Genomic DNA, 72,089 nt, shown 5'->3' on the forward strand with positions numbered 1-72,089 from the left:
GTAAAAGTGTGTCTTTTTGCCCACATCCAAGTCAACATCTAGTATGGTTTCTGTTCTTAATAATACCCATTCTTTGGAGTAAGATGACATCTTAGAGTTATTTTAATTTGCATTTCTCTCATTACTAGAGATGTTGAACACTTTTTCTTATATTTATTAATTGTCTGTGTGTCTTCTTCTGTAAAGTGTTTGTTCAGTTCCTTGGCTGAGTTTACACATATTTTTTGCAAAACAGAGAAATGAGAACATAAAATATGCAGGATTTGAAAAAGAATTAAAGGAAAAAATGACAATTTGTTAATGCACCCTAAGACGGATATCAGAGTGAGCAAGACACACAAACTCCTGACACCTGTGCCCAGGAGCAGCTGCAGTAGAAGGGAGAAGAAGATGGCAGAGACAGTGGGTTGAGCACAGTCCACCTGCAGACGTCAATCCCATGATACTCGGGGACTTAATGCATTAAATCAATACAAACAGCTTAGCAAGAAACTCGCACTGGGTGAGTGTGATGTCCATGTTAGGAAAGAACAGCAGGATAGAGAGTTGAGGAAAAGAACTTGAACTGGACAAGTCCCTTACTTCCTTCACCAGGTACTGATCTCCTCTCCCTGAGACACCGGGAGTGCAGCCCTGTCCTCCTCCCCTTCCTGCTCACGTCTCTCTCATGAGCTCCTCACATATGCCAGTTCCTCTCCTCTCTAATGTAATCTGCTTTCTCCGGGTACCTGTAAATGTACCTTTATCCTGACACACATTATGGGAAAGAACACCATGTTTCATTCAAAAATACATCTTAGTTCTAAAGATGTCTATCTGTCTATATCCTCCATAAATACAAGTGAGAATATAGAAAGTTTAACTCAAAATACAGATATTGAGGTCCCAATTCTATGTAAGCTCAGAGAGAGCAAATCCACCTTTAATATTATACTAAGATGTTGCTAAAATAACATCTGCAATGAGTACAGACTAAGTATGTACTGAAAGAAAGTTTCATCATCTTTTTAGAATTGTCCAAGATTTTCCAATTTCACAATACTAGTTTCTATACATAATTTGCTAAACCCAACAAGGGAAGGCTAAAAAAATAGAAGTTCAGGGGATTGAACAAAGGGGAATGAATGGAAGAAGGGGGAATAGGAACAGGACAGTGAATGATTCGGACTTAACTTTCTTGTGTACATGTATGAATACACCACCATGAATCTCACCACGGTGCACATCCACAGGACTGGGATCTTAATTAGAATAAGATATATTCTATTCTTGTATAAATACATCAAAACAGATTCTACTGTCATGTATAACTAAAAAGAACAAACAAAAAATACATAGATGGTAATTATTAGCATTGATTATCAATATTGTCATCGTAAATTGCAAATTATCAGGAAAGTTGTTAACCTGTGATACAAAGGCTGGTCTGGTTGTAATAAAATAGGTAGGGATTGTTATCACATTAAACTTACTTTCCTAGGTCTGGGGCACTACAGTAATTAAGAGGTGATATCAGTGAAGAAATAGATAAGGCAGGTCAGAAAAATACCAGCACATAAATGAACTACTTGTTTATTGGTGAATCTTATGTAGAAATGAACTTGGACTTGTAGCTCACCTCAAAGTCAAAAGTAAATTCCCAATGATATCAGGCCTCTAAACTAAAAGGCATGCCTTAGATCAGCTTTCATGGTCTACAATTTTCTAGAATTATTAAGCTCTAGCCATGATGTAATATTGACAAACTACAATGAAACTGACAATTGTTTGCATTCACTAAACACTATGTAGATGATTAAAAGTGATCCTCACATCTAAATAAATAACTTGCAAAGGATTACACTCGAATTGAAGAATATTTATATATGGATGTTTTTCAAGATCAATAAGGCTGAGGCTGTATCTCAGTAGTAGGGTATTGCCCAGAAGAGGAAATATATATATGTCACATGTATGAAAATAGTCTCAATATAGTAAGAGAAACAGATTGTCAAGACAACCAAACAGGTTTTGTGATGATGTGGAAATCCAACACCACCAAACGGGCATGCATATTACTTCAACCACTTAAGAAAAGTCCCCAGATTGAAATATTATCAAACATGGCAGCTCCTCAGGATGCAATCCTATCAAAAGTCAATACACACCTGTGGAGATGGTCACAATGGTAACTCTCTACAGAGGACTCATCGTGGTGGTCACAATGGTCCACATCAAGGACATCAAACTTCTCCTGTAAAGAACTAGATAGCAAATGCTTTCGGCTTCAGGGATCACAAAGTCTCCCCTGCAACTGTTCAACATTCCCTGCAGAGTAAGCAGCTTTAGATAATATCATGAGTAAGTGTGGTTATGTTTAATAAACATAAAACTCACTGAAACTACACAAGGGAGAAAAGTGAAACCCTTAAGGTCAATAATTCCTCCTCAAGAATAAAACTATTCATCTTCACCAGGAGACCTGGAAGAAGAACATGCAATCCTCTGTATTCACAATGTCAGAAAAATGTCACCCAAATTTCATCCATATGAGAAAGACTACCTATTTTATTCTGTCACCACACACCATGCTAAAATGGAGAGCACTGTAAATAAATGCACAGCTGCTAAACCCAGACACTTGACGTGATCTCAGAACTACACTGATAAAAATAACGACTGACATAATAAATCCCTCATTCCTTTGACACTTTATCAAAGTCAAAAAGATGAACTGCACAGACATCTAGACAGGGTGAGAAGAAGGTAGTGGAGTCCAAAGAAATGAGCGTTCTGGGGACAAACACGGGCAATACTTGTAATCAAAAACTGGGTGACCGAATCCAGTATTTCTCTCTACTTCCTTCTGTTTTATAATTTAGGAATTACATCTAGGGGATGCCCAGAGAAGCTGGGACACGTACCTTCTCTGCATAGATGCCTTTCTACATAAGTCCATTCATCTTCTTATCAGACTCACACCCACAAGTGAAAGGAATTCAGAGGTGGAAGTGATGCTCTGAGAGCCACCATTCCACTCATGACAAAGATGTGTTGTTGGTGGCCCCAAGGAAAGCTCCATCATCAAAGGACCAACGGCAGGGCACTGTTCCTCTCTTGGGCATCGTGTTAAGGATGGCACCTATATCTGCTATAAACACCTCGTGACTCTAAGAACTAGTCTTAGGAAGAGGTCACCTCATGTAGGACTCAATGAAGCTCTAATGCCCCAAAATACAAATTTCCAGCCCCTCAGGCCCTTGTAATGAACAATAACCCTCCTTCTAGCTTGAGCATATTAAACATAGGGCTTTTAGTTTTTCATGAGAAATAAAGACATCTTCCTTCATTGATGAAGCCAAAATCTCAGATATCACAAAACCATCTCAAACCCCTGAGATGTGTTGATATTGTAAACAATGAAACTGAATAGGGTGGATGGTGACATTGCCTCCGTAGCATACCATTGTCCACAGATGAGTCTCAGTAATCTCTTAGAAGATGGTGAAAATCGAACTTTTGCTTCACATTGGGTCTGACTGGGGAGAGCAACCCATCTGGCCCTAATGTGGATCATGCAGAAGTTGTTCTTCATGGTACTAACACAGCCTTCCTGGGACCTTTCCCTGCCCTATCCGCCTACTCCAGTGTTCTTTCTTTTGAGACTGATCCATCAGTAATTGCTAAAAATCAAACACCAGACTTCATCTCTCCTTCTGTGGAGTCAGAACATCAAAATGCAATTTAGGGATGTGGTACAAATCATTTGCCAGATATCACAGATCTGGACAAACAGCGATGTCAGGTTTGAAATCCAAGTTGCTATGTATTTAGACACCATATTATGTTGTCATTTTGGAGGAACTTGATGATGGAAGTCAGGAATTCTGACTCACCAGTGTTCCCGTCACTTTAGCTCATACTAGAAACCCAGAACTAAGGCCCATGACACAATCACACAGGCGGCATCCCACTGATGAGATGCTTCAGGGCCCCCTTCATTTCCCTGTTCCTCAAGCTGTAGATGAAGGGGTTCAGCATTTGAGGGACAACGCTGTACATCATTGAAGCCACTACATTCTTAACGGTAGAGTCAGTAACTGCAGAGCTGAGGTAAACTCCAAAACCTGTTCCATAGAATAATGACACAATTGAGAGGTGAGACCCACAGGTGGAAAAAGCTTTATACCTTCCACCCACTGATGGGATCCTCAAAATAGAGGAGACAATTTGGGTATAAGAGAAAATAATCCCAGAGAGAGGAAGCCCAAAAAACATGATGCTCACTAGATACACCAGGATGTTATTGATGAAAGTATCAGAACAGGCCAGCTTGATGACCTGAGAAAGTTCACAGAAGAAGTGGGGGATCTCCAGGTCTGTGCAGAAGGACAGCTGCAGCAGCATCAGAGTGTGGAGCAGGCCATGCACAATGCTAAGGAGCAGGCAGAGTAGAAGCAGCAGGACACACAGACAGGGGTTCATGATGACTGTGTACCTCAGGGGGTGACAAATGGCCACAAAGCGGTCATAGGCCATCACTGCAAGGAGAAAATTTTCTAAACCACCAAAAATCAAGACAAAGCAGACCTGGGAGAGGCAGCCTGTGTAACTGATGCTCTGATCCTGTGTTTGGATGTTCACCAGCATCTTGGGGATGGTGGTTGTACCCATACAGATATCAGCCAAGGACAAGTTGGAGAGGAAGAAGTACATAGGGGTGTGGAGGTGGGAGTCAGACCTGACAGCCAGGATGATAAGCAGGTTTCCCAGGACAGTGACCAGGTACATGGACAGGAACATGCTGAATACAAGGGGCTGCAGTGCTGGGTCCTCTGTCAGTCCCAGGAGAAGGAATTCTGGAAGTGCTGTTTGGTTCGTGAGCTTCATGTTGCTGGTGAATCTTACTGAAGAGATGGGGCAAAAATAAAATAAGAGGAATGGTTTCTGGACAACCAGAAAGTGTATCAAATGGTGACTTGATAGAAATGAAAAATCTTGGAACCACCAGAGCCTTCCTGATGATAAGTTCTAAGGCTATGGACCAGCAGGACCTGTCTTAGCAAGTATTGCAGATGAATTTACTATCTCTAACCATGAACATCCAGCACTTTAAACAATATCCTTCATGCATACTCTGAAACCAAGGCAATAATCGGGTCTTCTCTCGGCTTCCTATTTCTCCCCTTCCTCTGCTCTCCTGCCTCCACTAACGTCCACACCTTTTATTAGGCAGCAACACTTTGACCAACATCATGGTGGGTGCTGAATAACACTCAGTATCTCACCTGGATGTTAAAGGTGAAAGATCCGTTCTCAGCACAGGTAGACAGATGGATTGAGCCAGTAGGCTCCCAGTCAGGAAGGCTCATCTCTGGGAGAAGAGGTACAGGTGCTGCTTCCTGACTGGGGCAGGGCTGCTGAGGGAGGTGGTCCCAGGCTGACTCCTGCAGTTCTGTGTCCCTGGGGCTCAAAATCCAGAGCTCCTCATTAGGGCAGCTATTTCACTATCATTCTTGTCTCAGGAGGACACAACCTTAAAGACCCAGGCTATAAAAGAGAAGAATTCAGAATGATGGAATTCCTGACCCCAGATATCTGTCCATGGCCTCAACCACTTCTCTCCATGGTTCATGCTCATCATTTCTCAGACATTGCACACATAACACATGGCAATTTCCTTATAAATTACAAAGTTCTGTTTTTGCTATAAACAAAAGCATCTCTACCTATGTCATGATATTTAGAAAACCTGATTCTCTTTTAGGTATGAAAATAAGCCTTAGACATTTGAGAATACATAATGCAATGGTAAAGACGGCTAAGATATAAAAGTACAAACACTCAAGGTGTCTCTTCCTAATTGCCATTGATTATTTGCTGAATCCTTAATTTTTTTCTCTGTATTTTGCACAGAAGATTCTAATCTGTTTCTTTGAATGCTGCTGACTTCCAATTATATATAAACAGGCATTGCCTAGAAACTTTTTAATCTGATGCAATCCTGTCATCTGTTTTTCTCTCTTTTTCCTGTGCTTTGGGAATTTTATTAGTCAGGGTTCTCTAGAGGAACAGATCCTAAAGAGGTATGATTATTAAAAGGCTATTTATTAGATTGGTTACACACTCCGAAGCAGGATAGTCCACAATGGCCATCTGCAGGCTGGAGAGCTGGAGGAACCTGTAGCTGCTCAACCCAAGAGGCTGAAGCCTCAGAACAAGAGGTCTCAACAATGCTGCCCCAGTTGGTGACTGAAGGCTTCTGCAAACTCCCTGGAGAATCACTGGCAGAGTTCACTTTGAAAGAGTGAAGGAGCAAGAGTCTGATGTCCTCAGGTTATCCCAGCAGAATCAAGAACGCCTTCAAGAAGAATCGAGCTTGCATCTGCTACAGCTTCCTTGTTCTTCCAAATTTTATTCCACCCAAGCCTCCAATATATTGGACGATGCTGCCCAGGCTTAGGGAGTGTCTCCACTTCAGTTCCCTGTCCCACATGCCAATTATTCCTAGACACACCCTCTCTGACACACCTAGAAACCTCTTAATCTTCTTCATGTATTAATCTAATCTAGTTGACAATTCATATTAACCATTGCAGGGGTCATATCCAAAATATTCTTGCCTGGACACCTATGTTTTTGTCTAGTATTTACAGGTATACATTCCTTATATTTAGGTCTTTGATCAATGTTGTACTGATTTTTGTACAGAGAAAAAGTGTTCATTTCAGCCTTCTGCCTATGAATATCATTTTCCCAGAACCCTATGTCAAAAGCACTGTGCTTTCCTCAGATTAAGATATTGGCATCTTTATCAAGAATCAGATGCTTGCGGATGCATGGGTTTATTTCTGGGATTTCTATTATGTTCCATCCATCTATGTGTCTGTTTTTTGGCAAGTGCTCTGCTGCTTTGGTGACTGTCGCTCATATTACAGCTTCGGTTTCCTTCATCAGTGTTTTGTCATTTTCATTGTAGAAGTCTTTCACTTCCTTGGTTAAATTTTTAATTCAGTATTTTAATTTTGTAGCTAAAGTTAATGGGAAGACTTTCATGATTTCTTTCTCAGTAATCTTGTGATTGGCTTATAAAAGTACACTTGTTTGGTGTGCCGATTTGTCTTCTGCAACTCTATTGGATTCCCTTACATATTGTAATAGTCATTTGGTGAAGTATTTGCTTTTCTACATATAGAATCTCATCATCTTCCATGAAACTACTAGAAGAAACCATAGGGGAGACATTTCAAGACGCTGGTATACGGCAATGATTTGGGGATATGACACCCAAGGAAACTGGAAGCAAATGCAAAAGGAGACAAATGGGATCATGTCAAACCAAAACATTTCCGTAAGACAAAGGAAGCAATAAAAATAGAAGAGAGATCAGTGGGGCAAGGATGGGGATTGAGGGGGAGGCAGGAGGGACAGGAAGAGGGAGGAATGGTGGAATGAATCTGAACAAACTGTCCTAAGTACATATGTGTATTTACCATGGTGAATTGCACTTTTGTGTATATCCATAATGTAGTAACTTAAAAAACTATAAATAAATATCAGAGGAGTAGAGGAAAGGTAATGGAGAGGGGGGAGGGGAGGGAAATAAAATGTACCAAGGACTGAACTACAGCAAATTGTATCCCGTAATTAAGTCAAAATTACCCCAATATTATGTATAACTCTAATGCACCAAAATTTTTTTTAAGAAATGAAGAGACACACTATGGAATGGGAGACATATTTGCCAACTATCCTTCTAACAAATGATTAATAACCATAATACATAAGACACTCAAAAAACCTCAACAACAAAAACCCAAATAAAACAAGTTTAAAAATGTGCAAATGATCTAAATAAACATTTTCCAAAAGAAGACATAAAAATGACCAATAATTATAGGGAAAAAAATGCTGCACTTCTGTAGTCATTAGGGAAATGCAAGTCAGAACCACACTGAGAAATCATCTCACCCCAGTCAGAATCCCTATTACCAAAACTCATAATAGGAACAAATGCTGGTAAGAGAGTGGAGAAAAAGAAACCCTGATGCTGTTGATAGGAGTACACGTTAGTACAGCCACTGTGCCAAACAGCACAGAGGTGCCTCCAAAGACTGAAAGTAGAATCACCATCCAGGGGTGATCCAGGGTCCCAGTCCTGGGTATAAAGTGGAAGGAAAGGAAGTCAGTACATGAAAGAGATACCTTCATACTCACATTCTCCCATTTACTGCAAAGCTATTCACAACAGCCAAGCTATGAAATCAGCCCAGGTGCTCATCAACACATGAATGGATAAAGAAAATACGGCATATATACAAAACAGAATATTGTTCAGCTGTAAAAGAAGTATGAAATCTTGTCACTTGCAACAAGACTGATGGAACTGGAGGACATCATATTAAGTGAAATAAGTCAGATACGAGAAGAGAAGTGTTACATGTTCTCTCTCATGTGTGAGGACTGAAGAATTAAAAGAAAAAACATAACCTAACAGTAGAAGAGGGATTATTGGAGCCCGGCTAAGGGCTGAGAGTAGGGTGAGATAGGGAAGAGATGAGAGGGTACAGAAGGATGGATGGATTCCATCAGTACATGATATATACCAATATCACAGTGAATCTCATTATTTTTTATAACTAATTTGTGTTCATAATTATAATATTTTTAAATCAAGAAATAAAAGATTCCAATTGATTGTATTTCTGCTTCTGTGAAGTGTCTGTTTAGTTTCTTAGCCCATTTATTATTATTTGATGGTTTATTTTTTGTGTGTGTGTTAGGTTTTCAGAGTTCTGTATGTATACTAGAGATTATTATACTGTCATGTACAACAAATTAGAACAAATAAAAAAAATTTTAAAGAAATAAATAAAAGTTTCTACCCTACAAAAGATGCTGTCAAGCCAGGTATGGTGCATGTCTGTCATCCCAGCATCAGGAGGCTGAGGCAGGAGGATTGCAAAGTTCAAGGCCAGCTGGCCAAGTTAGTTGAGACCCTGAGACAAAATAAAAAACACAAAGAATGGGGAATGAAACTCAGTGGTAGGGCACCCCTGAGTTCAGTCCGCAGCACTGCACTCACACACACACGTGCACACACACACACACACACACACACACACACACACACACATACACAAATGTAAAAACAGAATGAGAAGTCCAGACACAAAGTATCTTCAAAAAATATATCTGATAAAAGAACTACTATCCGAAATATATAAAGAGCTTTAAAACTCAACATTAAGAAAATCACTTAAGTTTAAAATGGACCAAGGATCTAAACAGTATGACAAAATTGATTTATTGAAAATAAAATCATGGAAGAAACCAGAAAAAATAAATGTTGTTACTTATAAAGAGAGGAGGGAAGCTTGTAGCATGGAGGAGGATAAATCCAGACATCTCCAAATTCTTCTTTTTGTGAATGTGATTTGGGAATCCTGCTAGGTTTTTATGCATTTGTTAGATTCAATTCACTTAAACATAAAAATCAAAAAATAACAAGTAACATGCAAAGTGTTGTGTTGGAAGCTGTACAATACAAAGAAAAATTCTTTAGATACATTAAATGTTTGTAACTTGACTGTACATTCTTATTGGGATACACTCTAAATATTTCTTAATCCTCCCAAATAAATTTATTTTTAGTAGCAATATTTTTGGTGGGACTGCTGATATTGTTTTTCTGAAACCAACATAAGGGAATTACAACATAATACTATTAATGTGCTGTCTTTTTCTTGGTAACTGGGAAATCCAGAACATAAAAAGAATTTCCAGATGGAAAAAAAGGCAGTTTTTAAATTAAAAACCAATAATCACAGGGACAGATGATGCAGGTCACTCGCAGGTGCTTGGATAGCAGGCTTCAGACCCTGGAATCAATTCACAGCACTACAAAAATACAAATCTATGGCCCAGCTATGCTAGGCACAGTTACCCAGCTATTCAGGAGGATGAAGCAACAGGATCCCTTGAGTCCAGGCATTTGAAACTGGCCTGGACAGCATGACAAAAATCCTATCTCAAAAATATAAAAAAGCCCTATAATCTCTAATTTGAATTAAAATGGTCTCCTGAATACTTGATACATTTTATCTTTATGTATTTCCTGACTTGGGATGGTGCTTGTGCTCAAACAGATATCTGTAAAGGACAGGTTGAAGAGGAAGAAGTACATGGGGGTGTGGAGATGGGAGTCAGAGCTGACAGCCAGGATGATGAGCAAGTTTTCAAGTACTGTGACCAGGTACATGGTCAGGAAGAGGCTGAAGAGGAGCGACTGCAGTGCTGGATCCTCTGTCATTTCCAGGAGCAGGAATTCTAAACCAGCTGTGTTGTTTCTTGGTTCCATGCTAACGATGAATCTAAAGCCAAAGATGGGCGACATGACAAGAAAAGCTGATTCCTGGGCCCACGCAGCAGCAGCAGCATGACTTAGGGACTTGTGAGAAATGCTGGTCTGTGGACCCCACAGCAGACCTACTGATAATGAGCTCCGGGATGAGGAACAGTGCATGATTCAACAAACTTCCTCACAATTTAACTTTTTAATTTTTTTTAAAATTCCATTTGTTCTAATTAGTTGTACATGAGAATTGCTGCTCAACATTCTCTCTTTTAAATGAAAGCCCAAATGAACATCGAAATCCTTCCCTATGCTTCTCTCTCCTTCCTTCATCTTCCTCGACTTCTCCCCTTTACTCATTTATTCACCCTCATTTTCTTTGAGAATTATCTTTCTCACACATGGTGAAAAGTGCTGAGAATGCAATAAAAAGAGATGATTTTTGTTTTAGAACTCTTTTATGCTGCCTAATAGAAATATATACATAAAATTCTGAAGTGCATTGCATATTTAGAGAATTTATCTCCCTATGGTGGTAGGTGGCATATGATTGAAAAAGCAAAAATAAGTGAATGAGAGAAAAGATAAAATTTGCAGGCTTGTAAAAATGCAAAAAAAGCAACAATTTGTGCTCAGAAGACAAAGTCATACGAGATGGATAGCACTAGCATCCTGTAGATCCTGTAGAACATGGATCTCCTTCAGAAGACAGAGGTAGCCATGAAAGCATAGATAATTTGGGGAAATTATTAGACTCAAACATGCTGAATTATTTTCATCCTCTAGCCCTTGTTTTGTAATAGAGACAAATTCTTTAACTGGGGATGGAGGACCTGAAATCCATGATTCAACAAGCTCTCTGGTTGGTTTTCATATATCATAATTTTTTTTGGTACCAGGGACTGAACCCAGGATGCTTAGACACTGAGCCACATTCCTAACCCTTTTTTTTATCTTTTATTTAGAGACAAGTTTCACATAATTTTCTTAGAGCATGCTAAGTTGCTGAGACTGGCTTTGACCTTGTGATCCTCCTGCCTCAACCTCTCAAGTCACTGAGATTGGAGTCATACCCCATCCTAGAAATGTATAATGAATATTAAGAAACCAAAAAAATAAAAATAAATATTGGGTACTGTGTCTTCAAGTGAACTTCAGGATATTTTCCTCTACTGCTCTCTCCCTCTATCCTTTTTCAATCATTCCTGTTTTCCCTCCACCTCCTTTATTAAAATAAACATGATTGATTGCCAACACTCTTTTATGTGCAAAGAGCTGAGAAGGAAACAAATGACAAGGCACAACTTACAAACAAAATTATTCCAAGATACCTTTAAAAGGCCAGAATGAAATTTTGAATTTTGTTTTCTGTAGCACTGGTTCCCTAATTTTGGCTTGCTTCAGATCATCTGAAGGTCTAGCCAAATTGTACATGTGTGAGTTGTTAGTATCATCCTCATTCATCCATGAGGACACTAAGTTATGATGAGCTTACAACTTGAATGTGACATCCACAGAGACTAAGACTGGATTGTGCTCAAATATTCTGACATATCTGATATATATCTGATAGCCCTGTTTATGACTCTGAATACTACAGAACTTCTATTCTTAAATGATGACTCAGACTTCATAGTTTTCCTGTGCAACTTTAATATTTTCTTCCCAACCAAAACGCCTAGACTTTCTCTTGCCTTAAAAATATGTCAGTCTCTACCCATGAAATTAATGATAGCAGGTAGATGACATCCATCCATGTGAATCTGAGGAAAGATTAGAAAACGGTTCCTCCATAGTTGAAGTTCATAAAACTACCACCTCGTATCATAAGCCATCTCCTTTAGCAGTTAATTCTAAGATATACAGGGAACTCATTATGGGATTCTCTGTTCTATGTTAAGGGAGTTCTTCTCTTAAGTTGATAGGTGGCATATCATTTTTTCAAAAATCTCCTGTCTAAGTACATGAAATAGATACATAGTTAATAAACAAATGAAAATATGAATAATTTCTTGCTATTCAGAAAACAAAATATTATAAGATGAACACACAAGTTAATCAGGGTTCAAGTATAGCATTCTTGCAGAGAAATGGTCCCTGTCCTCAAGGGGAAGATGCTATGACAGCATTACCATGTGGTGTAACACTGGTCTCACACACTCTGTGTATATATGCATCTCCTACCATCACTATGTATATCTTGAAGATATGAAAATTTTATTGAATTTTCCTTGAATGAAACTGGAAGAAACTGTGAGGGATGTTTCATAATGTGAAATGGATAGAACAATGTGCCCAGAACAGTGCTTCACTTCTCAGACTCTCATACTATCATTTCCTGTTGGGTTCATTATGGAATGTCATGAAATACTGTTCCTTCCTCAGAAATCCGTAGTGTGTCAAGGCACATGAGGAAAGGGTAAAGAAAGGGACCATCCCTTCCATGATGAATGCAAATATAAGGAAACTCTTTAATGTACCTAAACTATCTTTGGGAATGTTGGTGAGGTAGAAAAAAATGAAGGGAACATGAATGATACCAATACATTCATTGGGTATGGACATATGATGAAATACATATGAATTAAAATGTATCAGAGAAGAAATGAATTAGACATATGAATAACATTTTCAAAATATTAAATAAAGTACTTTGGTTAGTTGGCTTCAAGAAGAATGTTGTTCAACATCTCACCTGGATATTGAAGATGGAAGATGTGTCCTCAGGAAATACAGACAGTTTAAATACATCAGTGAAGACTGGCCAGGAAGGGTTTCTGGGAAGGGGCTCAGTTGTTGCTTCCTGCCTGGGGCATGGCTGTTGAGTGAGGTGATCTGAGGCTGAATTCTATAGTCTGAATCTCTGGGGCTCAATATACAAACTCCTCATTATAACAGACATTTTAGTTAGCATTCTGATCTCAAGAGTGCATGTCCTTAAAGACCAACTCTGCAGAAGTGAGGGATTCAGGATGATTGATTCCTGACCCAAGAGGCCATGGTCACACCGCTCAGTTCTCTCCATTATTTCTGCTCAACTGCATCTCACAGACTTTGTCCACATAACATTGGGTATTCTTCAAATGAATTCAATGGAAGGACAATCAACCTTCCATCTCTGACATCATGTCCATACAGAACACCTACATCTGCAACCACCTGGGGTGTATAAGGAAAATCAGTTGTTGGAATAGGTCATCTCATTTAGAACAAAATAAAGATTTAAACCCCAATCTCTTCAATCCTTCTTCCAGAATCTTTTATAATTTATTTAAAATTTTAATATTATAATATACTTTTTAAACTTTTTTTGCACACTGCATTTTGATTAATTATACACAAATGGGGTACATCATTTCCTTTCCATTCATGTGCCGGATGTAGATCCACACCATTCATGTAATCATAAATGTACATAGGGTAATGATGTCAGAATCTTTGTAATGAACACTAAATCTCTTGATTCCCTAATGATGCTAGAATTAGAGCTAATGTTTGAGAACCAACAATATCATCAGTAATAGACTTCCAATATTGTTCAACGATCTCAACCACTGAGATAGTATTACAATGTGGATTTGTTAAATAATGGATTCGAGCAAAGTGGATGCTACTGAGACCTCATTAGTACACAGTTTGCCAGGAATCATGTCAGTAATTACTCAATCAGATATGAAAGTCAGTTACATGGCCTCCCAGTAGTTCTACCTGTGAGATGAAACACATGATGACCCAAACATGGGATCAAGCTGAAGCTACTTTCCAGATGATACTTTCAGGAAATGTTTTTCCACCCTCACCAACTTCCACAACTCTCCTTCTTCTGAGACTCATCCATAAAATATCACTAAATGAGAACCCCACAGTTACACTCAACTTGATGGATCCTGTGAACTTTGAAAAAGGATTCATTCTGTAACTTCTCTCTGGAACTGTACAAAAACCAAACCCAAGGTAGAGGTTCAAACAGAAATGCACTTATCTATCATTTTCTTGTAACTGGATGACCAGGGAGAAGAGACTGTCTACAAATTGCTGAGCATGACTTACATAGTTTCTGAGTCTGCGCACATCCTGCAAACTTGTCTTGCTAAGATTCCATTTAATGAGATCTACTAAATTTTCTAATTTCTAATTTTTTCCTTCATGGTCTGCTTCTAGGAATCCAGAGCAATGAAACTGTATTTAGAGACTTCGAGTCACATGTCAAATATCACAGAACTAGACAAAAAGAAAAGTTAGCTTTAAAGCCAACTCTGAAATCTGTGTGATTTTAACTCTATCCTTTCCATGTAGAAGAACATTTGGAATGAATGGAGGCATTTTGACTCACCATGATCCTGTCACTGAACCCAAGAGCAAACAAAAGGAAATATCGAACAAGAAATGCTATCCTACCCAGGAACTTCCTCAAGGTATCTTTCATGTCCCTGTTCCTCAGAATGTAGATAAAGGGGTTCAGCATCTAAGGAACCACAGTGTACGTCACTGAGGCCACTGCAGTCTTCCTGGGAGAGTCAGTCACTGAAGAGCTAATGTACACCCCAAATCCTGTCCCATAGAACAAGGAGACAACAAGCAGGTGAGACCCACAGGTGGAAAAGGCTTTATGCTTTCCTTCTGATGAGGGCATTCTCAAGACAGAGGACACAATGTGAACATAAAAGAAAATGATCCCAGAAATGGAAACACCATCAAACATGCAAGATGAAATATACAGCAGGATGTTTAGAAAGAAGGTATCAGAGCAGGTGAGCTTGATGAACTGAGTAAGTTCACAGAAGAAGTGGGGGATCTCCAGGGCTCTGCAGAAGGACAGGTGCAACACCATCACACTGTGCAGCAGGCCGAACACAATGCTAATGGACATTGAAACCATGACCAGCAGGACACAGAGGCAGAGGTTCATGATGACCTTGTACCTCAGGGGGTGACACATGGCCACATAGCGGTCATAGGCCATCACTGCAAGCAGAAAATTTTCCAAGTATACAAACACTATGACCAAGCCACTTTGGGTGAGGCAGCCTGAGTATGTGATGCTCTGATCCTGAACTTGCATGTTCACCAGCATCTTAGGGATTATGCTTGTGCTTAAACTGATGTCATTAAAGGACAAGCTGCAGAGGAAGAAGTACATGGGGGTGTGGTGGTGGGAGTCATTGCTGACAGCCAGGATGATGAGCAGGTTTCCCAGGATGATGACCAGGTACATGGACAGGAAGAGGCTGAAGATGAGAGGCTACATACAGTGCTGGGTCTTCTGTCAGACCCCGAAGGAGGAATTCTGAAACATCTGTGTGGTTTGTGCTCTCCATGTTGCTAAAAAACATGGGATAAAAATTAAATGAATGCCTTCTGGATGAGGATCAAGAGTCATATCACACTTTGATACTAATGAAAACTTTTGTATCACCATGGACTTAGGATAAGCTATGGGGATTAGGTCTGGAAATCTATATTTTAACAAAAAGTATACATCAATTTGATATCTCTAAGCATTGAGAATCAGTGCTTTAAAAAATCCATTTATTACATATACCATGTACTTAAAGGATATTCAAATGTATTTTTTGCTGACTTGTCCCTCCTCTTCTACTTCTTCAGAGTTTTCACTAACTCCTACTTCCTTGGCTGGGCACCAAGTTTTTTCCACATATTTGTAAATGACGAGAGTGTAACAAAGTATAAGACATTGGTTTCTCTTAGAAATTTTCTATATCTTGAAAAATTGAATGCCCTGTCTCCTGAAGCCATGTTCTTCAACTTTGGTGTGCCTCATAATCATCAGATGATTAGACGGGGTAGATCATGTCCCTGTCAGGTCCACAGACCCAGGACATGCATGTTGTGGACATGACACACTGTTAGTCTTGGCCACACCTGGACAAGTCAGTGTGTCTGAATGCTGAGTTGACTCTTATGACCAGTCTCTGCTAAGGCCTGAGCAGAGCACAGAGTTCACATTCTCAAACCACCTCGGGATTTTCATGATTTCCTTATATCACTAGAATATTTTCTTCCTAAACAAAGCTCCAAGTTGTCCCTTGCATTCAAGTTATGTTCACTTCTACCCATTAAGTTAACTGTAGCAGGTGAAGAACACCCGTCCAGATGGTCATGAAAAAGGGTGAGAACATACTGACTTTGAACTTGATGTTCATAAGACTCTTCCTAGAGACCGAAGCTGTCTGCCCTAACAGTTAAGTGTGTGGATGGCATGCTCCAATATATCCTGAGGAAAATTCTTCCATTAACATGACAGGCAGCATATCATTAAATTAAATAAATGAGCAAACAGCAGAACAGCTACGCAAGAGAAAGAAGCAAATGCATATAGTACTATAAGAACAGAAAGAAGCCAAAACTATGTTTTATCTTTAGATGACAAACCCAAGGTAGCACAGGTTTAGATCACCAGGCTACCCATCAGGCGTGTCCCTTGACAGCAGTGGCCCCTCTCATGAGGAGCTGTAATGTCAACACTTAGAACTTTGTATCATATCAGACTTGCAACCAGCCTGGTGGCACTAGCCAAGGATAGCAAGTTCAAGGTCAGCCTGGGCAACGTAGCAACAGCCTGTATTAGTAGAGAAGATAGAAAATGCCAAGGACGTAGCTCATGAAAAGACAGTTGCCTAAAAGTTTTAATGCCTGGGATTTGATCCCTGAACCACACACACACTCTCTCTCTCTCTCTCTCTCTCTCTCTCTCTCTCTCTCTCTCTCTCTCTTTCTCTCTCTCTCTCTCTCTCTCTCTCTCTCTCACACACACACACACACTATATGGACTAGTACATCTTAATTTAATCCAGGCTCCTGCCTTACCTTTATTGATGAAGTGTTCTTAATTGGGTGTCAAGACTGTCCTCTTTTTTTTATAATGGCAGCTCTGATGGTGTGTTCATTAGCTGCAGTGTGGTAATCTTTCAGAAAGAACACTTCTGCAAGCATCACAATGCTTACCTTAAACATGCACATATGATATTTTTACAATCATATCTCAATAAAATTAGGGGAAAAACTTCTTGTAAATTTTAAATAATGTGAACAGACTATAGAAAAAATAGCCAACACAGTGCAGAACAGGGGAGTCTTTCCTACTGACCTTTCCTGTGCTCTGTGTGTGTATGTGTGTGCACTCATATGTATATCTGCTTCACATAAGTAAAAATACACTTTGGACCCCTCAGAACGAGTGATATGTTGCACCGTTTGAGTGAGGAGAGGGTAGATCTCTAGCTTACCAATGCAACTTTTATGAAGCACTGAAAATAAATCTGGGAAATTTGGTTACATGGAAAATGAAGGAAGAAAATAAACATTAGTCACACCAATATTTATTTGACCTGGATATAGAGCATATGTAATAATGAATAAGGAATGGAATAATACGTAAGTTAAGCACATGGATTAGAACTATATTAGAACATAACTACCACAGTGTTCTACTATATCATTAGAAGACAATTGGTTTCTAATTTTCTTTTCTAGTTTGAAAAAATATCGCAGTTTAATATGGACTTTGCGAAAATAAAAGTGCACCCTAGGAACACGAAAAAGTGAGAGTACAGACTGATAGTGTGTAATCAGAGTTGATGTAACAATGAGAAGACATCTGAGCTCCTCAGTGTCACTTACACTGAGATCATGGTGAGATTCACACAATGCCTGAAATTGTCCAGTTCAGGTTTCATTCACTAGTTAAACTCACATGGATTACATTTCTGAGTGATTTATTGTTCTTTAATACATTTAGTTTTTCTCGTTTCTTCTTTGTTTACTTTTACGAGTTCACTGTAAGTATACACAACACTGGGAGTCATTAGGCCACATTTGTACACACACAGAACATCATTGGTTCGGTCTCATTCACTCTCATTCCACAGGAGAAAACAACTAGTTCTCCATTCCATAACTAATTCATAGCAATGTTACTGCCTTGCCCATGTGACTACACATACGAGACACCAGGGTGGGGCTGTATCCATCAAGGAGCAGACCATGGGGAGGGAAGTAGAGGAATGGAGGGGAAGCCAAGGAGCTGCACTCTATGTGCTTCTTCATCTACTTCTTCATTTAAAAAAGACTTGAAACCACAAGGTGTCAATATGTCATGCTCCTGGGGAGAGGAGTAGGTGGTCATGTGCTGATGTCCTTTTTTATACAATCTCTAAAACTCCTTCTTGAAAAAGTTGGTAGTTACAGAAGAAAAACCACTTGGAAGCTGCTGGCACCTCCACCTTCTTCCCCAAAGACCTCAGAGACCCTGATGCTGGGACTAGACATATCTCACTGTGGAATGATGAACCAGGAAGTGGTCAAGGGATTGAGAGATCAATAGATGCCATGGGATGCCCTGGAGCCTCAGAATTCATTCAGGAAAATCTTGGATTCCAAAGCCACAGTACATGACTGTATGTGGAGATGGTTCCTTAAATATGATTAGCATGTGGTCATGAGAGTGAGACCTATTTCAACATGACTGGTGTCCCAGGATAAGAGTTGATTAGGGCACAGATATACACAGAGGAAGGACCATGTGAACACACTGGGAGATGAGGGCCATCTGCCAGGTGAGGAGAGAGACCTCAAGGGGTGAAACACACTGGATGCACCCATCACTCCACCTCCAGCCTCCAGAACCAGGGGGAAGGAATTTCTGTTATCAACCCTCCTAGTTTGAGGCAATTTCCTTGGACAGTTCTAGAGAACTAAGATACTTACCAGAACTCCGCCAGCACCAAAAGGCTCAGCAGTGCATAATTAGCAGAATAGTTCTAAGGAACCATTATACTTTTCTTTAAAAGGAATGGACCTGCAGCTGTCCAAAGAAAGCAGGTGCCCAGCACAATGGGAGTTGCTTGCATGTTGGGGAATGTGAGAAGAGAATGTGTCAAGAAGGGGAAGTCAGGGGCAGGCTGATGAATCTGCTTCTCCTCCTCCTGTGCCCCAGGTGCCTCACCATTTCCTAGGAAGACACAAGAGCAAAACACCTGCCATCCCATCCAAATCATGAACTAAGGGGTTTTGGGTGGTCAGGCTGACTTCACTGAGATGATGCAGCATATCACCTGGAAGTTGAATAGAGAAATGCATTCTCAGGACCACAAATGTGTTCTCAGAACCCTGGAGTTAGTGGGTTTGGATCTAGAAGGACCATCTCTGGGAGAAGGCACAGCTGGTGCTTCCTGGATTCCTGTAGCTTCTGAGTTAGCTTTCACTAGCTGACACCTGCAGCCTCTGTGTCCCTCAGGACTCAGTATCCATAGCTCCTCATTATACCAGAACTGTTACTGTCATTCTAATCCCAGGAGTTCATGTCCTTAAAGAACAAATCTGTATAAGAGAGGAAATCAGGGTGGTGATCTCCTGACCCATGTGTCAATGTGTACATCACCCAGTCCTCTCCAGTGCTTCTGCTCAGCTCAATTTCATGAACCTTGCCCACAATCACATTGAACTGCCCTAGTAAATACTCACCTTCCAATTCACCTATCTCCACATATTTCATCATACAGGAAGCCTGACTGAATTTCAGGTGTGAAAATATACTTTCATACATATAGGTATATATATAGGTATATGTAAATAGAACTAAAATATCACATAATTGTAAACATTCAAAGTGACTCTCCCCGACTGTATTGTTTTTTAAATCATAAGCTTTTTTTGTTTTCCATACTCTTTCATGTGATAATTATCATTTCCTTGTACATATATATGGGTTCATTGAAATTCTTTTTATATTTATTTGCTATAATTAGTTTTACATGACAGTGGAATGCATTTTTAATTGTTGATAGTTCATATATAAATAGAGTATAGTCTCTCAATTTTCCTGATTATTCATATTGCAGGATCACATGGGTCATGCAGTCATACTGTACATGAGGTAATAATATCTTTTTCACTCTACTATCATTAGTGAAAATTTTGATATCATAATATTTCAACAACTATTAATGTTTAAAGTTCATTTGGGAGACACAACACTTGGTAACTAGACCAAGAATGATTTAACCTAAAGGATTATCAAGGATTACAAACGGGGGGAAATTAATTAAAAAGAAGAAGATATCTCTGCAGAATATATAAATAGTATGGAAAACCTGCTCAGATAGATGACTTGCCAGAGGTGCTCTATATAAAACAATTCAGGGGCCATTCGGAAAAGAGGCCAATTGCTGGGTGTTCTGGTCTACCGAGAACCATGGGAGCGTGGCATGAAGAAGACACCCATTCTATCGATCCAAGCACTAAAAATATGTGATTTACCTGAATTTTGTACTTTTCATGAAAAATTGTGAACATGAATTCTTATTTAATGTTTTGTTATAGTTTACTATTTTTATTCTCTAAATTTATAAATAAGATTCTTATCACCACAAGCTTACTGTCACATGCCTAGAATCTCACTGGCACAGGAGGCTGAGGAAGAAAGATCACGAGTTCCAAGGAAATCTTAGCAACTTAACAAAGATCTAAGCAACTTAGGGAGACTTTGTGTCACTGGCTCAACCCCAGTGCGAAAAAAATGCAGAGAAGAAAGATTCCTATCTTTTTTTATTGACCCCTTCTCATTATATTAAAATTGACTACAATTTCATAATCACACTTTGTAAACTCTCTTCCAATTCCGTCAAAAAATTTCCAGTGGGTTTTTTACTTCATTTCAGGAGACTGTGGAATAGAATTATAGTTCTCCATTTTTAATTGAGGTGATAATTCATGCACAGTATCAACAAAAGTTTAAGTAGTATCAGATATGTCATTTTGAGCGTGTTTTTAGATCTTACTGTCATTTAAGAGCTGGAGAAGTTGTTCCATGGTAGTAATCAACTCAAAACTTTGGTAAATAAGGATTTGAATAATTTGTTTTATTAACTATTTTTACCATATGTTATCTCTTTCTATTAAACTCTTAATCTATAATATTCAAAATATATTATTTTAAAGGAACTTCTAAAAAAGATGCATTGTTATTTCTTTCTTCCCCATCTCCTACCCATTAATCTACCCATTAAAGACCTGAATAATAGATAAGTTAAAAGAAGACATCAGAAGGGTTACAAAATGAGACCAACTCCTCCAAATCACACTCAGAACAAAATAAGTAGGACAACATGTGGAATGGGCAAATGCCAAGTGGCCTCATTCAAGAAATTGATTCTTCTTCCCAGGTAATGAGTCAGTGCCCAAAGAGGAGAGTAGTCCACAGGCAGAAGTGAGGCTTCTGTATTTGAGCAATGTGTATGGACTCAAGATCTGAGCACTGTCTAGACCATGGCTGTGGACACACGAAGCTTTCGGGAAATTCTCCCAAGAGGAAATAGCTGAGCAAAAACCTTGCTTAGTGAATGGATTTGTAAATTCTCCCTCCAATAAACAGTGGAGCGCTGTTAACAGAATCCAGGAGCAGAGAGCTTACTGGTGATTGGCGATGGCAAGGGTGAACCACACAGATGGGAATTTAGGCCCAAGCCCCATTGGACTGACCTCAGGAAATAGTGGGAGAAGAACTGAGGGTTGTGAGTGGAGATCCCTTCTGAGGAGTATTGGCATAAATGAAGAAAAGATAAAGAACTGAATGGGAGCATAGAATAATCAGAGAGAGAGAGAGAAAGAGAGAGTGAGAGAGAGACAAGGGACAGAGAAAGAGAGAAAAGGGAGAGAGAGCTTTTCCACAGGTACATTCAAACCTAGACAAGGGTGACTGGGTTCTCTGCATGAGAGTTGTTCCAAGTTAAGTTTCTATACAACTGAGCACATTTCTTTCTCATAAAAATAAATAAATAAAAGAAAATCCTCTTGGACTCATGAAGTATTTTAAAATCATTAACGATAGAACTACCCCAAAAACACGTGCAACTAAACTGTTTTGTATAGACATTCTTCCAACTACTCTTTAGGAGTCATTTACAAGAAGAAAGGGAAAATTTCAGCCAACACTGGTAAGAAATATCCCAATTCATTGTATAAAGACACCATAACAAGAATTCCCAGATCAGACAAGATAAGCATAAAACTAGAATAAACACAATTTCAGGCTTTAACTAATATACTTACACACCTGTACCAATTAGTTATCCAATTTATCAATAATATATAAAAACGTACAAAAACCGATATCCCAGGAGGTATTTTGGCTAGTGATGCAAAATTATTTGGAAATAAAAGAATGATCTCTTCCACTCAGAGAACACACACTTTCATATTCTCTCTTTCTCTATCAAAACATACAGCCTTGTACTTTAGGCACTCATTTATCTCCAGTAACCAATTTTACAATTATTCCAAGTATTTCACCTTCACCAATGAATTTCAAATATATTCTGAAAGACGGAAAATAAGTAACTTTTCAGGCAGTCCTTGGATAACTTGACTTTTAAGTCTCTCATGTAAGAATTCATCTTATGCCAAGGTTTCCTTTATTTCTAATAAATTAAAGGAGGAGCTAAGTATGAAAAACAATGATACCAAATTTTATTCATATTTGTTCTTTGCCAGGAAGTGTGCCAAGCTCGTTCCCATAATTATATACCCTGTCCCCACTTCACATGAGGCAATCCTCAAACTATCCACATTCCCATAACCCATGGTCTTGTTCCACATGCACATTCCTAAGTGCACCCCACATAAATGAAATACCATCTCTGAGGCCTGGAACAAAGGAACTATGTTCCAATGAGCTCTCTGTGCTTCTCATGCACAGTCATGTTTGTGAACCATCTGGATGCTCCCTCAAATCTCCTCAGGGTATCCCATTCACCTTGCCAAGGGCATGACTATGGATTTGTTTGGACTATGATATGTGAAATAATGTTTTCTGAATGAAAATTGGCAAGGTCCTTTCTCTTTTGAAACAACACCCAAGGAATATGTACTCATCTTTCTATCTCTAGGTACCATGTTGGAATATGACACCTGCCATCAGTCCAGGCACCAAGTGACCATGAGGGAATCCAGCTCCAGAATGGTGCTCACTCATGGAAGGCCAATGAACCCTACTGTACTGGACCTGCAGGTACATACTCTGAACTCTAATTTATGCAAGATTGTCTTAGTTCTTTGAGCAAACTTGAGCGACAGCATTTTTTTCTTATTGGATCTAGAGACATCCTCACTGATGAAGTTCAAATATTTCATAATCGTGTCAAATCCTGGGGACAAAATACACTCTAATTTCATGAATGAGAAGTCAAGTGCAGTGGGCACTGCCAGTGCTGTGCAGGCAGAACATGTATGAACCACAGAGTTTCAACCCCACTGCCACCAGGACTGACTAATAGCAAAGCATACTGCTCTGATCTCTGGCGAAAAAAATACCCCAGGGACAAATCTCAGGATGTCATGGGACCATAAAACAGACCTTAAGTGGGCATATTTCAGGAAGCCATAAACATGGCACTATCCATAGCCTGAGGCAGAAGCTATTCCTTGAGCTGTAGCGAAATCCTTGCTTAGCATCTTGTCCTGCTGTGCTAATATTCTTCTGAGAAATCCACCCCTCACCACTAAAATCACCATAGCAATCATTTGCTCAGAGTTCATTACTATGGAAACCAACAAAGATAACAATCGTGGAAAGTTCACAGGAATCTTAACCTTTACCATGCTAGAGAACGCCCAAATCAGGTTTCAAATCTAAGATGGAACACCCTTCACATTTATGCCATTCAATCACCATAGCATAAGAAATGTGGCTTGCCCAGTATCCCTGCACACTGACTTTTACTAGAAGCCAAAGCCCAAAGCAAATGACACAGTCACCAAAAAAGAAGTTTAATGATGAGGCTCCTCAAGGCTTCATTCATGTCCCTGTTCCTCACGCTGTAGATAAAGGGGTTCAGCATTGGAGGGACCACAGTGTACATCACTGAGGCTGCAGCAGAATTTGTGGAAGTGTCAGTAACTGCAGAGCTAATGTACACCCCAAAACCCATCCCATATTATAAGGACACCACTGAGAGGAGGCTTTATGCCTTCCCCCAGCTGAGGACATTTTCAGAATAGAAGAGACAATTTTAATGTAAGAGTAAATAATCCCAAGAATAGGAACTCCACCCACTATACGAGACACTAAATAGAATAGGATGTTATTGATGAGGGTATCAGAACAGGACAGCTTGATGACCTGATCAAGTTCACAGAAGAAGTGGGGGATCTCCAGGTCTGTGCAGAAGGACAGCCTCAGCACCATCAGACTGTGCAGCAGGCCATACACAACGCTAATGGTTAAGGACAATACCATCAGGAGGACACACAGGTGGGGGTTCATGATGACTGAGTACCTGAGTGAATGGCAGATGGCCACATAACAGTCATAAGCCATTGCTGCTAGGAGAAAGTTTTCCATCCAGCAAAAACCAGGACAAAGCAGACCTGGGTGAGACAGCCTGTGTAACTTGATGGTCTTGCTCTGTCTCTGGATGTTCATCAGCATCTTGCGGAACGTGGTAGAGATGAAACTGATGTCAGTGAAGGACAGGTTGGAGAGGAAGAAGTACATGGAGGTGTGGAGGTGAGGGTCAGAGCTGACAGCCAGGATCATGAGCAGGTTCCCAAGCACTGTGACCAGGTACATGGACACGAACAGTCCAAGGAGGACAGGCTGCAGTTCTGGATCCTCTGAGACACCCAGGAGGAGGAACTCTATTGTGCCAGTTTGATTTTCTGATTCCATGATGTTGAGGAGTCTGATGGGAAAAAAATTCAGGAGATGCCACAGATCACAGATCCCTTATGTAGAAAGCTCTCAGAGCTGTACTGTCCCCGCAGGGTGGCTCATCTTCCCTCTGCTTCTGCCTCTCTCTCCCTTCCCACCTTCAGTTCTTCCTGCTCTCCACTTTCCTGCACTTTCCAGTTATCCATGTTTTACTTGTTGAAAACCTGATCTTTTTCACATTGCACCAGGAAAAAAGAATGAAATAGAAAATGGTACATGGCTTTTTCTATGAGAATTCTCCAAATCCATAATAAGCAGAGGAAGAAATGATGTTTAATCTAAATCAATAATAACAGCTTCAATCAAGTCTTCACCTCAGGCTTCAGCTCCAGGGCTTCCTTTGTAAGCAAGAAAGGGTTTGGAACTGTAGGGGGAGCCTCAGTCTCCTCAATCCTAAAATGGGGAAACCATTATAAATGCCTCTGGGAACCATGCAGGGATGAGGAACAAGAACACAAAGTATTTTGGAATAGGGCTTGATTGATGAGGCACTTTATATTTCTATTATGATTTGTTTCTCCCATGACCATAACCAGTCTATCTCACACAGGACAATATTTTTGGGAAGGGATGGATTGACCAAAATGTATGGTGATGAAAGAACAGAACACGCTTTTAAAAAAAAAATCTTATCCTCTGTTTATAATTGCCCATTTAGTTGGGCATGGTGTCACATGCCTGTAGTCCCCACTGTTTGGGAGGCTGAGGCAGGAGGATCATGAGATGATTGATATGTAGTATTTTGTTATTTTAAGAAAATAACTCTAATGGCAAAATATTGTCACTGACTAATTCTGAAAGTATATGTATGTTTGTTTGTTCTAGGTTTGTCCCCTTCTGCCTTTTTAATTTTTCAGTATTTCATAGATCAATGTGGAGAAATGAGTAGACTAGTGTATAGTCTTGGTGCCTACCTGTACAATATATACATTTATGCATGTATATTTTCACATACATGAAACGGTTCACTCCCAGAATATTTGTCAACAGAGTCAGCAATTTACCAAGACCCTAAGCAACTTAGTGAGACCCTGACTCAGGGATTTGGCTCAGTGATTGAGGACCCCTGTGTTCAAACCCCAGGACTACTCAATGAACATTAATGACCTCAAGATTTTTTCTCATGAGCATATAATAAGATGTCTAGCAATTTAATTAAATAAACCCGATCTAGATGTAGCAAGAAAATAACAGAAGCCATCAAGAAAAATAATTTTCTTAAAAAGATATCTATACCATAATAAAATTTAAATAATTTTCAAAATCCCACAGACAAAACTTTTAATTTCTTACAGAAGATTTCAAATATTCAAACATCACTTATAAATAAAGACCTGAGTACCAACCTCTCACCATGAAAGTATACCATGATTGCTTGTGTGTTGATTGTAACAGAAAGACAATATAAGATATTGATTGTTGGGATCTTCAGTCCTACTAAGGTCACATGTTTTCTCTCCCCCAAGGGATCCACTGTACTGAAATTCATATTGACTACTCCCATGCAGCTTCAATTTATTGAGTGATTCTATCTGAAAGCCATGTTCTTGTTTTACGTTCTTTTTCTTTTTCTTTTTAAAATTCACTTAAATTATTGGTATATATTAATGGGGTTGAGGAGATATTGACATGCAGGTATATAGCAAGCACTGATCAGATTCAGGCACCCTTTTCCACCCCCTCTCTCTACACCTTCCCAACCACTCGAAATCCCTACTCTACCCTCAGGCCAACAATTTTAGCTTCCATAAGGAGATAGACCATGTACATAATTCACATTTTAACACCTTCCACTGTACATGGTATTTTATCATCAGTTCGTTAAAAATAATGTGTTTTATCAATTTTTAATCTTAATCTTGGTATATTTTTCTCTAGCTCAATAATTTTAATGTCCTTACCTGATTCCAATGTCTTATTATATCAAATATGAATATAGGCATATATTACAGATAAAATCCATTGCAAATCTATACACACATATGTATTGGTACATTGCATAAATAAACATATACATAAGTACAGGTGATATAATAAACAAATATATGCTTACTGGCATAAACACACTCAAATGTAACAATGTGCAATGTGTAAAAGTATCAAATAACATCTGTACAAAAATTAGGTAAAGATTGTGTTTACCTCTGCAAAATAGTGAAGTGCAACGTAAAGTCTACATTATATTGATATGTAGTATTTTGTTATTTTAAGAAAATAACTCTAATGGCAAAATATTGTCACTGACTAATTCTGAAAGTATATGTATGTTTGTTTGTTCTAGGTTTGTCCCGTTCTGCCTTTTTAATTTTTCAGTATTTCATAGATCAATGTGGAGAAATGAGTAGACTAGTGTATAGTCTTGGTGCCTACCTGTACAATATATACATTTATGCATGTATATTTTCACATACATGAAACGGTTCACTCCCAGAATATTTGTCAACAGGAGACTAGGTTGGCCAAAAATCTGCTCTACGAAGGAATGCTACAAGCTAAGAAGAGAAAAGTAAGGAAGAGTGGTCCATAGACCTTTGTTCCTTTGCCAAATTAGTTAAATACAATGTTAGAGAATTCTAGATCATTCTGCAAACTGAAAAAAAGAAGGTTGCTGTTGAGTATGCAAAACATCCCTGGACTTAAGAATCAAAGTCAGGTATTAGCAGATGAGAGTTGCTAGGTCTTGGTGAATTAGAAAAAGAGAATGTGGAGATGACAGATGATCAGGCAGACACCTGACAGGTGACCTAGTTCTTCCCATCTTCTTCATGTCCTCACCTCACAGCTGTCCAAAATGGACTGGCAGACAACGACCTGTCACTAATGGAAAAACATAAGCTGGGAGACGTCAGATTGCCTGGTGTCAGCACTGAGAAATGACATTCATTTCCTTTCTGCATGTGAAAGAGAAAGGTGAATGGAAGAACTATTTTTAGAAAATGCAGAAAGACAGTGTGGCACTTGCATCTTATGGAGAAATGATGTTCGTGAGACCGGGGTCAGGTGAGTTGTGTACTCCCCTGGGCAAGGTGTAGAGTGGGTGGGTGATTGCAGGCAGACTGCCATCTCTGTGGCCCATGGAGCTTCAATATCCAAAGCTCCTCATTAGTCAAACACTTAGTCCCATGTGATTTCCAAGCAGCACAATTCCTTAAGGATCCAGGCTCAGGGGTGAAGAACTTTGCTTTGGCTGACTGTCTCTCCTGGAGAGGCCAAGTGGATTTCTTCTTCCCTCCCTGTTTATTCTCATATCTGCTTCAAGTACCATGTACACACAACCCATCTTGCTTCTGTTATTGGATTTTAGTTTTCTTTTTGTATTCAGGGGTAACACTGTTCTAACAACAGTATCAGGAGGAGTCATGCCACATTTTAGACAGTAATATATTTTCTTTATATGGCTGGATATAAACATTACCTGCATAAGATACTATAATAAATGTATGCTAAAACACACACAACCTGAGGATAATTCTGTGGATGCCTCATGGAACATTCATTCCACTCATGCATTTTATATTCAACAGTTAAAAATATATTCAGGATAAGGTGGAAAAGGTGGTGGGACACAGTGGCACATGCCTATAATCCCAGCTACATAATAAGCTGAAGCAAGAGGATTCTGAGTTCAAGACAGTCTCCACGCCTTAGGGAGATGACAAAAGAAAACACAATAGACACTGCCTTGCAAGAAGTACAAATTCCTTCTATAGAAATAAAGAAATAAAGGGACAAATTTAGCTGTCTAAACAGACACTTTACTGTTCTCATTTTACTTACAGTTTTTAACACTCTTAAATGAATGGATTTATTTGCTACATGAGTCACATTTAACCAAAAAAATATAACCAAAGTAATGCACTGCGAAAATACAGTATAGATATACAGAAACAGACATACTAGTTACAGTATGGAATTTAATTATGATATGCATTTTTTAAATTTTATTTTATTTTATTTGTTCTAATTAGTTGTACAGACAGTAGAATGCATTTATACATTTTGATAGATCATACATAAATAGAGGGTAATCTCTCATTTTTCTGTTTTTACATATTGAAAGTCATTTTTTAATGATCCACAATTATGTTTAGGAAATCAGGTAAACATAGATTGCTGAATTGAATGAAATATGTAATCTGTGTTATGCATCTGTATTGTACTAAGTAGGAAATACAATGATACTAAATTTATTGTAGCAAAGCTTTTTAGTTACAAAAAAATACAAAAAAAATTACCAAATAATGCACAATATTGAAGTTTGTTCCACCTCTGTATCATATTCCTGGGTTCTTCAACACTGTTCCATGAGGAAAAAGAAAAGCAAACCAAATGAAAAGCTGAAATCAGATTCACTAATGTTACAAAAAAGGGAAACAAATAAATTGACATCTAGCAGTCATCTGCAAGAGGACAGCAATGATACTTATGTAAAAATAAACAGAAAAATAAAGAAGTACAAGCATGTCCATCACAGTAGGGTTCATTGGCCTTCCATGAGTGAGTCCCACTCTGGTGCTGGATCCACTGGTAGTCACTGGGTGCCTGGACTGATGGCAGGTGTCAGATTCCAACATGGTACCTAGAGATAGAAAGATGAGTATATATTCCTTGGGTGTTGTTTCAAAAGAGAAAAGACCTATCCGAATGTTTATTCATAAATCATCCTTTCACATATCTTAGTCCAAACAAATCCATAGTCATGCCCTTGGCAAGGTGAATGGGATACCATGAGGAGATTAGAGGAAGCATCCAGATGGTTCACAAACTTGACTGTGCATGAGAAGCACAGAGAGCTCATGGGAGCACAGGTCTCTTGGTCCAGTCCTCAGAGATGGTGCTTCATCCGTGGGGGGTGTACTCAGGAATGTGCATGAGGAACATGACCTTGGGTGATGGGAAAGTGGGTAGTTTGAGGATTGCCTCTTGAGAAGTGGGGACAGGTTATATAATTATGGGAAGAAGCTTGGCACACTTCCTGGCAAACAGCAAATATCAATGAAATTTAGTATCATTGTATTTCATACTTAGCCCCTCCTTTTATTTTATTAGAAATAAAGAAAACCTTGGAATAAGATGACTTCTTACATAAGAGACTTAAAAGTCTAGTCATCCAACTTGACTGTTTAAAAAATTACTTATTTTCATCTTTCAGAAAATACATGAAACTCATTTATGGAGGGAAATACTTGGAATAAGTATAAAACTTGATACTTGAGATAAATGAAACCCAAAATCTCAAGCCAGTATGTTTTGAGAGAGAGAGAGAGAGAGAGAGAGAGAAAGAGAGAGAGAGAGCAAAAGTTGTAAGGAGGAGATGAGTCTTTTACTTCCAAAAATTGAAACTATTGGAATAGGTATGTGAATGTATTAGTTAAAGGCTGGAATTGTGTTTATTCTTCTCTTGCACTTATCTTTTCTGATATGGTCATCCTTGTTATGGTGGTCTTATACAATGAATTAAGATATTCCTTGACAGTCTTTGCTGTATTTTTCCCTTTCTTCTTATAAATGATTCTTAAAGAGTGATTGGAAGAATTTCTATATGAAACTGTTTAGATCTATTTGTTTATGGGGTAGTTATATCATTAATGATTCTAAAATACTTCATGAGCCCACAAGTATTTTCTTTTATTTATTTTTATGAGAAAGAAAAGTGCTCATTTGTATATAAACTTAGCTTGGAAAAACTCTCGTGCAGAGAACACAGTCACACTTGTCTAGGCTTGAATGTACCTGTGGAAAATCTCTATCTTCTCTCTCTCTCTAGCGCTCTCTATCTCTCTCTCTCTCTCTCTCTCTCTCTCTCTCTCTCTCTCTCTCTCTCTCTCTCTCTCAGATTATTCAATGCTCCCATTCAGTTCTCTATCTTTTCTTCATTTATGCCAATATTCCTAAGAAGAGATCTCCACTCACAACCCTCAGTTCTTCTCCTACAATTTCCTGAGGTCAGTCCAATGGGGCTAGAGCCTGAATTCTCATCTATCTGGGTCACCCTTGCCCTCGCCAATTACCAGACAGGTCTCTGCTCCTGGATCCTGTTAACTCCACTACACTGCTTATTGGAGGGAGAATTTACAAATTCATCCACTAAGCAAGGATTTAACTCAGTTATTTCCTCCTGGGAGAATTTCCCAAAACCTTCATGAGTTGTATGTCCACAGCCATGGTCTAGACGTGCTCAGATCTTGAGTCCATACACATTGCTCAAATACAGAAGCCTCACCTCTGCCTCTGGACTACTCTACTCTTTGGGCACTGACTCATTACCTGGGAAGAAGAATCAATTTCTTGATTGAGGCCACTTGGAATTTGCCATTCCACATGTTCTCCTATTTATTTTGTTCTGAGTGGGATTTGGAAGAGTTGGTCTCATTTTGTAACCCTTCTGATGTCTTCTTATAACTTATCTACTATTCAGGTCTTTAATGGGTAGATTAATGGGTAGGAGATGGGGAAGAGAGAAATTACAATGTCATCATTTTTAGAAGTTCCTTTAAAATGATATACTTTGAATATTATAGATAAAGCGTTTAATAGAAAGAGTTAACATGGTAAAAAGGGTGAATAAATGCAAATTATTGACGTTCTTAATTACCATATTTTGAGTTGATTACTACCATGGAACATTTTCTCCAGCTATTAAATGACGTTGAGATCTAATCAAACATGCTCAAAATGACATATCTGATACTACTTAAACTTTTGGTGATACTGTGCATGAATTATCACCTCAATTAAAAATGTAAAACTATAGTTTTATTCCACAGTCTTTTAAAATGAAGAAAAATGCCCACTGGAAATATTGTGACAGAATTGGAACAGAGTTTACAAAGTGTAATTATGAAATTATAGTCGATTTTAATATGAAGAGAAGGAGGTCAATGAAAAAAGGTAGGAATCTTTTTCTTATGCACTAGGGATTGAACCCAGAGGTGCTTTACCACTGAGACATACCCTCAGCCCTTTTTATTTCTTATTTTGAGACAGCATCTCCCTAAGTTGCTTAGGTCCTTGCTAAGTTCCTGAGGTTGGCTTTGCAATTGTTTTCCTCCTTCCTCAGCTTCCTGAGCCCCTGGAATTACTAGCATGTGCCAACAAGCTCAGCAAAATAATCTTATATATAAAATATGGAGAATAAAAATAATAATCTCTCCCTAAGTTCCTTAGGTCCTTGCTAAGTTCCTGAGGTTGGCTTTGCAATTGTTTTCCTCCTTCCTCAGCTTCCTGAGCCCCTGGAATTACTAGCATGTGCCAACAAGCTCAGCAAAATAATCTTATATATAAAATATGGAGAATAAAAATAATAATCTACCAAAAATATAAAATAATATTATATACACTTTGGTTCTCATCAAAAGTACAAAGTTCAGGCAAATCACATATTTTAGTGATTGGATCCTTGGCATGGGTGTCTTCTCCATGCCAGGGTCCCTTGGTCTGTCGTAGACCAGAACACCCAGCAGTTGGCTGCTTTACCCAGCAGACCTTGGAATGGATTTACACAGAGCACCTCTGATAAGACATCTGTCTGAGGAGATTTTCCATATTCTATTCCTGTACTCTGCAGAGTTGTACTTCAATCTCATTAATTTTCATCCCTTTGTAATACATAATAATTCTTTATTTAAATGCTTCTTGATCAAATATCAATGTGGTTTGTCTCCCAAATGGACTCTAAACTTATATAGTTGTTGAAATATTATGTGATGAAAATTTTCACTGAACCTATATATATATATATATATATATATATATATATGTATGTATAAGGAAATGATAATCACCAAATCAAAGGTATGGAAAACAAACAAACAAAAGCTTATGATTCAACAAACTTTAATACACATATGGAGAGACATCTTTAAATGTTTGCAATTTTATACTATCTTAGCTCTGTTTATGCTTGGGTTATAAATACCTACATGTATGCAAGTTTATTTTCATACCTGAAATTCATTTAGGCTTCCTGTATGATGAAACGGATGGAGGTAGGTGAATTGGAAGAGGAGAATTTACTGGGAAGTTCAATGTGATTGTGGGCACGGTTCATGAAATAGAGCTGAGCAGAAGCATTGGAGAGGACTGGTGATGTACACCTGGATTCATGGGTCAGGAGATCACCACCCTGATTTCCTCTCTTCTACAGATTTGGTCTTCAAGGACATGCACTCCTGGGATCAGAATGACAGTAACAGTTCTGGTATAATGAGGAGCTGTGGAAACTGAGTCCTGAGGGACACAGAGGCTGCAGGTGTCAGCTAGTGAAAGTCTCCGGGAAGCTCTGAGAATCCAGGAAGCACCAGCTGTGCCTTCTCCTTCTTGATCCAGAGCCCTCTGCCTCTGAGGGTCCTGAGAACACTTTCTGATCCTGGGAATGCATTTCTCTATTCAGCTTCCAGGTGAGATGCTGCATCTTTTCAGTGATGCCAGCCAGACCACCCAAAGGCCCTTATCTCATGATTTGGACAGGATGGCAGGTGTTTTGCTCTGGTTTCGTCCTAGGGAACTGGTGAGGCACCTGGGGCACAGGAGTAGGAGAAGCAGGCTCATGAGACTTCTCCTGACTTCCCCTTCTTGACACATTCTCTTCACACATCCCCCAACATCCAAACAGCTCCCATTCTGCTGGGCACCTACTCTCTCTGGACAGCTGCAGGTCCATTTCCTCATAAAGAGAATTGTGATAGCTCCTTAGACCTATTCTACTAATTACATACTGCAGAGCCTTTTGGTGCTGAAGGAGTTTTGGTAAGTGTCTTAGTTCTCTAGAACTTTCCTAGGAAAGTGGCTCAGACTAGGACTGTTGGTAACAGAAATTCCTTCCCCCTGGTTCTGGAGGCTGGAGGTGGAGTGATGGGTGCATCCACTGTGCTTCATCCCCCTGAGGTCTCTCTCCTCAACTGGAAGATTGCCCTCATCTTCCAGGGTGTTCATGTGGTCCTTCCTCTGTGGGCATCTGTGCCCTAATCAACTCTTATCCTGGGACACCAGTCATGTTGGAATAGTTCTCGCTTTCATGACCACCTGCTAAACAAATTCAAGGAACCATCTGCACATATTGTCATGTACTGTGGTTTTGGAATCCAAGATTTTCCTGAATGAATTCTGAGGCTCCAGGGCAGCCCATAGCATCCATTGCTCTCTCAATCCCTTGACCACTTCCTGTTTCATCATTCCACAGTGAGATATGTCCAGTCCCAGCATCAGGAGCTCTGAGTTCTCTGGGGAAGAATGTGTAGGTGCCAGCAGCTTCCTCCTAGTATCCTTCCTTACCTACTAACTAGTTCAAAAATGAGCTGCAGAGACTGTGTAGATAAGGACAGCAGCACAGATGCACCTACTCCTCTCCCCAGGAGCATGACATATTGACACCTTGTAGTCTCAGGTCTTTTAAATGAAGCAGTAGATGGAGAAGCACATAGAGTGCAGCCCCACAGTTTCCCCTCCATTCCTCTCATTCCCTCCCCAGGGTAAGCACCTTGTTGGTTATAGCCCCACCCTGGTCTCTGGTATGTGTGGTCACATGTGAAAGGCAGTAACCTTGCTATGAATTAGTTATGGAATGTAGAACTAGTTGTTTTCTACTGGGAAATGAGAGTGAATGAGACTGAACCAATGATGTTCTGAGTGTGTACAAATATGGCCTAATGACTCCCAGTGTTGTGTATACTTACAGTAAACCAGTAAAAGTAAATAAAGATAAACAAGAAAAACTAAATGTATTAAAGAATAGTAAGTCACTCAGAAATACAATACATGTGAGTTTAACTAGTGAATCAAACCTGAACTAGATAATTTCACCTATTGTATGGATCTCAAAATGTGCTCAGTGTAAGTGACACAGAGGAGCTCAGATGTTTTCTCTTTGTTACCTCAGCTGTGACTAAACACTATTTGTCTGTACTCTCACTTTTTCATGCTTCTAGGGTGCACGTTCATTATCTCAGAGTCCATTTAAAACTGTAATATTTTTTCAAACCAGAAAAGAAAATTAGAAACCAATTGTCTTCTAAAATTACAGTAGAATACTGTGCTAGTTATGTATTCATAGTTGTTCTGATCCATGTGCTTATCTTATGTATTATTTAATTCCTTTTCATTATTCCATATTCTCTATATCCAGGTCAAAAAATATTGGTGTGATTGATGTTTATTTTCTTCCTTAATTTTCCATGTTAACCAAATTTTGAAAACATATTTTCAGTCCTTCCTGATATTTGCATTGGTTAAGCTTGATATGTCCTCTCTCTCACTTAAATGTTCCAACATATCACTCCTTTTGAGGGGTGGAAAGTGTATTTTTCCTGATGTGAAACAGAAACACACGTAAGTGCACACACATTCATAGAGATCACGGGAAAGGTCAGTAGAGAAGCTCTCCTGATCAGCACCGTGCTGGCTATTTTTTCTGTAGTCTGTTCACATTATTTAAAATTTACAAGACGTTTTCCCCCTAATTTTATTGAGATAATTGTAAAAATATAACATGAGTATATGTAAGGTAAGCATTGTAATGCTTGGCACAGTGTCCTTTCTGAAAGATTACCACGCTGCAACTAATGAACATGTATGTCCAAGAGAGCTCCCATTATAAAAAAAAGAGGACAAACAGTGTTGACACCCAGTTAACACCACTCCATCCCTAAAGGTAAGGCAGGAGCCTGGATTAAATTCAGATGTACCTGTCTATATTGTGTGTGTGTGTGTGTGTGTGTGTGTGTGTCTTTGTGGTCCAGAGGATCAAATCCCAGGCATTAAACATGTTAGGCAAGTGTCTTGTCATAAGCTACATGCTCAGCACTTTCTATCTTCTCTACTGATACAGGCTGTTGCTGAGTTGCCCAGGCTGACATTGACCTTGCTATCCTTGGCTAGTGCCACCAGGCTGGTTGCAAGTCTGATATGACACCAAATGCTAAGTGCTGACATTACAGCTCCTCATGAGAGGGGCCACTGCTATCAAGGGACACTCCTGATGGGAAGCCTGGTGATCTAAGCCTGTGCTACCTTGGGTTTGTATTCTGAAGATAAAACATAGTTTTGGTTTCTTCCTGTTTTTATAGGACTACATGCATTTGCTTCTGTCTCTTGCATACCTGTTCTGCTGTTTGCTCGTTTATTTAATTTAATGATATGCTGCCTGTCATGCTAATGGAAGGAGATTCCTCAGGATATGATGGAGCATGTCATCCACACACTTAAGTGTTAGGGCAGATGGGTTCAGTCTCCAGGGAAAGTCTTATGAACTTCAAGTTCAAAGTCAATATGTCCTCACCCTTTCTCATGACCACCTGGACGGGTGCTCTTCACCTGCTACAGTTAACCTAATGGGTAGAAGTGGACACACCTTGAAAGCAGAGGATAACTTGGGGCTTTGTTTAGGTAGAAACTATTCTAGGGACATAAGGAAATTGTGAAAACTGAAAGGTGGTTTAAGAAAGTGAACTCTGTGCTCTGCTGAGGCCTTAGCAGAGACTGGTCATGAGAGTCAACTCAGCAATCAGACACACTGACTATTCCAGGTTTTGCCAACATTAACCATTTGTCATTCCCACAACGTGTACTCCTGTGTCTGTGGGCCTGACAGGGCCATGGCCTACGTCATCTGTAATACAGAAAGCCCTTCTGATGATTATGAGGCACACCAAACTTGGTGACCATGGCTTTGATAGTGCATTCAATTTTTCTTTTCGCTTCAAGATATAGAAGGTTAATGAAGGAAACCCAATGCCTTATACTTTGTTACACTCTCATCACTTAGGAATGTGTGGGAAAGCCTTGGTGCCCAGCAAAGGATGTAAGAGTTAGTGAAAACTTTGAAGAAGTAGAACAAGTCAGCAAAAAAATACATTTTAGTAATCTTTAAGTACACGGTATATGTAACAAAATAATATTTTTAGCCTTCATCCTGATTCTGATTTTACTCACAGTGCAGGGGGAAGGTCCCTTATTAATAGGGAAAGTGGGTCCTGGCTCTTGACTCCAGCACTGCTCCTAATTCTCTTGTTGACTCTTGGTGTACTTTAGTTATCCTTGGTCTTCACTCCTCCGATTTGAAGAGCAATGAGTTATTAAAAATCAATAACAGACCCAGGTGCCATGGCATGAGCCTGTAATCCCAGCAACTCAGGAGGCTGACACAGGAGGATCATGAGTTCAAAGCCAGCCTTAGCAAAAGCTATGTGCTAAACAATTTGGTGACACCCTGTATCTAAAGAAAATACAAAATAGGGGTGGGGATGTGAATTAGTGGTACAGTGTCCCTGAGTTTAATCCCTTGTACACATGCACACCCAAAACAAAACTAAACAAACAAACAAAACAAAAAGTAATAAAAGAAATTTCTGTAGTTGGAGTTGGAAATGGGCTGAGGGTCTGGTGACCAGGTGATCAAACTGGTGTTGCTGTTCACCTTCCACCACCTATTTAAATACCTCATGGCAGTAGTTTATAAATAATGAATCTCAGGGGGTAGATTTGGCTCAAGGGTGCAATGGTTTCCCTCTCCAGAAATGTCTAAACATCTGGCTGTTCACACAGAGGGCAGAGGAGATAGCGTCCACCTTTCATGCAATTAGTTTCATTCCTCATCACAATGTTGGGATTGTTCTAAGCATTTGCTGAAAAAGGAGTGAGCAAATGAATGAATGTCAGCACAAGACAGTACCTCTGCAAACTTAAATTCTACTGAGTACTTCTATGTGAATGTCAAAGTTACTGAAGGGCCAGGCCCCTAGGGAAAACAACTCTACAGAAAACAGACTCCTGGGCTTCCCTGATGACAGCTGCATCTCAACTTCAGATTAGATCTCAGCACACTGCTTGGCCATTACTAAATGCTTGATGAATGAACAATGGAGGGAATAGGCTATGTTAAGAGGCTAAAGAGGAGGTGAGGGGATAAGGGTTAAGGATGACTTCAGAAAATGGACTGGTCCAGACTTGGTTAACTTGGATTACCCTGGAAGAGTAAGAGAGTTCATTCCATACCAGGGACAGAGGACTCTGGGACTCTCAAATGAGAAAGGATATGAAGACAAAGCCAAGAAACCAAACTATACTCAAAATTATGTTAACTAAGTTTTCATGCTAAGCGAGATAAGCCAATCTCAAAAAACCAAAGGACGAATGATCTCACTGATAAGTGGATGAAGACATAATGGGGGGTTGCAGGGGGGCAAGAATGGAGGAAGTAAGGACTGTATAGAGGGAAAAGAGGGCTGACAAAGGTGGGGGGAAGGGAAAAATAACAGAATGAATCAAACAACATTACCCTATGTAATTTTATGATTACAAAACTTGTATGCCTTTAATCCAAGTACAATCAGAGACACCACATGTATCCCATTTGTTTTCAATAAAAATTTATGTTAACTACATGGCTATTGGCTTTGATGTTTGAAAATCATCTATAGATTACTATACCACAAAGCAATTACCACCAGCACCCATTTTTAGATAAAGAAGACAAGAACTATCCCAAAATTGGTAGCTGGTGTCATGGTCCAAGCCCAATCTGAAAGGTGTGGTTCTTCATCCAATCAAGTACAGATCGTACCGGATCTTGCCCTTCACATTGGCTTTTGTGCTTAGGATGTTTCAGTAAGAAAAGTGACAAGATCTGGTTTGCTTTAGTATACTGCACTTTTTCTAATATAAACTATGAGAAAGCAATTCCAATATAATGGAAGAGATGCAGAGAGATTCAAGTTTAATGTTATCCACTATTAGCATGTAAAACAGAGGGAAAGATCAGTGAATCATGCTCATAGAATTCAGCCCCCATGGGAGATGGAAGGGTCAATTCAAAGCCACTGATGGAAAGAAGAAGAAAGATGGACCCTCAGAGCATGGGTTTCTGGATAGAATTTGTTCCTTTCTCACTATGTCAATTTTTTCTCCCAGTCCCCTCAGGTTGATTCTCCAGGTTAATATGGTGATCATGTTTGCCGTAGTAGAGAAAGGAAGCGATCGGCTGAACCCAGTGGCAGTGTTGAAAATCTTCCAGAATCACGCTTGGCCCAGGCTTCTCTGTTATGGGGTGCAACTTAAGAACAGATGGATCACCACTGAGAAGTCCAAATTTGAGAGTCTTATTAAGCTGGCCAGCTGACTGTCTCACACAATGCCCCAAAAAATGGCTATTGGGAGAACAGACCCGACCACAGTGTTGTAGGGGTTCTTATACCAAAAATCACAGCAATCATAAGTGTCTGTTGCTATGATTCAAAATTACAAACTAACATCATGAAGTCATCGACAGAGGGGGAAGTGGGTCAAACTGACCCTTAGCTAGGTACAAACTAATGAATGGTTACTAACATCCACACAACCAATGTTTACATGGTACATTGTTTAGGGGCTATAGGAATTAAAAGAGAGCAATTTTTTACTACATAGGAGTTGCCATTGTATATTATTAAACATGTCACACCAAGTAACTGATGATGGGTACAGAGGCGGGGTGTTCCCATGGGAGAAGCTTATTTCCTACATAACATGGAGTCTCGGAGCAAAATGGAGTCTGTTTAGTTATTTCCCTTAGAGTCTGGCCTATAACATTCTCATGCAGTCAGATCTGTCAGCCCATCACATTCCCCACTGGTTTTATGTACTTAATCAAATCATTGATTTATTAGTAGTGCATAGGTGATTGTAGTGAATGTGCAACCCCATTAGCTTAACAGACTGGATTCTATCTCTAATATATTTAAGTCCAAATCTATTTGTCTACTTAAAGTTTTGAAATTCTGGTTTCCATTAATCAGGGCAGTGGTTCCTACAGCTGTGGAGTCCATTATACCTATTTTTCCTATGAAGGGAACTAAGACAGGGGCCACTTGTTTAGATATTAGCCCCATATGTTCCTTTTATTCCTCCCCATGATAATAGTATACAGAATTTAGCCTATTTGGCAATCTCAAAAAGTTGAATGGTTAAGCACAGAGTTATTCCTGATGTAGTCCAAGCAAGAGAGAAAACACGATTAACATTTTTTTCAGTTTTATCTTTAGATGGTGGTTGGGGTCTCTGAGGGCTGCCCATTTTTCTGTTGTCTTCACTCACATGTGATGAGCCCATGTTGTGAATAAGGTCCCTTCCATTTCAGTCAGGTATTAGTCCTTTCTGGAACAATTTGATGTAGACATAGTTGTCTGACTGAAATGGCTGTTGTAAATCAGTGCTCTCTTGGGACTGGTTCTCTCATAAGTTGAACCTGTTGGAGAGACTTAACAACAGGTTAGAACAGGAGTAGGTTCTTGGTAAGGGTGGAGGAAGGACTCTGAAAGCATTAATCTTTTAATCTCTCAGAGGTCATTTGCCTCCAACTTTCTGGACCCTAACTGGCTCTTATTTTGTGATTTAACCCAACTTACCTATCTATATTGACTTATTTTAAAATTTTTATTATTACCCCTCTAATTTTAGGGACTTTTTACTGCTGTAAGGAAAAAGGGCGATGACCACTCTTGCTGTTTGAGCTGAGAGGGGGCGATGTGGAGTGGGGCAAGCAGTAAAAAGTTCACTTCTAGGGGTAAAAGTCTTGTTCTATGAATGAAAAAAAATGATTACAAAATAAATAGCATCTGGAACATGTCAATGAATATCATGAAGCTGATAGAAATTAATAATCTCTTACAAGGAGGTGGAAGAGCTGAGAGGTCGTTCCCATAAAAAGGTCTAACAAAGCCTAACAAGTCTGGAGAGGATAAGGCCTCAATTGTAAAACTTTAACACTGTTGGAGTTATCAGGAATGTAAGCACAACATTTACTTAAGTTACTTAATGTCACCTGATTTTTGTAAAATATCTTTTTACTGGCATGATCTTTTTGTTTAGTAGAGATCCCTGTTACTTAGGGTTAGAGAATTTTTGTTACTTAGGGTTAGAGAATCATACTAGCAAACATTGATTAAGTCTACCTATATCAGAGGTTAAGATGATCTGCAGGCCTTAAACTGACTAAAAACTTAGAACTCTGGTGGTTTCTCTTGATAGTTATCAGGCATTTTTCTCTAAGATTCTTTTTTGTTACCTCTAGTTTTATTTATTTTGGGGGCTAACACAAGTGTACATCTTAAGTTATGTGAAAATAACTATTTTTTTGTTTTTAAAATGCCCAGGAATGACTTTGTTTTGGTTTTAACTGTTTTGCTAGGTGTTTAAGACCAAGCTGGTCAAATTGATCTTGTTCCTATCTCCTGTTAAGAGTCAGCTGAGTTCCCACAGGGGTCACTCTTGGGGAACTTGAGAGCAGCTTCTTAGCTCCTTTAGTGCCATTCACCTGCTAGGGTCTCCTTGAGGAGGTGGCTTCCTTTGGAAGCATTAGGGATGTCTTCCTTTCCCAAGTACCCTCCTCTGCAGCTGGTGCACTGATTGACTTTTCATCCTCTAGTGGTCTTATCAGGCTCCCTGATCGGAAGATTGTGTGGCCCAGAGTAGCAAAGCGCCTTAGAGAAATTCTCTTGTTCCCTGGGTTTAGGCTGACTCTGAGGGCAAGAGCCAAATGTTGATTCTCTTGATCCCTTTATTTTAATCTCAATCTTTATGTTTTGATATTAAACTTTCAGCAAGTCAGTTTCACCAGTCATACAGTAAGAGTACTGGGTTTTAACTTTAATGTCTATGACTTTAGAGTTATTTACCAACTTTTATTATACTGGGTCTATATTATTTGTCCTAGAGGTGATGGCTTATTATCTCAAATTAATTTAGATTGTTCTTGAAGCAGTACATCTGTAAAACATCAATCAGTCAAAGGTTACCGAGTTTACAAGGAAAATACAAAATGGAATTAACAAGAGTAAAAACATATTTAGTTGTGTAATAGCTGTCTTGAATTTTGGCTGAGCTATATATTATGTCCCCTGTTTGAGATCACAGTAATTTTATAACAAAAAAATCAATCTTTTGAATATAACATTAAATGAGCTGAAGTCTGACTTATTTTGGAGGCATTGTAAAATGTAGTAAGGTAGGAAGCAGAGCCTTATCTCAGGTAAGGAAGGGCTCTTCATAAATCTTAGGTAAAGCAGTCCTAGTTCTGAAGCTGACATTTATCTTTTTAAATATCACTTTATAAAGTTTACATATATTTTTTCCAAGTCTATTTGAATGTTATTAACACAATATGATATTACATCTAAAACATGAATCAAAGAAAGCTGAGAGAGCATTTAACTTTCCTTTTGTGTAGTAAAGTGGCAAAATGTTTTCCTGTTTCATGGTATTAGATCATGAAACAGGCTTTCATTATCTTTTAGAAATACATTTACATTTTTATCCCAGTGCAGAAGGTAACATAATATTCAGGTCCAGTTACAGAACACTAAATGATATAAAGAAATCACCAATAAAATTTCTTATTCTGATAAGTTTAAATTTGTCATTACAACTTTAGGTTGGAGAAAACTATCTTGATAAGATGTTCTTTTAAGCCTTTTAAAGACTTGTATACCTGGAAGATATGAAAACATTTAATATACAAATAAGAATAATAGAATCATAAGTACATTGATGTTTCTATATTAACCATATTTAACATTTTTTGGGTTGCTGGGGATCAAACTCAGGGCCTTGTGCTTGCAAGGTAAGCACTCTACTGACTGAGCTATCTCCCCAGCCCCATGTTTAACTTTTTAAAGCAAATTTAGACTTTGTAATGTAGTACAATACTCTAACAGTTGCTGTCTAACCAGAGTTGTACAAACCCCCAAATTTTAAGACTAGTTGCTCTAGAGAATAAAACTTAACAGACACAATGTTAAGAGTAAATTAATATTTTAAGAATTATTGGTCATTTCAGCATACAGACTAAACTTTGGTTTATATCAGTACATTAATATTTGACCTTAGGAAAAATCTTGAATAGTTTTTAACTGTTGTGTTACTACATATACATGTAAATCTTTTAAAATTTACTCTTAATTAACACTTTTAATCACTTAATTAGACACTTGTTGTTTACTTAGATGTATTACAGTTTTATTTTATCACATAAAGACTTTTTATCTAGAAAAAATTTTATTAAATATATTTTATATCTAAAACTTTGCAATATTTTAATCTGTTGATCCCCCTTTTAAAATTTATATTCTGAAACAACCCTTATAAATTTCTGAATTCAGTTAAATTACTCCATTTTAATCAGATGAAATACTTTGTTACTCATAGAACTCTATTAAAATATAATTGAGTCTTTTGAACCCTTTATATAGAATAATACCTGTTAGGACTTTTAGTAACTATGTTTTAATGATAACACAAAGTAAATTTAAATTCTTTTTATATTTACTAATTTATGAAAACACCAAAAATGTTTAAGTATGTTACCCTGTGGAATTTAATGAGTTAAGAGTTTTTATTATATTTAAAAGTTAGTATTTTAACTCTCTAAACCAATCAGATGTCTCTAAAAAACACATCCATGATCAATCCCATATGTGTTAAATCTAATTCAGTTATTTTTTAAAAAACCAAGGTATTAGAGAATTGTATTGAGCCATATCAGTCATTTCTTTCTTGTTGAAGAAAAAACCAGAACAATGAATATTAGACATTTTATAAAATTAACATTTTATTTATTTTTGACCACCTAGAAACAAAACTGTTTTAGTAACTTGAAAGCCATATTTTTGTTTACCCATCTTAAAACCTTTAAATTATGTAAATCAAAAATATTTGGATCAATTTTTGAAATTTTAATTTATGAGCTCACATGTCAATTTTGGTACCAAATATATGTAGACATGACAGTGTATATATACATGACATAAACAGAAGGACAAACACCTTACAGCTTATTTTTTTTCAACCCATCAGAATGAGAGTTAACCCTAGTAAACTGGTCTCTGAATGAAGCAGAGCATTAAGAAAACTTTATAATTGGATAAAATAGGTCTGATCAAAAATTAACCTAGGCACACCAGATCAAAATTATGAACTAAAAAAAATAGAATTTTAAAGTCTTTTTGGCCTCCAGGCTGATGTGTTCCCTCTCATCAGAGATGAAAAGGAATTAAGAGAATATAGACAAAGGTTATGCCTTATCCCTCTCTGAAGTAGTTTCCCAAAGAGACAGCAAGGGAACTGCTTCCATTGGTCTCCTTGGGAGAGCTCCCTTAGTTTGGGTCTGGTTCTAAACTGGTTTTCCTGGTCTCTTGGATAGCAGCCATCAAAATTTTAGCTTGGCATTTTGGTGGACCAACTCCAATAGTTGGAAGTTCCTTTTGGCAGCAGGTTACATTTTAATGTAAGCTTCAGTGAACATGGCTAAAAACATTTTTAACCATTATTTTACCCAAATTTGACTATCAAACATTTGATCAGGATGTTCAGGTTGCTTGAAGACAATTTGGTGGCCCCCTGAGTGGGCCATCTGACCTCGAAAGTTGGTCATTCTCTCTCACAGAATTTAGAGAGAGAAAAGACATGGCAGTGGGTTCTGTAGTCACTGGCTGTCTTCTGGAATTCCTGGAAATTAGTTAACATGCTCTGGAGGGGAGTACATGACTGACGTGACGGAGTCTGACCCATGCTTTCACTTAAAGGCAACAAAAAAACAGAAAAGGTCAAACAAACACAGAACAGATAAAACACCAAAGACACAGACAAGTGGCCACTCCAGATTCCAGACCAGAGGGATTGAGCAACGTCTTGCCAGTCACAGACTCCTGCAGTAATGCTGCTTCCAGCCTTCCTCAGAGTCCCCAGATGCGAATCCACCAGAAACAGACTTACTGATCCCCCAGGGATGCAGAAACAGGTGGCTCTCTCGGGGAATTTAGTTCAGTCCTGGGGTGGGACTCCACAGACTGTGCAGCCTGGAGCTGAGGAATGTCTCTCAGAGACCTTCCCCTGGGAGCAATGTTGTGGCCTCTTCCCTACACAGGAGTTTCCAGGTCAGTGGTGAGTGGTGATTGCTCACCAGGCAGCAAGGATCTCGCTGGGGCCTCCAAATGTTATGGGGTGCAACTTAAGAACAGACGGATCACCACTGAGAAGTCCAAATTTGAGAGTCTTTATTAAGCTGGCCAGCTGACTGTCTCACACAATGCCCCAAAAAATGACTATTAGGAGAACAGCCCCAACCACAGGGTTGTAGGGGTTCTTATATCAAAAATCACAGCAATCATAAGTGTCTGTTGCTATGATTCAAAATTACAAACTAACATCATGAGGTCATTGACAGAGAGGGAAGTGGGTCACACTGACCCTTACCTAGGTACAAACTAAAGAATGGTTACTAACATCCACACAATCACTGTTTACATGGTACATTGTTTAGGAGCAATAGGAATCAAAAGAGAGCAATTTTTTACTACACAGGAGTTGCCATTGTATATTATTAAACATGTCACACCAAGTAACTGATGATGGGAACAGAGGCGGGGTGTTCCCATGGGAGAAGCTTATTTCCTACATAACATGGAGTCTCAGAGCAAAATGGAGTCTGTTTAGTTATTTCCCTTAGAGTCTGGCCTATAACATTCTCATGGAGTCAGATCTGTCAGTCCATCATATTCCCCAGTGAAGATGGACAGAGGGAAAGGAGGTGCTGGTACTAAGAGAGGGCTTGGCATAGGGCCCTGGAAAGTTCAGAGGAGCTGGAGGCCCAGGTGACTGGACATGCCTGGGTAGCAACAAACTCCTATGGACATGAGAGTCTGCAGTGTCCAAACAAGGGACACTAGTTCAAACCCCACCATGCATAAGCAGATGGAGCCATATGGGGAATGACAAAGGGACTTGCCCTAACCTGTCTCTCATGTGGGACTGATACAGCCCCATTAAGCCCATGGCGGGCAGCCTGGGAGAATGTTGGCCAGGGTAACCCAGTGTTGAACAGAACACCATGGCAGACAGACCCCATCTGGTTTCCGAGGTGAGCTGGTAATTCCATCACTCAAAGTCTTTGGACATGCACAGAGCTTCAGGAGGTATTGGTGGTTGATAACATTGGAAAGCTCCCTCTAGTGAGACTGGGCAGGGATGGCAGGGTGGGGAACTGCCTTGAGAAGGCACCTGAGGAATGGATGGATGGGATTTCCAGAGACTTAAGAGACGGTGCCTGTTCTGATAGGAACCATGATTCAATGCTCCGACTTGGGGTGAATTTGCAGAATGAGGTAGTTCCATCCTGACCACTCTAGGCAGGGTTGGCCTGGGAAGACAGAAAACAGGCCTTCCCAAGACTCATAAGTATAAAAAGTGGCCAACAAATGTTAGATTTGGGCTCCCAGAATACAACAAGAAAAACAGAGGACTGTAAAGGATTCGGTGCAGGCTGAGCTGATGGCGACTTCTGTTCATGAGTCTGATCCTGACATTGGCTTGGAGGCAGAGGTGATCCTCCGCTAATCTTCCAAAGCCTCTAAAGAGATAAAGGGATGAGTTGGAGGATGGGCGTTTGGGCTCCTAAGGGCACAAGTGTGTGATGGCCAGCAATGTGGAACTCAGCAGGGACCACAAATTTCCAGCCTCAGTTTGTTCTCAGAGCAATAAGCGTGGCATGGAGCTTGGGGGCTTCAGTCTTGGAGACAAGGGCAGGGTTGCAGGTCTGTCTTCTTGGACTGGGAATGTTTGGGATCCCCCAGCTGGGCCATCCAGATCACCCTTCTGGAATCGCCAGCTCTCTCCTCTCTCCTCAGTGGACATGAGAGTGGGTGGGAGGGCAGCTTCACCCAGCAGGAGACACCATCTCCTCTCTGTGGGACACCCAGTCCCTCTCATGGGCAGGAACCCTGGGGCCACACAGGCATGTCTAGATCTCCATGTCCACAGGGCAAATGTTGCCCAATTTGTGCTCTCTGACTCACAACTCTGTCTTTGGCTGGGTCCACTTTTCGATGCAGTTGGTCCACAGGCTCAACTACTTTGTTTGAACATGTTTGTCTTGTCTCAGCTGTGTGTACTGGCACAAATGTTGCCAGATCATCTCCACCCTCTCCACTTCCAGCTGCTCCAGCTCCAAAGTGGTGGTCTCCATCTCTTACAACCGCTTGGAATGGGCCTGGTTGTAGAGTTCCACACAACACATGAGGTCATCACCAGCCTGTTGGACTTCCTCTGTGCCTTCTTGAAGTGCTCCTCTGTCTTCTCACTCAGCTTGATCTCCAGCTGCTGGGTCTTCATCTCCAGGTCTCTCTGTCATTCTGTGAGGGCTTTCCAGGCCTTCTCCACCAATGCATAGCAGCTGACGAGTTGCCTGCAGAGGTCAGGGATATGGTGGACACAGTTTTTAATGTCTTTCTTGAAGTTCTCACGAAAGTTAATTAGGGGGTTCTCTACCTCGCTGTGAAGCTTGGCAGTGAACTTGAGATGAACTTTTCCTTCATCTGCCAGGCTCTTCTTCACCTGATCCCATGCTTCTCCCAGGGAGCCTTCCTCCTGTGCAGCTTATGAGTTCTGAGAGAGCTTAGCCAAATTCCTTGCATATTCTTCTTCAATCTTTATCCTCTCTCAGATGAATTCAGACATTCCTTTCTGCATTTGTTTGCCCTTCAGTTGCTTTTGGAGCACAGTTCAAACCCTGCCATGGTGCCATTGCCTTCGGGGTCTTTCTTATCAGCCCAGAAGAAGTCACAGTAGCTCCACTCAGTTGGCTTCAGCAGCTGCTGTTCAGACATTGTGTCTGCATGAGGGAACACAATTTTCATCTCCTCTGTGTGGTTACCTTTATTTTCAAATTTATATATTTTGTCTTCATCACCTGAAGTTCTGTCTTCCAAGTGGTCTCCTCTATTGGTGCTACTTTCCATTGAATTTTTGTTTTGGTTTATTGAATCATTTCAAAGATTTCTTCTAGATTTCTTCTCAGGATCTTTATCTCTTTCTTTAAGATATCTTCCTTCTTCTGAAACATAGCTCTGATTTCACTCTTTATATCCTCCTTAAAGTTGGGAAGCAGTTTTACTAAGTATATTCTGAACTTCTTCTCTGATATTTCTTGTACTGGTTTGTCAATAGAGTGTATAATTGGAACATACTGGTTTGTATGGAGTGCTTTATTCCCTTATTTTTTTCATTTTGTTTGTGTGTCTTCCCATCTACCCGTAAGGATCTGAGGTAGAACAGTTTCTACCCTGTAGGTTTATAGTGTCCCTGAAGGTTTCCAGTAACTCACAAATCTGGGTTTCAGTTTCTGTAGGCTCCAGCACGCTACAGTCCCAACATGGACCCTGGAACACAGACAATCAATGAGCTCCTGTGGAGAGCGAAGGATATCACAAATGGATTTTTTTAAAGCACTGATTCTCAATGCATAGAGATATCAAATTGATTTATATTTTTGGTTAAAATATAGATTTTTTGTTAAACTATAGATTTTTGTTAAAATACATATTTTTTAAAACATATATTTCCTAATGCCCATAGCTTCTCCTACATCCATGGTGATACAAAATTTTCATTAGTATCAAAGTGTGATATGACTCTTTATACTCATCCAGAAGGATTCATATAATTTTTACCCAATGTTTCTCAGCAAAATGGACAGCACAAACCACACAGCCGTTTCAGAATTCCTCCTTCTGAGACTGACAGAAGACCCAGCCCTGCAGCCCCTCATCTTCAGTCACTTCATGTTCATGTACCTGGTCACCATCCTGGGAAACCTGCTCATCATCCTGGCTGTCAGCAATGACTTCCACCTCCACAGCCCCATGTACTTCTTCCTCTGCAGGCTATCCTTTAATGACATTTCATTAAGCACAAGCATAATCCCGAAGATGCTGGTGCACATCCAATTTCAGGATCAGAGCATCACTTACTCAGGCGGCCTCACCCAAAGGGGCTTGGTCATACTGTTTGGATACTTGGAAAATTGTCTCCTTGCAGTGATGGCCTATGATCGCTATTTGGATGTTGGTTACCCCCTGAGGTACACAGTCATCATGAACCCCTGCCTCTGTGCCCTGCTGGTTATGGTTTCACTGTCCATTAACATAGTGGTCGGCCTGTTGCACAATGTGATGGTGCTGAGGCTGTCCTTCACAGCCCTGGAGATCCCCAACTTCTTCTGTGAATTTACTCAGTTCATCAAGCTCACCTGCTCTGATGCTCTCTTTGTAAACATCCTGGTATATATTTCATCTTCCATGTTTGGTGGTGTTTCCATCTCTGGGATCATTTTCTCTTATGTTCACATTGTGTCCTCTGTCTTAAGAATGCCCTCATCAGAAGGAACACATAAAACCTTTTCTATCTGTGGATCTCACCTGTCTGTCTTCTCCTTGTTCTATGGGACAGGATTTGGGGTGTACATTGTCTCTTCAGTGACTGACTCCCCCAGGCAGACTGTTGTGGATTTAGTGATGTACTCTGTGGTTCTCAGATGCCTATCCCATTTATCTACAGCCTGAAGAACAGGGACATGAAGGAGGCCTTGAGGAAGTGCCTGGGTAGGATAGCATTTCTTGTTTGATTTTTCCTTTTGTTTGATCTTGGGTTCAGTGACAGGATCATAGTGAGTCAAAGTTCCTCCCATTAGTCCCAACATTCTTCTAAAGGGAAGAGATAGAGCTAAAATCACATAGATTTCAGAGTTGGTTTTAAAGATAACTTTTTTTGTCTAGCTCTGTGATGATTGACAGGTGACATGAAGTTCCTAAACATAGTTTCTTTGCTCTGGATTCCTAGAAGCAGAGCTTGAAGGAAAAAATTAGAAATTAGAAACTTTAGCAAATCTCCTTATATGGAATCTAAACCAGACAAGTTTGCAGGATGTGTGCAGACTTAGAAAATATTTAGTTAATGCTCTAGCAATATGTAGAATATCCCTTCTCCCTGGTCATCCAGTTACAAGAATATGACAGATAAGTGCAATTCTATTTGAAACTAACTTGGGTTTGGTTTTTGTACAATTCCAGAGAGAAGTTACAGAATGAATCCTTTGTCACAGTTCACAGGATCCATCAAGTTGAGCATAAATTGGGGGTTCTCATTTAGTGATATTGTATGAATGAGTCTCAGAAGGAGAGTTGTGGAAGTTGGCTAGGGTGAGAAAACATTTCCTCAAAGTCAAGTTCTCATGTGGGAAGTACCTTCAGCTTGATCCCATGGTGTGTCATCCTGTGTTCATCTCACAGGTAGAACTACTGTGAGGCCAAGTAACTGATGTTTCATAACTGAATGAGTAATTCCTGACATGTTTCCTGGCAAACTGTGTACTAAGGAGGTCTCAATAGCATCCACTTTGCTCAAATCCATTATTTAACAAATCCACATAGTTGTATTATCTCAGTGGTTGAGATCATTAGACAATATTTGAACTTTACTAGTGATGATGTTGTTAGTTCTCAAACATGAGCTCTAATTCTAACATCATTAGAGACTCAAGAGATTTATTGTTCATTACAAAGATTCTGACATCATTTCCATATGTACATGTATGATTATATGAATGATATGAAACTACATCATAAAAAGCCATAGAAAGGAAATGATGCACCCCATTTGTGTACTATGAATCAAAATGCACTCTAAAAATATTTTTTAAAAGTATATTATAATATTAAAAATTATAAAGAAATTGTTAAAAGATTTTGGAAGAAGGAATGTATAGATTGGGGGTTAAGTCTTTATTTTGTTCTAAATGAGATGACTTCTTTCAAGAACTGATTTTCCTTATACACACCAGGTGGTTGCAGAAGAGGTCAGTTTGGGGAGTACACGTGATATCAGAGACAGAAAGTCGAATGTCATTTTCTTTGTCCACTGATAATAGATCTATCTATGGAGTCACAACTAATATCGCTGTCATGATTTGAATGCTGGTCCACAAAATATTAATTCCATAGCCTAATTTTCCTCATTTATGAAATACATGATAAGTGGTATTAACTTTGGCTATTCAGTGCCATTTAAAGGCTCATGTGTTGAAGGTTTGATCCCTAGTACAGCATTGTTCAGAGGTGGAACTTCTTGGAAGTGGTTGGGTTCTGAGTGCCCTGACCTCATCAGTGGATTAATCTACACATAGCTGACTAAATTCCTCAGAGGTGCTGGAAACTGTAGGCAGAAGACAGGTCAAAGGAAGTAAGTCACTGGAGAGCATGACCTTGTGAAATATATCTTATCCCCTTACTCTACCTTTCTCTATCCCTTTTTCTCTGAAAAAGCTGCCAAAGCTGAGAAGCTTCCCTCCAAAATACCATTCCACCCTCATGTACTGCTTCACCTCAGGCCCAATGGAACAGAGATAGCCTACACCTAAAAGTATGAGTCAAAATACATCTTTCCTCCTCAAAATTATTCTTGTCAGGTATTTTGATCACAATGATGACAAGGTGGCCAACAGAGATAATTATAGCAAGAAGTGAGGTCATTACTGTGACTATACCTGACCATGTGGTTCATAAGACTTTGGTACTAGTTTGCAGAAGGAGTTTGAAAACACCTTAGAATGTGGTAAGCAGACCTTAATGGGCAACTCTTGGGAAACGTGAAAGACTAGAATGCAAATAGCAATGCAAACAATAAAGACTGTGCTTGTGTGTTTTCAGATTTGAATGATGACTCTGTTGGGAAATTTGGACCAGAGACCACAGATGTTGCATTCTGGCAAACAACTTGTCAATATTTGGTTCATGTCCTGAGATTTTGTGTGAAGTTGAATTTAAAGTCCATGGAATAACCAATCTGGTAGAAGAAATTTCAAGGCAGGACTGCATTTAATCATCAGAATGTGTACTGCTGGCAGTTTTAAGCTAGGTTTACAGTGAGAATCAGGAGAAAGAAGAGCAGAAATATTTCAGAAAAAAATTTTCAGTGTGGCCAGAAAATTATGTGCAATATTGAAGTCAAGGAAGGTGTGGTTCTGAAGGGAGTAGTGCCACTAAGGAGAAGCTAAGTACTTTGCTCTGGGACAATTGGAAGTATGACTTCAAGTCATCTTAGGAATTGACCAAATCCCACCCATCTTAGGTTCAAGGATGTAAAATTTTAAGCTCATTTGAATGACTTTGCTTTGAAAAATGAGCATAGGGATTCTCTACTGGCATATGGACCCAAGAAGATTTTTTCCCAGAATTTACCATGCTCAGCTGTCCAGGCACTAAGAGTATTCTGTGGCTATGGTTTCCTGAAACCATGAGGCAAAACAAACCATTTCTCCTTTAAGTAGTTCTGGTCAATTATTTGGTCACAGTGATGGAAAAATCTGACTAACAGAGGGTGAATGTTATCCATTTTGAAAAAAGGTTTTTCCAGTGATTTATCATATTTTGGATTATCTCATGGGCCTACATGCAATTTCACATTTTGTATAAGATAGAGACAAAAATTGGATTAATGCTGGTAGTTTTGATTGTATTATACATATTTATCTAAAATTTATATGGTAGAATTCTAAACCATTGTTATCACTCCTTTCTATATGTCTGCATAATGTATTTCATCAGTTACCTTCATTTTGACATCAATAATATTTCAAGTTCTTAAGTGATTTCTGAGTCATTGCTGTTATTTTCATCTTTGTACTTACAAGAGTCTGTGTTGTGGGGTTTAGCAACTAGTCACTTATTGTCTGTTATCTCTATCTTTATGGTCTCTAAGAAAATGGGCAATCTATCTCATATTGGAATCATATGGATAGCTATTCTTTTACCTTTGTGCATTAATGAGACTAAATAGTTTTTCATGTCTCTTGATAGGATTGAAGCATCATTGAATAACTGAGAAGGAATCATTGACTTCAAGAGTATAACTTTCCTCATAAAAGTTTGAGAGACAGGGCATTTGTCATATTCAAGTCCATTTACTCCACCTTGGATTTTGAAAATCTTGCATAATGATGACATCACTCTCACCAAGTAGGAGTTCTCTGCTGAGCCATTTGTATTGAATAAATATTTTAGTTCCCTCAAATCTAGCAACTATTGGCATGTGCATGCATCTCTGTAAATGTTCTCTTTCCCTCTTTGCAATCTTCCATGACTTCTTAGTCCTGCACATGACAAGCAACCTGGTCATTGGTGTTCAGAGACTGTGTTATTATCCTAGGATTCAGTTTAGTACATATGTTTTAATCATATTTTTTGCTACTGTGAACAAAAACCCACCAAGAACAATTTTAAGGAGGAAAAGTTTTATTTGGGGGCTTTTGGTTTCAGAGGTCTCAGTTCATAGATGGCTGACTCTACTGCTATGGACCCTGGCTGAATTAAAAGTCAGTGAAGAAGAACGTGATAAATGAAGTAGCTTAGGACATCACACCAGGGAGCAGAGAGTCATTCCTCCCTCAACACAGACAAAATAAATAATCCTAAGCGATGCCCCTAATGGCCTGCCTCCTCCAGTCACACCCTATCTGACAATATTTTATATATGGAATCATCCTAAATGCCCATCAACACAGAAATGGATGAAGAAAATGTGGTATATCTGCAAAGAGCAAAATCCTACCATTGGCAACAACACAGGTAAACTCAAGTGATACTGATTTAAATAAGTCAAGCATAGAAAGATGAATTGATAAATGCCAAATGGATATGAGAATCAAAACAGCACTTTGTTAAGTCAGAAATTTGTACAAATATAGGGCATCTGAAAATAAGTGAAAAAATTTCCAAAAAGGACTTCCATATGTGCACTTGAGAACCAGTCTCCTCCAAAGACACTTAGTCCTCATTACCTAGAGAGAACAAAATACTTTCTTTCTTATAGAAACAGATTCACTGAACCTGCTTCAGGACAATTATTATGTCATGTCAGTGTTTTGTTTTGGTAATCAGGATAAATTTACTTCATATGTGAGTGTTCCTGTGGTTGATGGAATCTTTGATCTTTTTATAAAATAACCACATTGATATATTTCTATATATTACCTATTATTTATCCTTTTTGAAGAAAATATGGTTAAGATGATAAAACATCTTGGTTAAAATCTAATCTATTGAAATATGCTGAGTCAATGGACAAATTGGCATAGTATTATCCCTTTTTTTGTACAGAGAATTAAGCCACGGCTGCTTTACTACTAATTACACATTATTACCTCATGTACATGTACTGCATAACCAATGTGATTCTGCAATATGTACAATCAGAAAAATGAGAGATTACACTCCATTTATTTATAGTCTATCAAGATGTATAAATCCATTCCACTATCATGTACAAATAATTTGAACTAACAAAATTTAAAAACTAAAAACTAAGATGAAGTACCATAATTTCAAACCACAGAGCCCATTGGTAAGGAAGCTATGGAAACCCTGTGACAATATTGAAAAAGGTATGCATGAAGTTGTAACCAGGTAATGACGATCCTGTGTATATGTTTTTTGCCGTCATCATTGACCACACAAAGGGATGAAAACCTTCTGTGCAAATATAAAAAGTAAAAATTAAGGTTCAATAAACATCAATGATACATTGGGAAAGACACCATTGGATATTTGCATTTTAGCATCACCTTAGTTGATAATTTGGCAAATTTCAAAATTATACCCACAAATATAGAATGTATTTTGCTACTCAACATAAAAATAAGTGTACTTGATATGAGTGATTGTATTGATTCATTTATAACTTAAAATCAATACTGAAATTTATTAGAGAAGTTTTATTTGCCAGGTACAATAAATGGAGATGAGCAGGAACAAAAGAGAGAGTTAAAGGTCTACATTTGACCTCAGGGATCAGGAATCCATCCCACCTGTATCTTCGCTGCTACAGAGTTGGTCTTCAAGGATATGCACTCCTGGTGTCACCATGAGAGTAAAGTATCTGATCTAATGAGGAGTTTGGAATTTGAGCCCCCAGGGAAATGGAGGTGATAGGAGTCAACCTGTGGCCTCCTCACTCAGCCACCCTTCCCCCAGCCAGGAAGAAGCACCCAAGCCTCCTCCCAGAGATGACTCTTCTGGAACAGGAGCGTGTTCACTCAACTGGCCTCTCTGCACTTCCTGAGACAGATCGTGCATCTTTAATGACCATGATGATGAGCATCATTTCCCTGGAAGCCAACCATGAACTTGAGTCCCTTAAGTAATGCTTGGGAAATCAGGCTGAGTGTATCCCCAGGGATTCATCCTGTGAAGCAGGAAGGATGGTAAGAAACAAGGGAGGGAGAAATATGATGAGGGTCAGTCCATCACACGCTCCTGTCCCTGTCTCACACTCTGCACACATATATTTGCTCTGGTGCTTCCCAGAACTCAGACTGCTGGTCTCATTCTGTATGAGACAGGGTCTATTTCCTTCTGAGTGGAAATCATCCCTTTCTCAAATATGATGATTGCTACAAAGCACGTTTGAACTCTGTAGAGAGGTTGGGGAGGGGATTTGTAAGTGTAGTAATTGCTATGACTATCATAACCAGGCAGCAGATTCTTGTTCGTTTAGCAATCAAATTTAAAATACTCACAGTTCTGGAGTTCTAAATATGAAGATCAAGGGGTCTACAGGTTTGTTTTCTAACTTGTTTCCAAATGATGGTGTTACTGCTGGACACGCATGCTATTATAGATACACCCCATCTTTTGCTTCAGATTCTTCACTGACATGAAAACTAGAAACCAAACAGACATTTCAGAATTCCTCCTCCTGGGACTGACACAGGACCCAGCACTGCAGCCCCTCATCTTCAGCCTCTTCCTGTCCATGTACCTGGTCACCATCATGGGGAACCTGCTCATCATCCTGGCCGTCAGCTCTGACTCCCACCTCCACACCCCAATGTACTTCTTCCTCTGCAGCCTATCTGTTAATGACATCTGCTTAAGCACAAGCACAGTCCCCAAGATGCTGGTGAACATCCTGAGACAGGATCAGAGCATCACGTACAATGGATGCCTCTCCCAGGTATGCTTTTTCATAGATTTTGTTGGCATGGAAAATTGTCTCATTGCAGTGATGGCCTATGACCGATATGTGGCCATTTGTCACCCCCTAAGATACACAGTCATCATGAATCCTCATCTCTGTGCACTCCTAGTTCTACTCTCCCTGCTCCTCAGCTCTGTGGTTGCCCTCCTCCACACTGTGATACTGCTGCACCTGTCCTTCTGCACAGACCTGGAGATTCCCCACTTCTTCTGTGAACTTGCTCAGGTCCTGAAGCTGGCCTGTTCTGATACCTTCATCAATAACCTGATGGTGTATTTGGTGGCTGTTCTATTTGCTGGTGTTCCTCTCTCTGGAATCATTTTCTCTTACATTCACATTGTGTCCTCTGTCTTGAGAATGCCCTCATCAGGAGGGAAGCATAAAGCCTTTTCCACCTGTGAGTCTCACCTGTCTGTCGTCTCCTTGTTCTACGTGACAGGTTTGGGGGTGTACATTAGCTCTTCAGTGACTGACTCTTCCAGGGTTTCTGCAGTGGCTTCAGTGATGTATTCTGTGGATCCTCAAATGCTGAACCCCTTTATCTACAGCCTAAGGAATAGGGACATGAAGGCCATTGTGAGGATGCTCATGGGTAGGACAGCCTCTGTTATGTGATGTTTCCTTTGGACTTGTGTTTCTAGAGTGAGACAGAGGGACAGGGTTCCTGGTTAGCCAGAATGCCTGCACTTTCTGTCACTGCATTCTGCTAAGTTGATGAGATCATGTAATGAACAGGTGCCTTGTAATTCCACTGTAACTTCCCAATCCTTATAGCAAACTCTGAGAGTTTGGACAGTCTTTGCTTGTCCAGAGTCAGAGCCTACTGCAGAGATCCTATTGTTAGCAAACTCATAAAGAAAGTAGTTTGGAGAAGATAGACACACAGGAAGAGTATCTCAACAAAGCAGAGGCAAGGGGAAGAGGGTGAGGTTGATCAACAGATGCTACATTACTGTTTGATGTGAAGAACCAGTTATGGTATTTTATGGCATAATAGGGTGAACATAATTTGCAATGATGTATTATATACCTTAAAAATAGTTATTACGGAGAAATTTGAATGATCTCACCATGAGCCATGAAATTTTAAGGTGATGTATGTGCTAATGTTAAGTACCCAAGTAGCTCAACATCCACTGTATATGACAACCCAAATATCCCACTCTATCTGATATGTGGTTACAAATATTATGTCAATAAACAATATAGAAATTTTTAAAAATTGAAAATAAAATGAAGCTCTACATCTGTCCCTGGCAATTTCCTCCTAAGACATGTCCTTCTTACCTGCAAAGAGCAAGTACTTTCTTGTTTATAGAAATAAATCTAGAGAGTCCTTCAATCAGCAGTCAGGGGTCCAGGGAGTTCCCCTTGCAAGGAGGCAATGGTACCTCAGTTCTCCCTGGGCAGGTTCTTGACTTTAACGACTGGAAAGAATTCCAAGATGCAACAAAAGCAAGACACAAGGAGTTTCTTGTGATGACAGGAATTTTATGTACACCCCAAAAGCAGGATGCAGATACCCCTTTTCTGTGAGAAGAGAAGATGGTGGTGTGCCCAGGTTGAGCTCTGATCATATATATGGTGTTCCTGGGAATAAATGTGCAGGTTCCTAAGCAAGCATTTCAAAATGAAATCTCACATCAACTTTGATATTGGGGGTTCAGAATGATCCTTTCTGATCAAATATTTTAGCCATAAATCAGTTCTGGGCATATCACAATGGTTGAATAATGGGGAAAAATGTAAATTGATTATGGGTTTCTTCTAGTTGATGTGGTACAGCATATGATGGGGGTTTTGTTCACCTAACTAAAGGGATGAGCGTGGCTGGTCATGCTCATAGATCTGTGTCTCTTTCTACTGGGGTCTCTTTCTCCCCCTGAGAGCCCACCCAACTCACTTGGTTTTCAGTCCACTCACCATGTTTTTTACATGTGTTACTATTTCCTTTGAAGTTCATGGGAAAATTGAACCTCGTTTTGTAATCCCATTGCTGACTCTCCATTTTATCAACTATTCCTTTATTAAAGTCTCAATGAGGTTGAGATGCCCAAGAAAGACATCACAGTGCCATCTGGCTTTACATTCTAAATTATTTACTTTGAAAAGTATAAATTCATGTAATATGAGTTTATTGTACAAGGTACAGTGATTAAAAAGTAAAACATTGAAGTTCTTAAATATAAAAGTTATGTAAGTTTTAAAATTTTACAGTGAGCATCAAAATGGACCAACATTTCCACCTACTAAATGAAGCTTGAAATCTGCCAAAGTGTGTAGAATGCAGGGACATAGCAACATACCAACAATACATAAATAAATAAAAACAAAAACTAGAGAAAGAATGATATTCACAAATATTCAGCAAATATTCAATGAATTTAAGAAGAGTACTTTTTAGTATTTGCATTGAAATATATAGGGGAGAAGGCTTAACAGTCAGCAAACATCTATTAATGAGTAAGGTGTAAGGAGAAAATCTCTGAGTGTCTGTGCTTTTACAGTCCTTCTCTCTGTGTATTTATCCCCCAATGTCCTGTCCACATAAGGTGTAATGGGTGTCCTGCTGTGGTATTGGGGGTGGAGGACCTTTTGAAGGTGACCACAGTGGAAGGTGGGTGGGTCCTTGGGGGTGTGCCCTGAAAAGGACAATAGAAACACTCCACAATCTCCCTCTCTCTCTCTCTCTCTCTCTCTCTCTCTCTCTCTCTCTCTCTTTCTATTTTCCACTGGCCTGAGTTATTCAGCCTTTTGTTTCTGTGAACAAAATACCTCACATGAAAAACTTAAAAGGAAGGTTTATCCTGGCTGGCGGTTTCAGAGGACTCAATCCATGGTTGGGAAGCTGGAAGGAGAAATGTCATGCCTGAGGAGTTTACAGAGGAAAGCTGCTCAGCACTAGGCAGCTGGGGACCAGACAGAAAGTGAGGAAGGGCTATGGAGAGGGTCAAGCTTCCCAGGCATGCCCCCAGTGGACTGGGTCTCATCTCCCAGTAGTCCTCAGCTAAGACTCATACACCCTTTGGACTAATGTACAGATAGTTCAGAGCCCTCATGATCCATCATTGCTTAAAAGTCCCACCTCTATAGAAGGCTGCCTTGGGGTCTAGGCTTTCCATGCCCGAGTATTTTGCATGTATAATATCTTAAAAATGAGGTTCTATAAAACCATGTTCCTGTATGCTGCCTTTTACTTCCCCAAAACCTAGAGAAGATAAAGAAACAAGGAGAGAAATACCGTGCTTGAATGTACAGTCACATATTGTCTTGAAGGACTCTGGATATCTCTTATCCCCACTGGGAACAAGAGTAAGTGACTGGTATCTGGAGAAGCTGCTTTCTTGCATATATGCCAGGACATTGCTCCTGGGAGTGTTGGTCACAAAAGCAAGTAAATGCTAGTGATATTGCTGCTTCTGTAGACTAACACATAAAACCCCTCTCTAAATGGGGACCCAGCTGGAACTCAGGCCACCCTGGAGATGAGATATGTGTCACTTGTCCATCAGCTGCTTCTGCACAATTCACCATGAGGGAGAGAAGGTACTGCTTGGCAAACACTGAGAGATAAAGTTGCTATTGGTTCAACCTACTGACACTGAACCCTTCTTTGTGCAGTCACTGATCTCGTTCAAGCTTTCCTTAATAAATCATATGTCTCACATGCCACTTTCATGCTCTGTCTTTGGCCTTTCTTCAATCTACCCACTGACTTGGCACAACTGGGTTGTAGACAAGACATTCTCAATCCAAACCTTATATTCTACCTCTTGTCCACAGATGTTCCTGACCAATTCACACTATAAAATGCATTCAGTTCATCTCCCAGAGGCCACATAGTCTTCAGAGTTCCAACATTACTAAAAAGCCCAAGTCCAACGTCCCATCCATGACACCACATGGTTTTTCACCAGCCTGAGCAGTAGCTGCTTTGGACGACAGCTGCAGTGGACCTGAGTTCATGTGCAGCTCTCATGTATGGTGAAATGAATCCTGAGGGTAAAACTTCTTAGGTGGCCTCGTGTGACCAGATTGCTGCCAATATTCTCTTAGAGCTCAGTTTTCAAATGAGTTTTATTTTTATACCCTGAAGCCTGAAATGAGCATGGTACGGTCCATTCTGAGATTCTCTTAAAGCATCATTCCTATTGTCAGGGTGCAAAGTAACTTTCAGGTACTTTGTCAAGATGCAAGGTATTTAACTTCTCTGCAGTGGCAGTAACTTCTTCAGCAATATCACATTCCTGAGCTCCAATCTTACACATGAATTTGGGTCAAACCACAATATTTTCAAATTTTTCTGTTCTTTTTTGCTTCTGTTTCTAACATTAAATCTGACTAAAGCATCCAGCAATACTCACGCAACTGCGGGAATCCCATACTGACTTCTAATATCCTCCTTCTGTTTACTTAGTCCAACACTTTTAAATTTAGCCTCACATGCCCTCAATTCTCAGGATAGGCAAAATATAGACAAGTTCTTTGACAGAATGTAAGATGAATGAACTCTAGTCCACCTACCTTTCGATTCTTCATTTCCATCTGAAACCTTATAAGCACGATTGTTACTGTACACATTTCTAATGAAATTCTGATCTTCAGAGGTCCCACAGAATTGCCTATTGAGCTCAACTAACTACATTCTACAACTTCTCTATCCTCCATCTCCAAACTTTTACAATCTCTTTTCACAAACCAGCTCCAAAAGCTTGTGTACAACATGGTCAGGTAGAGTCATAGCGATGACCCCAAATCTCAGTACCAATATCTATGTCAGATTTTCATTTTTTTGGACAAAACAAGTTTGAGAAGTGAACGTTTATTTTGCTTCAATGTGTCAGGGGATTCAGTATATGGCCACCTGGCTCCAAGGCACAAATTCCATGCTGGAGGGGCCTGAAAGAGGAAAAGTGCTCACTTTGTGTTGTTCAGACAGCAGGGAGGACAAAGAGGGAATCAACCCTTCCAGCACAGGCCAACTGTGACTGGCTCCTCCAACTAGATCCTATTTTCCAGTAGTCCATCCAGTTATTAATCAATTAATCTGTCAAATGGAGTATCCACTGATGATCAGTATCCACTGATGAGTTCGAAGTCCTCGTTAAACAACCATTTCAAAAAGTGCCACCTCTGAACCTAGCTGAACCAGAAACTGTGATTTCAACTCAGAAGTATTGTTGGGGGGGGACATTCCAGATTCATACCAAATACCTCCTGCACCACATGCTGCTTCTTTGTTATACACAGCTATTATAGGCACAGAACAACAAGTAATACAACCATGAAACAAATATCCAAGCCATGAGCATAAATGAAACTTTCATTATTTCAAAGTTTTATCTTGTGTTTTTGTTACAACAACAGAAAGGTGTCTAGAAAACATTTTAACAAATATTTATAAAAACATTATTTAGACCCACATATATAAGACATGGTGACAACTAAAATGGAACCAAGCTTCCTTAAAGCATTAATTAAATAGAGATGACTTTGATCTTCACCTAAAAGGAGATCTTGAATTCATTTGAGGAATACCCAATGTTATGATGATAAAGTCTGTGAGATGAGTTGAGCAGAAATAATGGAGAGAAATGAGTGGTGTGACCATGGCCTCTTGGGACAGGAATCAGTCTTCCTGAATCCTTCACTTCTACAGAGTTGGGCTTTAAGGACATGCACTCTCAAAATCAGAATGCTAACTAAAATATCTGGTATAATGAGGAGTGATGGATATGGAGCCCCAGAGAAACAGACAATAGAAGTCAGCCTGGCATCACCTCATTCAACACACCTGCCCCAGCCAGGAGCAACAGTTGAGCCTCTTCCCGGAATCCCATCCTGGCCAGTCTTTCACTGATGCATTTAATCTGTCTGTATATTCAGAGGACACATCTTCCAACTTCAATATCCAGGTGAGATGTTGAACAAAATTTTTCCTGAAACTAAAGTCCTTTAGTTAATATTTTGAAAATATTACTCATGTATTTAACTAATTTCTACTCTGATACATTTTAATTACTATGTATTTCATCATATGTCCATACCCAATGAATATATTGGTATAATTCATGATCCCTTCATTTTTCCTACCTGACCATCATTCCCAAGGATGGTTTTAGTATATTAAAGACTTCCCTCATATTCACATTCATCATGGAAGGGATGGTCCCTTTTTATGCTCTTTCCTCAACTGCCCTGACACACCACCAATTTCTGAGGAAGGAATAGTGCCACCTATTCTGACATTCCATAAAGAACCCAAAAGGCAATGTCAGTATGAGAGTCTGATAAGTGAAGCACTGTTCTGGGCACTTGTTCTATCCATTTCTCATTATGAAATATCCCCCACAGGAGCTTCCAGTTTCATTTCAGCAAAATTCAATAAAATGTTCATATATTCAAAGTATACAAAGTGATGGTAGGATATATATATACACATTCAGAGTGTGTGGAACCAGCATTACACCAAATGGAAATGCTGTCATAACATCTTCCCCTTGAGGACAGGGACCGTTTCTCTGTAAGAATGCTATACTTTAATCCTGATTAACTTGTGTGTTCATCTTATAATATTTTATTTTCTGAATAGCAAGAAATCATTCATATTTTCATTGGTTTTATTAAATAACTATCTACTTCATGTACCTTTACAGTTAGCAGATTTTTGAAAAAATGATGTGCCACCTATCAACTTAAGAGAAGAACTCCCTTAAGATTAAACAGAGACTCCCATAATGAGATCCCTGTATTTCTTAGAATTAACTGCTAAAGAAGATGGCTTATGATACTAGGGGGTAGTTTTATGAGCCTAAATTATGGAGGCACTGTTTTCTAATCTTTCCTCAGATTCACATGGATGGATGTCATCTACCTGCTATCATTAATTTCATGGGTAGAGATTGACATATTTTTAAGGCAAGAGAAAGATTACGGGATTTGTTCAAGAAGAAAATATTAAGGATGCACAGGAAAACTATGAAATCTGAGTCATCATTTAAGAATGTAAGTTCTGTACTATTCAGAGGCATAAAAAGGGTTATCAGATATAAATCAGATATGTCAGAATATCAGAGCACAAAACCAGTCCTGGTCTCTGTGGATCTCACATTCAAGTTGTAAACTCATCATACCTTAGTGTCCTCATGGATTAAGGAGAATCATAACTAACACCTCACACATGTGCAATTTGGCAAGACCTTCAGATGATCTGAAGGAGGCCAAAATTAGGGAACCAGTGGTATAGAAAACAAAATGCAAAACTTCATTCTGCCCTTTTGATGATATCTTTGAATAATTTTGTTTGAAAGTAATGTCTTGTCATTTGTTTCCTTCTCAGCACTTTGCACATAAAAGAGGGTTGGGAGTCAATCAATTTTATTTCAATAAAGGGAGTTGATGGAAAAGAGGAATGATTAAAAAGGGATAGAGGGAGAGAGCAGTAGAGTAAAATATCCTAACTTTCACGTGAAGACACAGTACCCATGATTTATTTTTATTTTTTAGGGTACCCATGATTTATTATTATTTTTAGCATTCTGAAATATTCATCATACATATCCAGGATGGTGCATGACTCTAATCTCAGTGGCTTGACAGGTTCAGTCAGGAGGATCACAAGTTCAAAGCCAGTCTCAGAAACTTAGCAAGGCTCCAAGCAACTTATGTGAAACCCTGTCTCTAAATACAAAATAATAAATGGACTCAGAGGCTAAGCATCTTAGGTTCAGTCCCTGGAACCAAAAAAAAAATCATCATATATCAAAACTATCCAGAGGGCTTGTTGAAACTTAGACCACAATTCCTCCAACTCCAGTTAAAGAATTTGCCTCTCTTACAAAACAAGGGCTAGAGGGTGAAAATAATTCAACATGTGTGATTCTAATAATTTCCCCAAATTATCTATGGTCTGATGGCTACCTCTGTCTCCCAAAGGAGATCCATGTTCTACAGAATCTATAGGATTCTAGGGCTATCCATCTCTTAAGTCTTTGTCTTCTGAGCACAAATTGTTGCTTTTTGTATATTTTTACAAGACTGCAAATCTTCTCTTTTCTCTCATTAACTTATTTTTGTTTTTTCAATCATATGCCACCAACCACCATAGGGAGACAAGTTCCCTAAGTATGCAATGCACTTCAGAATTTTATGTATCTATGTCTATTTGACAGCATAAAATAGTTCTGAAACAAAAATCTATCTATTTATTGCATTCTCAGCACTTTCCACAATGTGTGAGAAAGTTACTTCTCAATAAAAATGAGGGTGAATAAATGAGTACAGGGAAGAAGGTGAGGAAGATAAAAAAGGAAGGAGAGAGAAGGAGAGGGAAGGATTTTGATATTCATTGGGGCTTCCATTTAAAAGAGAGAATTTGAGGAGCAGTTCTCTTGTACAACTAATTAGAGCAAATAAAATTTGCTCTAATTTGTTAACATGCGAGGAAGTTTGGTAAATCATGCCCTCTTGTTCCTAATCCCTGGAGGCCAGTTTTGTGGGAGATATTTAGGATGTTTTGTTTTGTTTTTTCTTGAAAAAGCAGTGAAAGAGAAAACAAGCAGGTACGGTTAAAGATCACTACTTTCCAACAAAGAGAAAAATTCAATGTCATCTCTCCACGTTAGGAAATAATATCTCAGCTGAACATGACAGTCTGTCATTGGAGCAGGAGGCGGGGAGGGTGGCACAAGGAAAAGTCTTCAGCACCACTCTCGTGGACAGCTCCCTGTCATTCCCCCATGGTCTTCCAGAGCAGACCTTCCTCTACTATTGCCCTCAGAGCACCTACAGAGGTGAGTTGCCTGAGGACCATGTTTATAATGCAGGTTCATTGATCTCACTCAAGGACTATTGAGTTTGAATCTTTGTGGAGATGTCTAAAGTAGTGATTCATAAATAAGCCCTTTGTGAGGTTCTGAGGCTCTCAAGACTGGGAAGATTTTAGGTATGAATATTTCAAGAACAAAAGAGAATGCATTTGCAGTAGGTAATATGCCTCAAATAACATAGTATCAAGTGTCATACACTTAGTGTATAAAACTTACCTGTAGGCTTAAATTTGTTGTAACGTAATAAAACATACATACAGACCACCAGGTTAAAAGTAAAGATAGAATACGTATAAAGAATCCTCCAGTTACATATTCCTTTCTCCTCTTCTCATAAACAGCTCCATTAAAATTTATATTTATTATTTGCAATATTATTTAATTTCCCTGAATCCTTTGAAATTGGCAGTCATTGGACATGTGTGCCAACACACTGGCATTGTCACAAGATTCAACTGCTTGATTTTATCTCCCTTATAGGTAAGCATGAAAAATTTATTACATAAATTTATTAAATATACTATACATACTAATATACATACTATATGCATACATACTACTTATACACATACTATATAAATGCTAATATACATACTAATATACAAAATATACAATACATACTATAGTAATACCATCACTAGTCCATGAAGTTCACCCATGAAATGGCTGCAATAATATTAATAGTAAAAGTAATCATAATGGGAATAATAGCAGAACAATGATGGCAATATTTGATGAAGTGGAATTCAGCAAAGAAACTTAGCTTTTAATAAAACTATTTCTTTTGGCCCTCTATGTTATGAGACAGACAACATTACACTATGTACATGTATGATTATATGAATGGTGTGAATCTATGTTGTTTGTAATCATGGGAAGGAAAATTCGCACCCCATTTGTGTACAATGAATCAAAATGCAGTCTGTAAAAATAAAAAATGAATAAATAAGTGAATAAATTTTAAACATAAAAAGTTCTGTCTTTTTGAACTTCTTAAATTATGCAATATCTTTTACAATGTTTTTGTTAGTACATGATGCTTACACATAATATGAGAGTTCACTTTTATGTAATCACACATATATGGAACATAATTTGCAGCATTTCACTTCCCAGTATTTCCACTTCTTCTCCTTTCCTCCTTCCCCTCCATTCATCTGGTCTGCTTTCTATTTATTGATTGTTTTTTAAACTAGTGCTTTGAAGATATACATAAATGGGGAATTCACTGTGGTATCTTTACATATGCACAGAGCATAATTTGTTAGATTTCATTGTGCAGTTCTTCCCTTTTCCCATCCCTCCTCCTTTCCCTTGAATTTTCTTCCTCTACTCCACAGATATCTCTTCTATATTTATGTAACTGCACACCACTCCTCTTCTTAATTTACTCTAGCTTTCAAATATGAGAGAAAACATTTGACCTTTGACTTTCTGGGTCTCACTCATTTCAGTTAACATGATGTCCCCCAGTTCCCTTAATTTATCAACAAATGACATTATTTCATTCTTCTTTATGATTCAAACAACATTACATGTATGTACTATATTTTCTTCTCTATTAATCTCTGGACAGACAACTGGCCTGAGTCCATAATTTGGCATTGACTCCCACACTAAAAGGCATCAAACTACCTATGCTTAGGTCATTGGTAGGTGTTGTGTGCACTGCAGTTGTGTTATTTTTCCAAACAATTTCTATTGGCATAATGATCTGAAACAGGGGTAAAGGCTTCCTTAGCCAGGACTACATGGATGGAGTCCTGAGATACAGGCTTTTATCTCCTTTATCCTTGATATCCTTGATATTGAAATTTTCAAAGAGAGTTGAATGGGACCAAGTTGTGATTGGATTGAAGTGCAGTTTTGCACCACTGGACTGGGGTGTAGCTCAATATCAAGACTACCAACCATTGTGTTTTGGGCAATGAATTCCAATATTATTATAACTATAATGCACTAAAAAGCACTTAAAAAGCTCATATGAACTACAATGGGAAAAAGGCAGTTCAATAGAAATAACAAAAAAAAGGTATTACCAAAAAAATGGGGAAGTACATTGTCCATGTATCTGAGAAGACATTCAAACTCAAAATTAAAAAAAATGTAAACTTAATGAAATAATATTGTACATGCACTAGATTTTTAAGATTGATGAAAATGAGCTGGTAACTATTTGTATCACAAGAAATGCTATCAGGAGTGTAAATTTGTTCAACCACTTAGGAAAACACTTTGAAACTAACCAAAGGAGAAGAAACTTGTCACTGAACATCACATCAACATCAGGCAAGATAACTGTACTTTAAAAATATTTTTAGTTGTAGATGGATATAATAACTCATTTTTATTTATTTGTTTTTATGTGATGCTGAGGATTGAACGCAGTGCCTCACATAGCTAGGCAAGCATTCTACCACTGACCCACAAACCCATCCCAGGATAACTCTATTTTGAATTCAAATGTACAATGTAAAACTATACAGCATTAAAAGAAATTAACTGTTGCCTCATCAACAGCAGGTTTGAATATCAAAGTAAAATGATTGAAAAATAATCATAAATAGAATTCATACACAAATATTCAAGTCTTTATTTCAAAATGAAGCAATTTCTTTAGTAGACCAATCTAATAAATTTTGCAAGGATACATGGAAATATGATTTAAAAAAATAAGAATTTGAGTGATGGGATGTAGCTCAGTGGTATAGTATTAGTCCAACATGTATTAGGATTTGGATTCAACCACATGCAGTCCATACACACAAAAAAAATAAGCAAAATTATTATGTCCAAGTATGAATATGTCCCAATGAACCCCATCATTGTGTTTAATTGCAATCTATTAATAAAAAAGTTTTCAAAACAAGTGAGTGACTTTTACACGTTTGATCTTACACAATCAACTACTGGAAATTTCTTAGGATTCAGAGTAACTGAAAAATGTTTTATTTTTCTTTTTATTGAGATTTATTTCTGCATTATAATTATATATAATATTGGGATTCATTGTGATATATTTTACAGGCACATAAGATAATTTGGTCAGTTTCATTCCATAGCAACTCATCTTTCTCTCCTTCTATCACTTATCCTGGACCCTTCTTCTTCTCTTCTATACTACAATTCTCCAAAAGAATATTTATTAAGTGACAAAACTGAATTCAGCAAAAAATTTAATATTGGAGAGTAGAGAGAACGATATGAATGGAGAACTCTCCAAAAATCCTCTTTGCTCCACATTCATGATTTATTTGTATGTTTTCACTATACATCCCCAATTTTTATATTTCAGATAAGTTTTATACACCAAACAAATAATATTTGATCAAGTAAGATGGAACCAAGAACTTTTGTGCTGCATATTAGAAGGACATTGCCCTCTGCTCTTGAAATATTATTGTCTGTATTTTTAGAGTTGAAGTAATATCTGAATCTCACACAGTACTTATTTATAAAGCATATACTTGCAACATATGCTCCAAAGATCCAAACAAAGTAGTTTGGGGGATACAAATGACCATGCCATATGAATGTAGTCCTCACGTGACCCACAGCCACTAGTGTTATATAGATAGAGAAGTTCTGCTCAGGAATACACCACGGAATCCAGGTATGGAGCTGTCCACATATGAGGGTGCTGAACACTTTTCCTTATGCCTAAACACAAACACCTGCCCCAGTGACAGTCTCCCAAATTCTCCTGTGAGAATTTCATTCCTTAAGCTCTATACATGGAGAGAGAATTCTGACTTACAGACAGCATGTCCTCATTTCTGGAAAGTGATGGCCCTTAATCTTGCCTGTTTCCATTTTCTCTCACACTCTTTTTATTTTTTACACCTAACAGAGTCCACAGAAAAAACTGAAGACTTTTTCCATATGAAAAGAGTTTAAGACACAGGGAAAAACTTAAAAGTTTTATATTAGAGTGCTTAATTTTCATTTGGACACATTCTAGAAACCTGGTTTAATTATGATTAAAACAACCTTTAAAATGGTATTCTACCAAATATTCTTTCCAAGGCCCCCTTCATGTTTTTGCTCCTCAGGCTGTAGATAAAGGGGTTCAACATGAGAGGGACAAGAGAGTACATCATTGAAGTCACTGCAGTCTTCCTGGCGGACTCAGAAACTGAGTTAAAATATACACCAAAATCTGTGCCATACAGCAAGTAAACAACTAAGAGATGAGATACACAGGTGGAAAAGGCTTTATATTTTCTGTGAACTGATGGCAATCTCCAAAGAGAACAGACAATGACAGTATAAGAAAAATTAATCCCAAACAGATATATGAAAAAATGTTCAACATCTCTAGTAATAAGAGAAATGCAAATCAAAACTACCTTAAGATTTCATCTCACCCCAATTAGAATGGTGATTATCCATTTAAATAAAATATCCAATGGACATAGAGTCTTAACATATTCTAAGTTACATTCACTGGGAAAATATTGAAGATTTTATACATAAAATGTTTTAAAAAGAAACTAACATGGAACTCCACCTCCACCTGTAAAATGACTGATGAAATCTAGTCCAGGGTGTTGAGCATACGGGCATAGCTGCAGAATATTTCCTTTTATTAATTTTGTAATTGTTTCTCGATTAAAAGTAACAAACCAGTATTGCACCTCAAGCTCGTCTAATGTGAAGGAAAAAAAAATGAAACTATTGGGATGGAAGTGAAAATGGCATTGGTGAAATGGTAAGCAGGAAGTGACAGCTATGTCTGCATTTTTGGTGGTCAGCAGTGATGAAAGAGAATGTATTAAAAGATTCTTTTAGAATATTAAAAAACAAAAATGATGGTCCAGCAAAGAGCTATCTGACCAAGGAGAAGCACCCTGGGTGTTTGCACTGGTACATTATTATTATGGATATTTCATATTTGTCCTGTAAGGACACATGTTAAGGCTTGGTCTTCATGATGTGGCACTAGAGGGAGGTGCTGGGGCTTTTCAGACGTGGGACACAGTGGAAGGAAGTCTGTTCCCTGCGTGCCTGCCCTTGAAGGGGATATTGGGATCCTGGTCCCTCTTCTTTCCCTCTTTTCATACGCTGGCTGCCATGAATGGACAGGCCTCTTCTGCCATACTCTCCCTCTATGATGTACTATGCTGTCACTGGTTGAGCAACAGGCCAAGTGACCATGGAATGAAACCTCTCAAACCATGAGCCAAAGTGAATCTCTATGAGGTATTCATTACAGCAACAGAAATCTGACTAACAATGACTTAGCTAATATTTTAGGAAGTATTATTTTTACCCACCCATATAGGAAATGTCTCCAAATTACTAATGCAAGATTCCCAAAATGATTAATTAAAATAATGGCTTTGTTTGTAATTTAAAGAAGACCTGGTAGAGAGATGCAAGCCTCAAGCAAGGCAAGTGAACAGAGATGGGGGGGAGAAAACTGAGTGGTGCAATCATGGCCTCAGGGGTCAGGAATCAGTCACCCTAAATCCCTCATTCCTGCAGAGCTGGTCTTCAAGGACTGTGCACTCTTGGGATCAGAATGTTAGTAAAATAGCTGAACTAATGAGGAGTTTGGGATATTGAGCCTGCAGAAAAACAGAGACTGAAGCCATCAGTATGGGACCACCTCACTCAGCAGCCCTGCCCCAGCCAGGATGCAGCACATGAGCTCCTCCCAGAGATGAGCCTTCCTGACCAGGAGCCTCTGACTCTACATCAGCCGGAAGTTCCTGAAGATCCATCTTCCACCTTCAGCATTCAGGTGAGGCTTTTGGACAACATTCCTATTTAAACCAACCAGATGTCTAAAATCCCATATTTGGTGTTTGAGAGGTGCAGTTCATGTGTCTCATTCATTCACTCTTGAAATCATTTTAGTTCCTGTACATGTTATCATATGTCCATGCCTCACATGTATGTGCATCGCTCAGGTCTGTGCATTTCCACTCACCTCCATTTCACAGACAGTGTTTAATCAATGTTTTCCTTCTTATTCTTCCTCCTGGCCATCAATTCCAGTATTTGTTTCATCAGAGTGAACAATTCCCTGATATTTGCATTTATGATTTCTCTGTCCTTGTTCATCAGTTACTCTGACACACTCTTCTTTCTGAGGATTGAAGAGTGCTCCGGGCCACAGTTCACAACTGTAAATGCAGAATCAAAAAGGAAATATCAGAGTGGGGGACCCACGTGGCAATGGTGTGCAGGTGCTTTTGTTGGATGAATTTCATCATAAATCATGACCATGGTATTTTTATAGATACATTGGAGGATAATTCAGTAAAATTGGTATAAATTCAAGGTGTACAATGTGATGGTTGGATGTAAATCATTCCAAAATGACTTCCAAAAGCAAGTTGATTAATGCATTCCACAGGCAGCTGGTTTCTTGTACAGCTGGTGATTTCTCTCTCCTCAAGCTTTTCTAGAGCCTGGATCATGTTCTGAGTGTGTGCTTTCCATATTGCATTCAATGGTAAATGCTGTTCTACCCAGTTCTGCCTCACTCTGCAAAGGCCATTGCTCCTCTGTGACACACTAAGGACGTCTCAGGTTGTCCTGAGAGGTTGTGTGGACTTGTAAGTTATGAGAATCTAAAAATTGTTTCTATTTTCACCACTTTTGTTAGGAGCCTATACATTTCACTTTCATTTCATTTTTTTTTTTTTTGTAAATTGGTACGTTATTCATTAAATTAAGGGTAGAACTCCTTTAGAATGAGGTAGAGAATCTCATGGCTTCCCTTTGAATGAGGACTGACTTATGTTCCTGTGGGGGTGTCCTCTGAGTTTCAAAGGCATAGAAGTAACATTTCCTAATCTTTGCTCAGGTCCACCAGAAAGGATTCCACTTCTTTCTGTAGTTGTTTTCACAGGTAGAATGGACATATATTGAAGGTCAGGGAAGGATTGGAGGCTTTTTCAGGGGAAATTGCAATTGAAATGGTGAGATCTGAGTGGCCAATTATCAAAGTCCGTCTTGTACTGTATGGCAAGGACATAAATTACTTAATAATCAACAGTCAGAATATCTGAGCTCAAATCCAGTCTTGGGTGAACATGCATGTGATATCTGTGATATCTGTGATATAAAATCAACTTTACTGAGTGTCCTCCTGGGTAAATCTGGATGGTAATAAAACACATAAATTTTCGCAAGATGATTTTGAAGCAAGCCCAAGTTATGGAACCATTGCTTTAGAAGACAGATTATTCTTGATGTCGTTTAAAATAAAGGAATGGAAAATTCTAGTTCAAAATCATGTCTCACATTTTTATTTCCTTCTAGCACTTAGCACAGTGACTGGAAAAGAATTGGGGTTCAATAACAACTCATTTCAATGCAAGAAATAGAGGGGGAGGAGTGTGTAATGAGGGATGGG

General features: G+C 38.9%; 3 protein-coding genes and 1 pseudogene across 4 annotated transcripts; 2 read left to right on the forward strand and 2 right to left on the reverse strand.

Moving 5' to 3' along the window:
• Window positions 1–3,933: 3,933 nt before the first annotated feature.
• On the reverse strand, window positions 3,934–11,025 carry LOC124968846 (olfactory receptor 7G2-like). Of its 2 annotated transcripts, XM_047531673.1 has the most exons (2): window positions 11,003–11,025; window positions 3,934–4,882 (listed from the first exon to the last, which is right to left on the reverse strand). In XM_047531673.1, exons 1-2 carry the CDS (start codon window positions 11,023–11,025, stop codon window positions 3,934–3,936), a joined length of 972 nt encoding a protein of 323 aa, XP_047387629.1. The 2 variants fall into 2 exon arrangements, with proteins under 2 accessions (XP_047387629.1, XP_047387630.1); XM_047531674.1 differs by lacking the exon at window positions 11,003–11,025 and having other exon boundaries at window positions 3,934–4,890.
• A 13,170-nt stretch (window positions 11,026–24,195) lies between these two features.
• Window positions 24,196–24,833, reverse strand: LOC124967929 (putative gustatory receptor clone PTE03; annotated as a pseudogene).
• Window positions 24,834–48,790: 23,957 nt separating this feature from the next.
• LOC124967930 (olfactory receptor 7G2-like) lies at window positions 48,791–49,423 on the forward strand. Its single transcript, XM_047530361.1, has one exon. The coding sequence runs from the start codon at window positions 48,791–48,793 to the stop codon at window positions 49,421–49,423; it is 633 nt and encodes a 210-aa protein (XP_047386317.1).
• A 6,145-nt stretch (window positions 49,424–55,568) lies between these two features.
• On the forward strand, window positions 55,569–56,507 carry LOC124969398 (olfactory receptor 7G2-like). The gene has a single exon (XM_047532324.1). The coding sequence runs from the start codon at window positions 55,569–55,571 to the stop codon at window positions 56,505–56,507; it is 939 nt and encodes a 312-aa protein (XP_047388280.1).
• The last annotated feature ends 15,582 nt before the right edge of the window (window positions 56,508–72,089 follow it).

This window comes from Sciurus carolinensis, chromosome 17 (assembly GCF_902686445.1).
Source record: "Sciurus carolinensis chromosome 17, mSciCar1.2, whole genome shotgun sequence".
NCBI lineage: Eukaryota > Metazoa > Chordata > Mammalia > Rodentia > Sciuridae > Sciurus > Sciurus carolinensis.

Excerpts from the sequence above, each read along its gene's own strand:
- LOC124969398 (XM_047532324.1), top strand. The coding sequence starts at position 55,569 with ATGAAAACTAGAAACCAAACAGACATTTCAGAATTCCTCCTCCTGGGA.
- LOC124968846 (XM_047531673.1), bottom strand. The coding sequence starts at position 11,025 with ATGTTCTACAGGATCTACAGGAT. Across the intron at positions 4,883-11,002 it reads TTCTACAGGATCTACAGGAT|ATTCACCAGCAACATGAAGC; the intron begins GCTAGTGCTATC and ends CTCTTCAGTAAG.
- LOC124967930 (XM_047530361.1), top strand. The coding sequence starts at position 48,791 with ATGCTGGTGCACATCCAATTTCAGGATCAGAGCATCACTTACTCAGGC.